Source organism: Miscanthus floridulus, chromosome 18, assembly GCF_019320115.1.
Source record: "Miscanthus floridulus cultivar M001 chromosome 18, ASM1932011v1, whole genome shotgun sequence".
Lineage (NCBI taxonomy): Eukaryota > Viridiplantae > Streptophyta > Magnoliopsida > Poales > Poaceae > Miscanthus > Miscanthus floridulus.
In genome coordinates, this window is record NC_089597.1 from 46,487,839 (window position 1) to 46,559,927 (window position 72,089).

Consider the following 72,089-nt stretch of genomic DNA (forward strand, 5'->3'; position numbering starts at 1 on the left):
CTCGCCTAACAACCTATACCTTCTACGCCTGGGGGTGACTAGAAGACCCAGTAGTCACCCACTTGCGCTTCCATTCTACCTGAGAGTCACGCTGCAATCCCTCCATGGCAATAGCAGCGTTAATCATCACCCCAAAGGTCTAGTAGTTTCCTGTATATAACTCCTTCTGCAAGATGCAAAAGAGGCCACGATAGAAATGGTCCCTCTTCTGCTCATCCGTATCAACATGAGTCCCAGCATACTGTGACAAGTGGTTCAACTTGTTGACATACTCCATCACAGACATGCTTCCTTGCCGAAGGTCTAGAAACTCTATCAACTTCCTGTTTAGAACACTAGCAGGAATATAATACTCTCTGAAGGCCGCAGTGAACTCCTGCCAGGTCACCCGATGATCCGCCGGCTGCATGGCATTAAATGTGTCCCACCATGCACTAGCAGATCCCAATAGTTGTTGCGCCGCAAAGCACACTTTTTGCTCCTCAGTTATGGTAAGGAGCAGAAACTTTTGCTCTAGAATGCGAAGCCAATGCTCCGCATCTAGAGGCTCAGCCATCGGCGTGAACATGGGTGGGTGTGTCTTTAAGAAATTCTGATAAGAGTAGGGTCCCTCAGGACTATAGGCACCACCCTCGTTCCCTCCATTTCCTCTGTGGCCTCCATGGGTGAAGCCACCGATAGCCTGTGCCAATAGCTCCATGGCACGGGTGGACTCGCAACGAGCAGCCAACATCTCTGCCATCATCTCCGCATGAGTCATCAGAGGTGGCGGTGGCAGAGGAGGAGGAGCTAGAAGTGGGGCCTCATGGCTCTCCCCGTTGCCGTTCCCATTGCCCCAGCCACTTTCACCTTGGCCTTCGCCAAGGCCATGGCCCGCTCCGGCACTGGTGCTCCCACGACAGGACCTCAAGTTCATCTAAAAACATATAGGAACCAACCATTTAGGACAACCCTCTAGATCAGGAACAAGAGATTAGAGAAATGATAAGACGTTTATTAAAGCATTCATTTAGTTTATCCTATCAATTCACTAATCCAATTATACATGTAGGAGAGTTTAGTTTAAGCAATATTCTCTTATCATGATGTATGCATCGACCTGTACGTTCATTCAAGCCAGAATATAGCGGCATTCGCAAAATTCTCGGCACATCGCACACTCACTTTCCGTATGCTAAACGATTCTTACGCAGCGTAAGTTAGTGTACCTGTAGAAAACTTATTAGATAAAACCAGTGCCGCTATCCTAGATAGACCATATTACTAGGGCTTATACTTATTTACATAATTTTATCGTATCCTACTTTTTGTAAACTTTTGTTGGTCAAATTTTAGGTTTTGGAAAAGAGTGATGATACTCGTAGACTCATTATTGGCTCTGATACCAGCTGTGGTAGAACCACCTGAAATAACACACCTTCGGAGGCGCTCGTCTTCCACCAGACACTAAGCACCCCAACAGCAAGCTACATCGGGCGGGTTCCATCGAGCACACCCCAAGAGAGAGCCCGAATAATCCACATTTATCCCTTAGGATCCAATAATGAGAACTAGTTTACATTACTTTGTCCATTTCATACATCCAGAGTTCTTAGAAATACATTATTACAGGACCAAATTCAGAGTACGGAAATTAACAGCGGAATGAAAAGAAACATCAATTGATAATATACAAGGATCCGTCTGTGTCCACCAGAAGAATCCTTCACACAATGGCTACTCCTCAAGCAGTACCTGCAATAGGGGTAAATAAACCCTAAGTACACAATGTACTCGTAAGACTTATCCGACTAGTGGGAATAATTTCCTAACTCCAAGGAATATGATAAGCTTTATAGTTTGCTAGTTTTCTTTTTGCAGGAAGCAATACTAATAGTGCATCCTTATGTAAGTTTAGTATTAGCAGTCATGATTATTTCATTATCTAGCCATTCTATGTAAGCACCTGTTCTACTTTCAAGCCAGAGTTCAGCAAACAGTTTCATTTCACCACCTTTCCTCTTTTAGTTCTTACTATGGCGCTAGAGTGTAGACAAGCCATACCGGATCACCCGGCGATTCACGAATCAATGTGCCCAGCTGGGTACCCCAAAACACATGCCCTGCTTGTACCCTAGGCACAAGCAGGACCAACCCACCACTCTCCTATCAAGGGGTCTAGGTCCCCGTCCAAACTTGGACTCCAAGCCCCTGCTCCTGAATCCTAGACTTAGTGCGGTGCTTAGACCTCCACCATCCCCGTCTCCAATTAGTTGGTCCGGAAAGAGCCGCAACCCATGACAAGAGAGCAACAAGCCTTCCCTATGCCCATACACAAGTATGTGCTCGGGATAATAAGTTTGTGACTTACCTACAGTCCAATGCAACGGCTGGTCCTTAACCGACATAGACACAACCTCTTACACCCATCAATAGCCAAACCATATCCCTGCTCAGTCTCCATTTTTCCTTTCCACCATTTTATCATGAGTGATCTTAATAATCACCTATTGTGAGTAACGGCAGGTTACTCACGCTATCGAAATCCTGAGCATAGCAGCTACTCGACCTATACTAGTAGGACTCATACTTAGGTATATCTATGCATGTAGTTTTCTTAAAATGCCTGTAACGTAAATGCACATCATATATATATTTAGTGATCATTCAAAATAAGGGTTATGGATTGGGGCTTGCCTTGGGTAGGCAGGGCATCAACAAAGTCAGCAACTGATGGCTCCGGGGCTCCCTTCTGAACGAGAATCTTCTCCTCGTACTCTTCAATGATCTCCTCATACTCCTGTTCGCCCGTAGGCACGAACTCTACCAACTCGTTATCTACATGCATGAAATGATGATGTAATATTTAGTAATATTGCAACAACAACTCTTAAAATAAAATACATCTATCAAGCTACTAAATTAGCTTTAATGACTAAGACGTTAAGTTGCTTATCATTTCGACTAAACAGGTATGAAATATTGCATGTATTAACTTAGCAACTAAATGCATTCTTACTCTTAATACCGATTTACTATATATATACTAAAACAAGGAGTACTAGCTACCATATTTATCAATCTATTCTAAGGCTACAAAAATTACAGTGAGCACATAATAATACAATGAATCTATTGTAAAAATTTCATGGTTAAAGCTATTACCAATTTGTCATAAAAATTCCTACAAATATTAAGCTAAATAATGCTAAGCTTTCCTAAATGAATTAATGAGTCTATCATTATCACAGATAACTGTAAACCAACTACACCAACAGATAGAACTTAACAAATTTTGTTTCACTATTTTTGGACACCTACAGAATTTACTATGATTTTTCAAAGATCAGCTCAAAACTAAATTGAATAATCCTTTACTAATTCACTCGGAAAAAAATTGAATTCAACCCGCGCGGCCCGTGAGCGAGCGGCGTGGCCCACTCCCGCGCATCGTGCGTGCGCATGCATGATCCACTAACATGGCCCACGCGGGCGCGGCCCAATAGCGCGGTGACGGTCCACAACGGGGAGGCCCGCGCGTGCCGGTAATTTTGTGAAAACACCCTCGGGCTATCCGGTAATAGCACGAGCACTAAGCGCACTATTCCTTCAGTCTGCGACTACGCAAAACGGCCCTTGCAACAATCTATCTTCACATCAGGGGGTCCCTGACCTGACCGCGCACGTCGGCGTGGCGGCTGATGGCACTGACGACCCCCGCCGGGCAACTAGGACCCACCCAGCCCTATCTAAGGAGCTGGTACTTGTCTAGGCGTGAACGCGAAATGGTGGGCGATGAAAATGTGAGCCGAGATGCCGTAGTAAAACCGGACCATGGCGGCGGAGCTTCTGCAGCAAAAGCGGTGACGTTTCGGTGAGCTACAACAACGCCGGAGCAGTAGGGGTAGCGTGTGAGCTCAAGGAATTCACCACGGACCCAGCCAAGGTGGTGGTTCGGCCGGAGGTGGCCCGAGCTAAGCTAGCCGCGTGCGCACGGACGATGCGGTGGTGCACCGCGGTGGCAAGACCGTGTCAGGGGCATCTAGGAGGTGGTAGCAACTTAGCAAAGGTGCGCCGGGTGATGGGTAGGTGGAGGCGAGGCTGGCGGTGCAACAGATCGAACGCAAGCAGCTCTAGAGTGTGGGCTTTGCCGCCGATGCATGCCGATACGGTCTTATCGACCCGGCGGGAAGAAAGCTCCAAATTGGAGCATGGCACGGCAAGGATCAATGCAAGGTTAATTGGACCGAGGTGACTCCACCATGCTGAATTGAAGGTGTGGGTCCAGCGACCATGGTAGCAAAGGAAACAGGGGAAAGAGCAGACATGGCTTGGCTCATCATTGTCGTGGCAGGATGTGGCTGTCAACTCGTAGTTCAAGCGCGTTCGTGCTACAGGCCGTTGGGGGATCAGTGAAACGCGCTCAGGAATGGTTGGCCGCATTGCCATAAATACAAGCCAACGACGGCTCGGCCATGTGCGCCGCAGTGGCTGGCACCGAACTGGGGGAAGGCAGCCGTGCAGCATCACAGCAAGCGTGGATGTGATGGCAATGGGTAGGCGGGGCTAGTACACGCGTGTGCAGATGTGAAAGATCTGCAGCAGCAGTGACTTTGCGCCAGCGGCAGTCGGAGCACAGTGTGACCGTGGATGCAACACAACACGACGGCGAGCAGCTACAGCACCACGTGGCAGCAGCCAGGATCGGCCAAGCCATAGGCTAGCCGTGGCTAGGCCGAGTATGGCCTTGACACCGGCAACACGACCACGCGCTCATGGCATGGCTGGGACGACCGCGGTGAGCACGGACACAAGGTGACCACGCACCGAAGATAGGCGTCCGAGACATGAGTGCGTGCACGGTTTTGAAGCACCAGTTCCAGCCTAACTAGCCTACCCAAAGCTTACCCATCTCGACGAAGCTAAAGAGGGTTGATTAAGCTGCTAATAGGACCCGCTCGAACCAAGGCGAAGTGGAGAGGGAGATAGGAGACTGCCAAGCTAGCATTGCCGACTGACATCCGGAGCTAAAGCTAGGTTGCTAAGTTACTACTTTTAGCTTTCCAATGCAATTAATTAGTGATCAAGTCAAGCCCTAATCAAAGTAACCTTGCTACCATTAGGAAGTATAGACTTAGGTGCAAACCACTGAGCAAAAATATAGCACAAGCCTTGAGCTAAGTTTTCCAGATTTAATTCACTAATATCGTATCGTCACACTGCTTTCAACTTGAGAATTTTGCTAAGTCTCGATCGGATTCGCGTCAAATTCGATTTCCAAGCTATTAGCACAGCTAGCTAGTGAATTCATTTTTCGACCGCAGGTATTTCACTGTCATCTACAAGGTTTGTACTTTGAACTCTATTAAAGTTCCGTATGTGCGTTCTATAGCATTTTCACTCAATAAAAATTGGTTTTAAAACCCTAAGTGATATAACTTGACTATGAAATGTAACTTTCGTTTCGCGTTTCCAATGATCGTTTCTAGTTACAGAAATTGATCTACCCTTTATATTTCATGCATTAACACATAACCATGATGCTAATGACATGTTTTAGCAAAAGATTTACAGTGTAACATCGAGGGTGTTACACGTTTTCAACCTTCTTCTTCCGTATGATGCAAAGCAGAGTGGGGAATGGCAAGCCGGCGGCCGAGGATGGTGGCGTGGCCTAGCAGCGGCTAGCTACGACTGCGCCTCGCTTGGGCCCAGCTAGTGACGACCCCCCTCTCCTGGTCGCCTGGCCACATGCGGCGTCCGGGTGCTTGCGCGGCTGTTGCTGGGTTGGCCCGGCCAGCTAGCGGCACCGGCGAGCGGCCATGCCCCGGCGGCGGCGAGGAGGCTCGCCGGCTCATTGGAAGCGACCACGGCAAGCGGGCAGCGCTGGTGCGGCGATGGAGAACGTAGCGAGGCGGAGTGGGGTAGTCGTCGAAGCATCCGGTTTTTTAAAGCCCGTCAAGTGGGCTTCTTGGGCCAGTCCACATGCCAGGAAGCAAGTGTCCAGGCAGACGAACGTTCTAGCTGCATCATTAGCATTTTTTGATAGCTAGCAATTAGTTCTTGTATCCAAACAGTCCCATAACACCGATGACTTTGGACAAATGCCTTTTTCTAACAATATGCCTTTTTCTAACAATTGTTCTATCGTCGCTTGATTTTAAATTGTAAGTTATTTTAAGCTTTTTTTTAATATCTTATACATAGCAATAACTATGTATCTAAAAAAAATAGACTACCTTACAATTTGGAATGAAGGGAGTAAGTGATAATCCTATGAATATTGTTAGATTATTGCATGATGACACCAATAAGTTGATTCTAGATCCGCCCTTGCATGGTTTGAAGTCACCTATCGAGAGAGCCTAATTATTAGATAGGAGAGTTTTGTAGCTTGTTTGAATAAACCATCAGGTGCAACCGTGCAGCAACGAAAAACTTCTTCTGTTGACTCGGTGAAAGTTGTAGCGTGTGGTGGCCAACTTGAAGGGAGGACAGGTCGGCCTGGCGAGACGCTAGCTAGGCTCGTGAGCGCGCGAGGTGATCGTGGAGGATTGGCAGTTTGGCACCAACGTGACGTAGATAAAGCAATTCTAGGACTCAGTTGAGCCTATAGTTTTTCAAACATGCCGGTACGGCATTACACGGTACTAGCCTGCCCTGGCACGGCACGTCTGGGCACGACACGTTAGGCACGGCTGATGAACCGTGCCGTGCCGTGCCGTGTCGTGCCACCGTGTCCGACTCCAGGCTCAGGCACGGCACTATCATTCCTGAAGCGTGCCGTGTCGTGTCATGCCGACTCCAGACTCAGCGTGCCCGTGCCGGCCCGGCACTAAACTGGCAAAACCCCTCAATGAACTCAGCACAGCAATTCAAAGAGATCTAAAATGACTAAGTTCACAAAAGATCAAAAATAGATCAGAACACAGCACAGCAAAGAACACAAACTTTTAAAACTAAAACTAATTTAAGTAGGAGCTGTGCAATGACTGCCTCATTAAAAACCTATTTAGATAAAACTCACCCATGTGAGAAATCCTAAACAGAAAAAGAGTACAGCCAGCACCTAGATTAATTGTTCATTACATCCATCACCACAAGTCCAAGTCTCAGTTATTACAGAACCATTACATAAATGAGAAGTGAATTAGTCGACATCAAGATAAAAACCAGCAAAGGCCTCTTCCAGCTCCTTGTCCTCCACCATGTGCTGCAGTCTTGTCTCAGCATTCTCCCAATCCTTGATGCAGGTAAGCGCCTCTACAGTTTCAGGGTTCAACCTCCGCCGCCGCTCCTTGATGATCCTACCAGTTAAGCTAAAAGTAGACTCTGAAGAAATGGTTGACATAGGCACTGTCAAAATGTCTTTAGCAAGAACAGAAAGTACTGAATAAGTAAGCTTGTGCTCATACCACCACTGCATGATGTCAAACTCATCATCCAACTGGCTTACTGTGTCATAGTACAGGTAGGATGCAAGTTCACTAGAGTTAGAACTAGCAGTTGCTGCTTGCAGCAAGGAAGTGGCAGAAACACTCCTAGAATGATCAAGACTAGAAGGGAGGGAAGAACAGCCAGCTCCAACATCCAACTCCTCATCATCATAAATTTTAGCCCAAGCTGTTCTTTTCTTACCAGACAGGGATGGATGAACAACCCTTTTCAGCCTATTAGAGCCATACATTACATCATACATGTTATACATTTTAAACAGAAGAGCTCTGTTGTCCAGCAACTTATTAGTGTAGTCAATATTAAAAAGAGAATATAACTTCCTAAGCACTTTGGTAAATCCCTTAATTTTAGCTCTTGGATCCAATATGAACGCAATAGAATAAAGATCAGGTATGTTCTTCCAGTACTTATTGTGTTTGTCAATCATAGGTTGGATAACAGATCTTAGATGTTCATCATGTTGATACCTATACAGGTGTATAGCAATCTTAACAAGATGATGAATCATAAGTGGAGAAGTAGGATAGTAAACACCAGACAAATCAACAGTTGAGTCATAGAACAGTTCAAGAAATTCCAAGATTTTATTTGCCATAGCTCAGTGATCATCAGTCAAAAGGAAACCACTACCTGAACCTCTAGGGTAATTGGCCTCAATGAAAGTACTCTTGTGAGGCAGCAAGTGCTTAAGCATTAGGTAGGTAAAGTTTCATCTAACATCCATGTATAATCCAAACTTCCTAGGTCTAACACCACTAGCAATGCAATAACTCTTGTATGCAGCAATTCTTTGATTAGAGGAGTTCATAAAAGAGATTGCTGTTCTAAAATCCTTAATAAGAGGATTCACAGCAGCCAGTGCTTCTTTCACAATCAGGTTAATAATATGATAAGCACATCGTTGATGCAAAAACAGATCAGAACCCAAATATTCTTTAAGTATAGGTTTCAGTTTATCCATAGCATTTTTATTTGCAGATGTATTATCCAAAGTTATAGAAAAAACCTTGTTAAGTATACCATACTCAGCAAGGACAGATGCAACACGCTCAGCAATGTCCTCAGCATTATGGGACACATCAATCAACCTTAAACTAAGTACCATTTTCTCTAATTACCAATCAACATTAATGAAATGAGCCACAACAGATAAATAATCTTCTTTAGCCTTTCCAGACCATATATCAGAGGTAATAGCAACAGATGAAACAACATTATCCTTTAAACAGACCATCAGTTTATCACGTTTCTCATTGTAGTATTTAAACAGATCTCTACCAGTGGTTTGCTTACAGACAGGTGAAAAATTAGGGTTATGAGTAGTTTTAATATAATCTTTAAATGCCTCAGTTTCACCAATTATAAGAGGTAGGTCCAATCTAGCAAGCATACGAACAAGTTCAACACGAGCTACCTCAGCACTGTACTCCCAACGACGAACAGAATCATCAGAATTAAAAGCAATATGAGTCTAAGTCATGCCCCGGGTCTTCTCAAGTTTCTTAGGACACTTAGCAAGATGTCGAGTAAGATGCCCAGTGCCATGAGCAGAATAAGCAGAGTAGCGCTTATGGCAATGAAGGCAAGTGGCAGCAAACCTGATCTTTCTACCTTTGTCAGTTTTGTAGTGCTTCTCAAAGTCCTCCCAAACAGCAGACGTGGAAGGGCGATTAGAACCGACAGGGCTAACCTCACTCTGTCCACCATCGGCATCAGCCACGTCGACTGGGGGGGTCGGAGTCATCGACGGGAAGGAGATCAGTAGCAGAACGGCCGAAGAGCATGGTAGCGTCCTCACGAACATCATCGTCCTCATCATCTCTGGCCATCCCGCACATACACAGCTCGTCGTTCTGGGAGTGGTCAAACTCCTCGTCGTCGTGTCGCCCGGCGCCTAGGGCCATCTCTGCCGTCTTCGATTCCTCAACGGCTGCCACAATCAACAGATAAAAGCAGGGTTAGGTTGGGGATTAGGATTAGGGTTAGGGTTTACCCTTACCTCTATGGTCGGAGCCCCATAAACGACGACGATGAGACAGACCGATTGCACACCCTCGGTACCTCAACGGAGACCGAAGCCCCAGAGGTGGCGGCAGCCAGCGATGTGGACGATGGATAGATGACAGAGATGCGGCGAGGATGCCAAAAACGAGGCTCAATCGACGTTCAGGGATGAAGAATAAGGGAACAGATGGAGATTGAGGGCGGGAACCACTGGATCTGAGGGAGAAGAGGGAGATTGAGGGCGGAGAGGGAGAAGAGGGAACCACCAGCCACCGGAACTGACCCCTTACCCGCCGGAAGACTCCATGGTGACGGCGTCGAGGAGCCCAGGTTACGAGTGCGGCGAAGAGCGGCGAGCAGGCGAGGAGCTAGGGTTACGAGTGCGGCGAGGAGCGGGCGAGTGACAGAGTGAGCGGGGAGACAGGGAGAGGAGAGGGCGAAGAGGCTAGGGTTACGAGTGAGGGGAGTGGGGAGAGCGGCCGCATCGGGCGGCTTATATACCGGACCCCTCGGCCGCCCGGTGATCCAACGGCTCACGCCCCGCCTCCGTGGATCCGACGGCTGCGAGCCGTGCCTGCCCCGTGCCGCCCGTTGGAACGGGCCGTGCCTAGGCCGGCACTACGGGCCGACCTTTCGACCCAGGCACGGGCACGGCTATGGGCTGGGCCAGGCACGGGCACGGGCGAGGTCGGGCCGTACCGGGCTAGGGCCGTGCTTTTTCACACCGGGCCCGTGCTAGCCCATTTCGCGTGGCCCGTTTGGAAATTTATAGTTGAGCCCCTGCAGTTAAATATACATGCTCAAAATAAAAATACAATTTTAATCGAGTTTCTACTAGAGCCCCCTAACTTTGAGCATGCAAAAGGCCGTTTTGGCTGCCCCTCCCCGCCCACACGCGGAACCTAGCGCGGCGCCGGCGGTCCCTTCCTTTCTCTCCCTCCGGCAGAACCCGTAGTGGAAGCAGCGGTGCTAGGCCCGTGCGCCCCCTCTGGTGGCCCTCCCCCTCCCCCCCCCCCTCTGGCTCCCTCCGGCAAGGTCGACGAACGCGGTGACACAGGGCCTGCGCGGCCCCTTCTCTTCCTGTGTGCGTCCTTAGATCCCTGTCGAATCTCCCTTCCCACGCGCTCGCTTCCTCGGTGGATCTCCCTCCCCGTGGCGATGTTGATGAGATCCGGTCTTCTACTTGGGTGGCTCCTCCGGTCCTCGGCGGATCTCCCTCCCCTCCCCTCATCACGCACTCGGATGAGCGATGCGCTCCTCGCTTAGCTGGGTAGAGCGCTCCTCTCTGCGTTCTCTGTGCTGAGATAGCTTAGCTAGGTAGAGTGTTGAGAATGACGAGTGGGTCTAGATTGTCAGTGCCCTGATTGGGCCAACCGATGACTACCCAAAAATTCACTTCGGTTATTTTCACCGTGCACCCATCGTTGCGCTAGCGAACCTCCCATACAGAGGCCGCCGCCGGCCTTCCTCCCGCCCAACGTCGACGGTCTTCTTTGTCGCCGACGGTTGCTTCGACCACGCCACCCCTACTTGACCTTGTCACCCCGTCCGGCCCCACGCGTCCATCTGTCGCCGTCCCGCCCGAGCTCACCAGCGCCTGTCGCAGGCGGCCCTCCACCGGCGCCAGCTTGATCTCCCCTGCGGGCGGCTCTCCAACGCGCGAGCGACATGGCCGAGTTCATCAATGGCGACAAGATAAGGAGGAAGATGACATGTATGCCCAACATGTCATTCTCTACGAGGATGGACATAGAAGGCCTGTTTTAGGCAATGTTGCCAGAGAAAACAACTAAAAAAAAGAGTAGTATTAAAATATGTGACTACCCAACAAGTAGATAATATATTTTAGGTAGCATTGCTAAAGATGCTCTAGGATAGATTCGTTGCCCAGCCTCGCTATACAAGAGCTGAAGAGAAGGCGTGCCACTGTTTGTAATTGAAAACTTAGCATTTTTCCAACTCACTATGCTTGTTATGGCTCATCTATGCTTCCGTTGGTTGAACCAGGACCTGCGTGGAAAGAAGAGACTGAAATGCCAATCCCTTAGATATCCTAAAATTAGTAGAGCAATACCCATTCCAAACAGGCAATTGGTCTGCCAACTAAAATAGGGGTGTTTATTACAAAATGTACAAGCTGATGCAACCAAGAAAGGCCAATCTCACACTGAACAGTACTGCACAGTTGGTACCGCACAGCCTTTCATATTTCATATAAATCAGTTCATGTGCACCGGAGCAACTCAATGCAAAAGGGAGACCACTGTTGGTGCAGATTTCACTGCAGTCTCACAAAAAACAGACCAGCTGTTTCTTCATGTACCAAGCGGTGCCGAGAGTGCAGCAGAGCAGCGTCAGTCGTCAGTCATCTTGCGTCTTGCCACCTGCCCATGTTGTAAAGCTATCCTGTGAAAAATCCTGCAGGCAGAGGTCAAGTTTAGCAAGTACGGGGAGAGATGGAGAACTGATCATGTAACTGATGGTACCGGAACCATACAATTTGGCTCAGTCGAAACTCATTAGTGTTGTCAAGCTCAAGGTTTGTGTTATCTGTGGGCTCCAACCGCTGGCACTCTTCTAAATCCTTCTTGAAGTCCTCTGCTGACAGGTGGGCATAAGCAGCCAGGCAAGGCTTGGTCACTCTAGGTTCATCTCCACCGCCACAGGAGGTCTGAGACTGACTCAGGAGGAACTCATCACAGAGGGCGAGTCCTTCTGCCAGCTGCTGAGTGTCTAACAGTTCAAATTGGGAATCACCTTCCCACAACTTCGGATCTTGCGATTGGGGATTATCTCCATCCTCTGCTTTTTCAGAGGGTGGGAGGACAACAGTCTCTTCAATGTTTATTTCACAGTTTCTGTTAACCTGCACATTAGGCAGAAAAAATGTATTTTCAATTATCAAAAAACAAGTTAGCAGTATATGTTCTATTTTCTGGTTGAACATACCTATCACCCACAAATGTGCGCAACATAGAAAATATAGATAATGTACACAAGAATATTCAGTTACCTGGTAAAGATTCTGCTCAGAATTATGGACAACTTGGATTGTACCAACATATTTGTCAGCGGGCAATGTAGTAAAATCAGGGAGATCTGCTTCAGCAGCCAATGATTCCAGATCATCCGATGTGGTTACCTGGTAAAGATTATGCTCAGAATTATGGACAACTTGGATTGTACCAACATGTTTGTCAGCGGGCAAAGTAGTAAAATCAGGGAGATCTGCTTCAGCAGCCATTGATTCCAGATCATCCGATGTGGTTAGCTCTTGAGCATTCTTGTCCCCAGGTTTAAACTGTTGCTGAAAAAATAATTTGGAGACGACATATTCACCATCTCTCTCATCCTCTCCAGTGCCTAGGTGGTACTGGTGCATCACCCAATTGGTCTTCTCAGCCTTCCCACCCTTTGCCAGGCTCATATAAAGCACCATTATTTTCTTACAGCCAAGCTGTTTTCCATCAACTAATACTGGCTTTGTTTTGCCTGTCTTGTGCCAACGGACATCAGCATCATCAGTGTTTATCTTTCGACGCTTCCTAGTCCCAGTGTTGTAGGCCTTAAATGTTCTGTGGAAGAAATGTGATACACTTCCATTTTGCTTAACACCTGAAATGGACGGAGATGACTTTTGAGTGTTGAAAAACAAGTGGAGTATCAAAGCAAGAGTGTTCCAACCAGAATGTGAAATGTCTGTTTGAAAGAAGGCAGTAACAATTCAAGAGTTGTACAGGTTGTTAATTGTCGCATAGTGACATGGTGAAAAACTAAATGAAAAGTAAAATAAGCCTTTTTTTTCCCTATCTGCAGTTTTCCTAGGCTCAATGCAGGCCATAGGGTGTGATCAACAAAAAAGAGTCCCACAGGACAACGAATTACTAACAAAGATAAGCATTTGACAGTAGCTGTAAACTGCAGATTTTCACATTTGATCTTATCTGAAAGTAAAGTAAAAGTTCTTACTTAAGAACCTTAATCATGAAAATCCCATAATCTTTCAGAAAGAAGATAGAAGTACCTGGAAGTTTCTGTGGATGAGTGTAACAGATGCCTTCATCTTCCTCAACTGTTGGAATAAATTCGTCAATGAACGGATGAGGTTTTATACCAGATTTTCCATGTTTTACCCGTAAGTGCCAGATTAATTCCTGGTCAGACGGATCAAATTTTACACCTTTAGGCAAACCGGGCCACTGGTGAACAACCTGCAGCAAGAACACAGTCATGAGCTGATCACACTTTAATAGAACCTTTCAGACATTGTTTCTTAATGTTGATTTGTAGTAAAAGGAATATTCACAGCTAAAGCCCTATACTGTATATGCAAAAGTCAAAGCATTTCAGAAATAATAGGTCTACTAAACATATAAGTTGGTCATGAGCTGGCTCAAAAGAAAGGCAGTTCAAGTGACAAATACAATTATAACCATAGATATTTATTCCAGTTTTATAAACAAGTTGACCAACTCCTTAAGATATGGAAATTGTTAATCTTTGTCAATTGCTCATATATCATTATGTTTATTTACTCCTAACCATGCTTGATTACAGCGAAATGGAAATGACATATCTAATGGAGGAGTGGAAATACTGTAGCTAGCCCAATTCTACTTCAACATAATAGCATTGCACAACTCTTACATCACTGTTATCGATGACATGGCTGCACTTTGGGCACTCTTTACTTGGGTTGCTGATCCATTTCTGTTTACTGGGATCTGAAGACCCAGAAGCATTTTTTATTTTGGTGGCAAATCTTTGGCTGTCAATTATCCAAGTTGTCCTGTAGAAAATATTGAAAGAAAAAAAATGAAGCGGGGTTGCTGCAGAACACAAACAGCAACGCTAGAATTTCAGTCATTTGTTAACAAATAACCATTGATCATTAACCAATAAAAAAGACAAAAATCAAGGCCACACATTAAATGTACCTAAGCAATGGAGGTGGAGCTACTTTTTTGGCACAGACAACAATTCAATTGCTAGGAGCAAAATTAACTTGCAGTTCCTCAAAATTGTTGTCATAATAATATTGATCAAACATCCTATTTCAAACATTGAAAACCACACTTGCCTCCACTGACTACCATTGCCTAGATGCCTAAAGATAAGTTCAGAATGTATAGCTATTCTAGCCAAACTTCCATCTAAAACAATATTGTTGACCCATGAAGCAAGGGTCCATGACATCCTTAGAAGTCAAATCTAGCAAACACGAACAGTTCATGCCCAGTTTACATGATCTGCTGATCACAGCAGTACAGAACATAAACAAGCTGGTTTTCCCCCACTATATTACCAAGAGAGAAGTGGTTTCTTTAAGAAAACGAGACAACCAGTGACTTCACTATCTTGCAAAGGGGGCTACCAAGTTGCCCATAACCAAGCTATCAATGATGGTCGGTCAGGGAACCTAAGTTTGAACTAAAGACAAAAATCCAGAATAATCAAGCTAGTAGCCATAGTCTACTGTTGAAACAAACATTCAAACATATATCCCTTTGAGTGATACCTGCACTCTTACAAACAGAAGTGGACATACTATAACTGTAATAGAACATATACATATACTTCATTTGTACTGCAGAACACATCCTTATCACTAAAACCAAAGTAAAGAAACCTCATCATTTGTGCAGGACTGCCGTCAACTGCAAAAAAAAGTCGTCGCCACATCCATCCAGCTGAACTGAAGGGGGCAACACTGTTTACTCACCAAATCGATCCCCAACACGACAAATCTTTGACAAGGATGGCGATCCTAACACCTTTATAACATGAAAAGACATCTCCTTTTGATCAAAACCAATGAAAGAAAACAACGCACATAGGATCCCACAACCAAAATCATCTGTTTTGAGTTTTGACTGTAGCACAACTGCTGCACCCAGTGGAATCGTGCATTCCCCCAAACCACCCCTTACGAGAAACGCGGCGGGACGAGAGAAGACGGTCGAATCAGAGATGGGGGCGCACCCTGTCATGGCCGCAGCAGCACCTCCCGTCACGGTCGCAGGGTCCTAGGGTTCCGGCGAGCACGCGGCGGCGGCGGCGTGAGAACTGGTTGGAGGAGACAAGGGGAATATGTGGGGGGTTTCAGACTGACTGTTTTTTTTTTTTTGAACGCGGGTTGACTTGGCTAGGGGACACACACACACCGACCGGGTGAGTCAAGTGCACACGCCCTCGCCGAATCACGAGTTGACACGATCAGACAATTCTTAGCCGTCGGATGGATAATGGTCGGTCCGGATTCATGAAGATTGTGAAGTGGGCCCAGGTGATTTGTCTCTCGATGATTTGCCCGCCTCTCGCTGTGCCATGTGGGGTCATCGTGCATGGTGCAGTTTTGTAATCCATGGGCGCGGCTATGAAGGTGCTGGCCCTTTAGAGCGTGGAAGCTGTAAATTGGACTAGGATTGATAAAAGATGGGCCAGGTGTGTGGTGAGCTTTCCCTCTCTATAATAGAAAAAGTCCACGTTACGTCTCTTAACTTTTGCGAAAGTCTGCTTCTCCTCTTGAACTTTAAAACCAGGTAAACCAGCTCCCTAAACTTTTAAAACCTTTCGTTTTACCTCATTGACCGGTTATAAGCGGTTTTGAAAGACGGTTTTATCTTTTTCTTTTTTATTTATTTCGGCTGAATCTTTGAAAAATCATAGTAAATCACAGAAAAATCATAAAATGGAAAACTAAATTTGGTGGACTTCACATGAGTAGATCTATACAGTGAACATATAATATGATATGTTTTAGTACAAATTTTTCGTTGTAGCTTTAGATCTATGTTTTTGTATAATTAATTCATAGCTACAGTTTCTATGGTCCAATTACGGTAAAATTTTTATGGTGGGCTTATTATTTTATGCTTGAATTGTAGTAAAAATTGTATACTCATTTGATCATGTATAACTTAGTTATAGATTTATTTAGGTGTATGCTTGCTAAAAAGTATTTATAAATCTATAACTAAGTTATACGTGATCCAATGAGTATGAAAATTTTGCTATAGTTCAGGCATATAATAATTAGTCCACCATAAAAATTTAACCATAATTGAACTATAGAAACTACAACTATGAATTAATTACAGAAAAGCATAGATCTAAAGCTACAACAAAAAATTTATGCTAAAGCATACTATATTATATGTTCACTATGTAGATATACTCATGTGGAGTCCAACAAAATTGGATTTTCCATTTTATAATTTTTCTGTGGTTTACTATGATTTTTCAAAGATTTAGCCGAAATAAATAAAAAAGATAAAAATAAAACTACCTTTGAAAACCGCTTATAACCGGCCAAGGAGGTAAAACGAGCGGTTTTAAAAGTTTAGGGAGCTGGTTTACCTGGTTTTAGAGTTCAGGGAGAAAGAGCAGACTTTCACAAAAGTTGAAGGAGGTAATGTGGACCCTTTCCTTTTATAATTGTGTGAAATAAGGCTGGACCTTCTTTAACCGGGCCTTAGTAGACGACCCTAATAACAAAAACATTTAGTCTTGCTATAAATATATAAATATTAATTAAGGAAATGCCAGCGATGGATTTTTTTTTTGGCAAATGGAGTATTAAATGAGTATGTGTCAATTAGATATGCAATGGGATGTCCATGCATACTCTGGCAACGGGAATATACCCGTCGGGTATCGCCGGAACGTTCTCTTCCCCGCTACGGAGAATTCATCCCGTCCCCATCCCCATTAACTGTCTCGGGTATAGATTCTTGCTCATCCCCGTACCCGTCGGGTATCGGTCGGGTAACAGATACCCGATGGGTACTGCATACCCGATAAACAAGGACACTTGGAGTCGTAGCTTTGCAATCGGAGACGTTCCTTCTTCACCCGGATATAAGTGTCGGAGTCTCGGAGATGCCGAGGAGAAGGAGCGAGGTTGCGAGGAGGACGAGCAAAGGTGGCAGAGAGACCGAACTGAGGAAGCGAGGGGCACGAGCGCTCGTGAGACAGGCGTGCTTGTGCTGCTGGCGGAGATGGTGAGGAAAAATTGAACGAGGGTTCATAGAACACACAAACTATATATATGACTGTTCAGATTTGGACCAAAATACCTCCAAAATACCTCTGTTGAGCTTCTTTGGGCCTAATACTCGCATGACAGCTCAAATAATCGGGTTCCCTAACGGGTAACGGGGACGGGTAAACAGGGAACGTTCCCGTACCCGCTATACCCGTCGGGTATGGATTCTTGCCTGTTTAGATGCCCGCGGGTAAAGATATGATCCCATCCCCATTTCCTAATGGATCAAATACCCATCGGGTTTCGGGTATTGGGGGCCGTTGCCATCTTTAGGCATATCCAGATATGCTAATTTGTACATACTATACCTGGCCATGCTCTGTATAAGGAGAGAGACAAATCTCGATCGAAGCATAGTTTTCATTATTCTAAGCAACGCTGCCATATATGCAGATGATCAAATCTTAGAAAGTCCATTGCAGGCTATTGGCAATTATATTATCTAAAAAGAGAAAATTAGGCTGGGTAAAATTTTATTCCATAACTCGTGCCCCAAATTGGAGTATAAAACCAACGGATGGGCTCAGCCGTAGCCACGATAAGAAACAAAGCCCGGCCCCGAGAGGAAGGCAGCGTGCTTACGTCATTCTTTAAAATGACGAGGAACGGTAATGCAGCGGCGACGACGATCCTGATCGCCGTCCTCGGATGCCTCGCAACCTCCGTCCACTGTAATGCCCTGTATACCAACAGAGTGATTTCTCTATGGCGGATGTGTATGTGTGTTTATATATATTCTAACGCAATAATGCAATCCTTTGATGGTAAGTATATATATATATATATACAGATGTCACCGGCGGAGAGCGCGGGGCGGAATTGACGTTGCCGCCACCGTTTTGCTACAAGGCGTGTGACAACGGGCGCTGCGACTTCTGCTGCTGGAGCGAGTACACGCCGACGATGTGCTGGGACACGGAAGCCATGTGCAAGAAGGAGTGCCATCCGCCCATCCGCCCTCCCGTTTGACAGTGTGATCACAACGAGCGTGGATTATATCAGGGAAAAGGAACTCGTCTCTCGTCATGTACGCAGGATTGCAGGTTCCTTAGCATCAGTCGCGTGCATGCATGTCATTAGATTAGATTTAGTTCACGTGCATTGAATGTCATCCCCGTGTAACATGTTTTTTTTTTGAAAGACCCGGAACAAAGCCGGCATATATTAATAAGGAGAGAAAAGAATTACATGCGCAAGCAACGCAAACGACTTCCCAGTTTAACAGACTGTCAATCTGGGCGAAAAGAACTTAATGGACTACTCACAATCTACGAATACAACAAGAGGCCATAACAACTTGGCCTCCACAATCAACCCATATGCATCTTCTAACTCCCTAAAACGACTCCCAAACATTTTCTCCCGACATCCAGAACATCTCTGCCTACAACCTGCTTGCAGAAAACTCCATCCGATTCTCCAAGGCAATACCTTAGCCACTGTCTTGTACTCCCCAACGCTAATAAACTGGATGTGGCAACTCACTGACCCACAAATAACACATGCAACCCATTAAAACAACATGACCGACTGTTGCTCGAAAAATCTACATGAGCACAATCATCAGACCTCCATCTCGGCCATCCCTGACTCTGCTGCTGTTGCAGCTAGGGCCTTGCAGAGCTCCTTGTTGCCCAACTTCGCCGCAACCCTTATTGCCTTGACTGCCTCCTCCGGGAGGTCCTGTCCGAAACTTTCAACAAACTCTGTGATTGCTGCATCCGGCGCCGGTGACTCGCCATTGATAAAGTCCAGCTCGCGCATAAGCTTTTGCTGGGCTCGCTGTGCCACCGGCACAGGGGATGGACGAGCGGCCAGACGCAGGCTGGAGCGGGTGGGAGCCAGTGTCGTACTGCGTCGTCTGGTACTCGACCGGCTGGCCTGTTTCTGAACAACTGGAGGTGAGTCCGGCCTCGGTAGCAGCGGCTCAGGGACCTTTCTAAACATCTTCCTACAGAAGGAGGTGCCGATGTCCTGTGTCTTAGTGCAACCATCGATGTTCTCTGCCCCCTGCAAATCAGCATGCTCATCGGCAATATTTTCAGCAGCCGCAGCACTCGCCGTTACAGGAACAACGGCAAGGTCAGAGCTGACACTTCGGCCCACAGAAGAGCCAAGCAGCGCTACATCAATCTCCCTACTATTGACTTCGTCGGAGGTCCGTTCAGTAGAGCGGGTGTCCTCGCCGCCGTCATCTGGGTAGGAACAAGGTCTGGTCACTGGCAAGACCGCGTGACAGTTGGCCTCCATCATCATCGGGTCCTGGGGCCCGAAGAAGTGACTATCCGGAGTAGTCGTCATCCTGTGGGGGTCAGCCAAAGGATCATGACTCACCGGCCAAGCTTGATGGAACTCTGATGGCGCGCCTGTCGATTTTGGCGCATTGGTGACCACGAGCGACATCGTTCCCACTCCTCAACATGGGGAAGGTAGTCTCTCACCCTCCGCCCCTTTATCGGGGAGCGGCTGATGGGGCTACCCCGGCCCATGGGCTCCATGTCCTCCATCCTAGCATGGCACACTGGTGTCAGCTTGAACTCCACCACGAAGCCCCCCGGCTTGTGGCTGGTCACCATGATGTTGTGGCGAAGAACATGCAACTGCTGGCTCAGCGCATAGGCAACCTCCGAGGTACTCGGGCAGTACACGTTATGCGGAGAGGCGACAATGGTAGCAATCTTGGCTGGTGGCTGGGAGGTGAGGCTGGTAGGTGGTGGATTGGCAGTTGTGGGGTGGCGCAGCGGCGGAAAGGCTATTCGGCTGTGGATGTTTCCGGAGGGGAAGATGAGTCTTTGTCGTAAGGAAGTGGAGATTGGCTGGTGGCGACGGTTCTTGCAGTGGCGAGCAAGGTGACCGGATCCCTTGCAGCAGCACACTGGGTCTCTGCACTGAGCTACCATGTGGTCGGGTCTGAGACACCGGAAGCAGCGGCCGGCGAGCATCTTTTTAAAGGCGTCCCGGCTCTCCTGAGACTGACTCCAACGATGAGGACCCATATACAAGACCTATTCCTTGATTTGGGTCGGGCACAGGAAAAAGGTCGCAACCCAAAAGTTCGTCTTCTCCAACAGAACGCCCCGCCTCTCCCTGCCGCCGGCGCCCCTCCCCTCCCCTTCTTCTTCCCTGGCGCTCCTTCCCCTTCTTCTTCCCCGGCCCTCCGCGCCCGAGAGCTCCGGCGAGGCCGCGCCCGCACGCCCTAGCCGTGCCCGAGAGCTTCGGCGAGGCCGCGCCCGCACGCCCTAGCCGCGCTCGGAGAAGCCGCCATGGCCGCCCGCCGCGCCGTCAGTGGCCCCGAGCCAAGGAGCCCTATGCCGGGGCCACGCCGAGGAGCACCCCGGCCGGATCTGGCCCTCCCTCCTCTTCTTCTTCCCCGGCCGGATCCGGCCCTCCCTCCCCTTCTTCTTCCCCGGCCCTTCCGGTGGCGGCCGGATCCGGCCCTCCCTCTCCCGGATCCGGCTCTCCCTCTCCCGGATCCGGCCGGTGGTGCGTGGTGGTGGTGGGCAGCGGGTGTGGTGGTGGTGGTGGCCGGCGACTGTGGTGGTGGCGGTGGCCGTCGTGATCTGCTTCTTCCACCCGCCCCCACCCGCCGCCACCCTTTGTCGAAGCCAAGCGCGGCCAGAGCCGAGCTCCTCACCGCCGCCGCCGTGCTATGCTTCTCCTCCACCCACCACTGCTATGCTCCCCCGCCGGCGCCACGGTCCCGCCTCGCCGTCGTGGAGGAGACGCAAAGGGACGGAGAGAGGACGCAAGTTTGGGTACCGTGTTGCCTCCGACCCAAAATGCCTCCCGTGTTTGGGTACTCCGTTGGAGGGCTTTTTTTGACCGCAAAAGCAATGTTCACTATGCATTTTGGGGATGCGTCGCGGTTTGCCAATACCGTTGGAGACAGTCTGAGCACCGGTCCGAGAGGCATCCCACGCCGTCGTCTTCATCTTCCCAAAATCCCCCGTTTGCGGCGCAGCATCCATTCTCCGCCAGCGCCTCTTCCCCGCTTTTTGCCATCCCGAGCTTTCCCCGCGCTTCAAGCAGCTGACCCCAACTTGGATGGGCGGCGGCTTGGGGCGAGGCGCCCTGTGTGGCAGGGGGGCCTTCTCAGCTTCCTTGCTGGCGTCCATCTGCCCAGGCACGACCATGACCGACTTCAGCTTGGGTGGAGGCGCTCCTTTGCTGTGCTCAGGTGAAGCAGTCCCCGCAGAGGGAGGCGTGTTTGCCGCTGCAGGCCTCTCATCGTCACCGGATCCCGCAGATCTCGGCGTGGCCGGCGCAACAATCGAGGCCGGTCCCGATTCAAGAACAGAGGCCTCCGTGGCGTCCCTGAGCTGCAGATCCGGCGTCGCAGGGCTATCTTCCTCATCAATGGCGACCTGAACGGCTTCGATGTCTTCCACTTCGTTCGCGTCGCCCCAATCGAGGAGCTCTTCCTCCTCTGCTTCGACAGCTGATGAAGGGAGCAGGACCGGCTCAGGCAGTGGGACCTCCTCCGGGATGCAGGTGGTGTGGGTGGAGGTGGGCGCCGGCGCCGGCGCCGTGGTGGATGCCGGCAGCACGGTGGGAGGGGGCTCTCGTTCTCGCTCAGGACCGGAGGGGATGCTGGCGAGGCCGGGTGGAGTGGCTCTCGCTCGCCAGGGCGCTCAGTCTGGCCCTCAGGACCCCCATGGATCGATAGATCCGGCGATGGGGAGTTTGGATCTGTAGTTGGGGGAAGGTGGGGTGGCTGATGGCTGATGGGCTCGGTGGTGTTGGTGGTGGCGGCGCCATCGCCGTCGCCTGGGAGGTGCGGGTCGGGAGGCACCGGAGGCATGCTGTCCTCGTCGGTGAGACAAAAATTTTCCCGTGTAACATGTTGCAAGCTCGTACAATGCTCTCCGAATAAAAGCTAGCAGCATGTTCCCGTTTTGAATGAGCTATATATATGTTTCAATGTTTGTGCGGCTTGCCATGTTGAGCTTTCACCCGCACCTGCACCAGAACAACTTCTATGCAATTTGCTCTCGTCCTGACAACACGAGGGGCACGACGATTTGGCGATTTCTCATTTAAAGAAACCCACTTAGATTATCTTTTGAGCATCTTATAACTATCTCAAATGCAAAATCTCAAAATTTAAAATTTGTAGATCTCATCGATAACTATAACTTTAATATAAAACTATTTTTATTTGACACCATACAAGAAAATATATGATTTTAGTACACTTGTAATTATGCTGATAAAACTTTATATTACTTTTTAGCATCTTAACAACCTCAAATGTAAAAACTCTTGCATATCCCATTGAGAGCTATTACTTTGTTTTAAAAAGTATCTTCATTTTATATCATACAAGAAATATATTATTTTTTCGAAGACGACGAGCGCTCATACGCGATTATTACGCTGCTAAAATTTTATATTATTTTCTTAAGCATCTTAATGACCTTAAGTGAAAAAACTCAAAACTAGAAAGTTTTAGATTTAATCGAGCTTTATAATTTTCATATAAAAATCATCTACATATCCAATGTCGTATGGAAAAAATATAATTTTTGTAAGGCTGAGCCTTGTCACGCCACTTCTGTTGCTGTGACAAAACACTACTGTCGCGCCAACAGGAGTGTCGTGACAAGGTTTACTACGTAGAAGTCACCATCCAACGTGAAATATCTTGCCGCGCCAATGCATATAACGCGACATCGTGATTTTGTCACCCCAGGTGTGTTGGCGCGACAAAAAGGTCAAAAAAAATAAAAATTAAAAACATGCACGGCTGTTATCAAAATAAAAATTTAAAAAGGTTATTTTTTTTTAAAAAAAATGCTAGAATGCAGTACCTCTTTCTTGCTTAGCATTATCTGTGGCCCTCCCCAGTCCCCACGATGGCCAGGAAGCGGATTTTATATGAGAATTTAAGTAGCTGTGACCTCTACATGGAGTAAAATGGCTCATCCTAGGGGATTTTAGCCTCGTCTATTGCTCCAAGGACAAGAACAACAAGGTCAATCACCGGTGTTCAATTACAACCGACTAAAAGAATTACATCTCCAAATTATAAGTTTCACCTGGAGCAATAAAAAAGAAAAACCAACACTAGTCCACACTACTCCACAAAATCTTTTGCGCAGACTTTAATATGCTTCGTCAACTTCACGGGCCCGCTGCTCTTTGGGTCCGGCGTCATCGACTTCGCTGGCTCCGGCGTCGTCCACATGGTTGGCAGCATCGCGGGCTCTGGGGCGCGCTCATCGAGGGCCCCCGCATCGGGCGCTTCGACCACGCCGGCCGCTCGTCGCTCGTGGTGCTCGGCACCTTCCTGCTGTGGTTCAGCTGGTACGGGTTCAACCCCGTCACCACCACCGTCGTCGGCAGCGTCGTCGCGCTCACTACGCTGTTCGGGAAGCGGCTCTAGACGGGCCACTGGAACGTGCTGGAAGGTCTGCAACGGCCTCCTCGGTGGGTTCGCGGCCATCACGGCCAGGTGCAGCATGGTCGAGCCGTGGGCGGCCGTCATCTGTGGGTTCGTGTACGCGTGGGTGCTCATCGGCGCAAATACGCTCGCCGCGCGCCTCAAGTTCGATGACCCACTGGAAGCGGCGCAGCTGCACGGTGGGTACGGCGCCTGGGGCGTTCTCTTCACGGGGCTCTTCGCGAGGCAAAAGTACGTGGAGGAGATCTACGGTGCCGGGAGGCCCTATATGCATGGGCTGTTCATGGGTGGCGGCTCCAGGAAGGAGAAGATGAGGTGGACCACGTCAGATGCAGAGCAGCAGCCACATCAGCTTGCAGAGCGGTTTAAGACCCGTTTGGACCTATAGCCTGATCGACAGCATGTAACTGCCTCTATTTGGCTTGGCTTATCAGTCAGTCAACAATATTTTTCTCTCACACTAAACCAGCCAGCAGTACTTTCAGTCATAGGCTTATAAGCCAATCCAGCCGAAATGAACAGGCTGCTAGATGACATCCGAAGACAAGTTCGTGGACCCATAGATAGCATTTTAATAGTAGGAGACCTAAATAACACCTCTTGCCAACTTGAAGGACCACTCATAATTTTTTCTCTCGTGGGGAGGAGGGCAGGGGGCTGAGGAGTACCGTACACTCAATCCGGATCGTCATATTTGAGTAAGTAACAAGAGAGAATATGGAGAAGCAATTTGGATGGTTCATTTATACAATGTTGTTTTTCTAGGTACACTCTATGAAGTATGTAGCGGAGGGCCATCTCAACGGAGGTGTTTTTTTTGGGTAGATTTAGCATAGAAAAAGATAATGCTTTAGTAAGGTAGATATTAACTTATATTATGGATGTCATGGTCGTCATAAAATAAATTAAATTTAAATTTTTATAGAAAGTATAAAATGTAAATAGACATACTACATTCTCATAGTCGTTTCGCATGTAGTTGTCTCTCGTTGCAACCCACGACATGTTTTGCTGGTAAAAAATAAACGACCCTAATCACAAATACATTTACTATTTGTATAAATATTTTTAAATACAAATACTTATTAGTTAAGGAACTACCGATGGATTTTATTTATTGGCAAATGGAGTATTAAATGAGTATATCGCAATTAGATATGCACCAGGATGTCTATTTATATGGCATATGCTAGCTTGTACATAGTGCTATATACCTACCTGGCCATGCTCTGTAAGTAGAGACAAATCTCGTAGCATAATTATTCATCATTTTAAGAAAAAAAAGCTGTTATATATACAGATGGTCAAATCTTAGAAAGTTCGGCTGGGGAGTATTTTATTCCATAATATGTGATGCCCCAAATAGGAGTATAAAGTCGGTCTGTTCAGTGGTTTGATTTTTGAGCTAATAATTCCGGCTGATGCTGATCTGTTGTGCGAGTAAAACACTGATAAGCTCTGGCTGAAACCAGCCGTAGCCACGATAAAAACAATGCCCCGAGCAGCCTGTTCGGATGACTGGCTGGTTCGTGACTGGATCGTGGATTATTACTGTTGGCTGGTTTGGTGTGAGAGAAAAATACTGTTCCAGCTAGAAATTTACGATCGTTTAATACCGAACTGGTTCGAGAAAGGCAGCGCTTACCGTCAGGTCAAAATGAGGAACGCCGGCCGCCGCCACGACGGTATTGCAGCGGCGACGATCCTGATCGCCGTCGTTCTTCTCGGATGTCTCGCGACCTCCATGCATTGTAATTGTAAGTATATATATACCAAGAGAGTGATTTCTCTAGCTATACCTGATGTGTGTGTATATATATTCTGACGCAATGCAATCCTTTGATATATATGTATAGGTGCTCTAGTGCCTACAGATGTCACCGGAGAACGCGGGGCGGAGGTGACATTGGGTCGACCCTTTTGCTACAAGTCGTGTGGCAACGCGCGCTGCGACTTCGGCTGCGCCAGCGACTACACGCCGACGTTCTGCTGGGATAGTGAAGCCATGTGCAAGCACGAGTACCATCCGCCATTCCGCCCATGGGCCCTCCCGTATGAGGATGCCACAACGAGTGTGGATTAGGGAAACCGAATTCTCTCTCGTCTCGTCATGTATGCAGGTTCCTAGCGTCAGTCGCGTGCATGTATGTCATTATATTTTATTAGGCCTTCCCCAATGCTACGTTTTTTCTCGTAGCCCTATAGGATCGGATAAAAAAAAGTAGGTCCTCTGTATTTATCATAATGGTTTGCAGAAGCTACATATGCTTGAAGAGAGAAAATGTGGTCTATGCTAAAAAAGAAGAGGGAGAGGAAATAAATGTGTGGCATGATGAAAGCAAAAAATTACTTTTCAAACCACAAGTAGTATGTGGCAGAACCACCTAAATTATATGACCTACATGTGCCCGTCATTGTCTCACATATCTCTGACTGCTGCACACGAGAGCCAGATAACTTTGGTAGTCTGTCGGGTGTCCTTGGAGAACCCCGAATCATCCACATTTTACAACTCATACATGATCAATATGGAGTTACCACAACATTACAACATTGGGTACTAAAATAACTTACATTAGAGTGTGGAAGAATTATGATAGTAGATTACAAAACATGTTCAAGTCAAATTTATCTTAAGTTTCAAAAGATGAGTAGAACTACAGAAGCAACTTAAGTGTAGCATCTAAGCAAGAAGAGACGACCAGATTATGTCGAGCCCACTTACACGACCTCGATCAGCAGCACAAGTCAGCTTCTGTAACAGGGGTCAATAAACCCTGAGTACTTGATGGTACTCAACAAGTCTTACCCGATTAAAAGAAAAGATTTTGTAAGAAAAATAGACTCTAGGCTCATTTACTTTGGATTTTAGTGTTTGATGATCAATATAACTAAATTGGACTAATGAATTTACAAGTAATTATTTTGTAGTTCAATAGGGTGCAAGACGTGACCTGGACGAAGGCGACATGATGATCCCACGATCAACATCATAAGTAAGACCCTATGAAAGGATCAAGATGCCCAAGAAGAGGGGGTGAATTATGCTAATTCTAAATTCTTTGTAATAATTAAATCCTACACTTAGCGTACTTCACCCCTTGTGCCTAGAATGTGTTTCTATTGATCTCATACACAAAAGTTTTACACCCTAGGTTCCAATCCTACTTCAACATGGCAATTCTAGAAATGTAAAGAAATAAAATGAATTACTCAAATGTAAATGCTCAAAGTAAAGAGAGGGAAAGGAACACAACGATGTTTTTCTGAGGTATCAGAGATTCGCCACTCCCCACTAGTTCTCGTTGGAGCACCCGCGCAAGGGTGTAGCTCCCCCTTGATCCACGCAAGGATCAAATGCTCTCTACAGGCTGATTCTTTGATACTCTGTCGCGGTGAATCGCCCCCAATCGCTCACAACTTGACTTGGATCATCCACAAGCTCCGCTAGATGATCACCAAGCTCCCAATTACCACCCAGTTGTCTAGGTGATGGCAATTACCAAGAGTAACAAGCACAAACTCTAACTTGACCACGACAAGCCTAATGAGAAGGGTGGATGCACACTTGCTACTCTCTATGCACAAATGAGATCCTTAATCTTAGATTCTTAAATCTCAATCACCTCACTAGGCTCTTGCTTTCTCTTGCACTCCAAAGGTGTTTCTCAGCTGAACAAATGGGCAAGAGACCTCTCTTGGTCGAGTGGAGTAAATATTTATACCCCCTCACTCAAAACATAACGTTCGGAGGTTGAGTTAGCGTTTTGCGGGGTGACCGGACGTTTTGGTCAGTTATATCCGCCACTGTGTCAAAAAGAGACGTTAAGCTCTGACCGGACTCTGACTAGCGTTCGGTCAGCACTGACCGGACATATTCAGTCAAGAAAAACGCTCTCTGGAACCTAACTAATTTTGACCAGACGCTGGCACCAAGAGTCCGATCACTTCACTGTTCAATGCTCGACCAGGTACCGGATCCTGACCAGCGTTCGGTCAGCACCAACCGGATGTGTCCGGTCAGGCGTCCAGTCAGAAAACAGTCTCTCTGAAACCTCTCTGGAGTTGATCGGACGTAGGTACCCAGCATCAGGTGCATTTCCACTTAGCGTCCGGTCAGTACCAGACGGCTTCAGTTGATCAAATGAACTGACTAGACTCACTCTCTAGTGTCCGGTCACAACTAGACCAGCGTCCGGTCAATCATTTGACCCTCCATTCACTTCTAACTCAAAATCCTACATAAATGAAGTTTACTCTAATTGATCTTAGGGCTATTCCTGAGCTACCTAGTGCTAGGTTTGATAAATATGCACCACATCTAACCCACTAGACTTACCTAGGTCAAGCTACTAGTCCATACCCCTCTAAATAGTACGACCAAAGGAAAAACAAAATCCTAAACTACTCTAAGTGTCTCTCCAACACCAAACGACACTTAGAACTAGTCCGTCCTTAGCCTTGTCGTCCATCCTTTGAAAAACAAAACGATTTTCATCGATAGGGGCATGACAACCATGATTGCCCAATCAATTACCAATACCATAACCTAACTCAAATTACCTCTACAAAACACACGTTAGTCATGATAATCTCGTGTCGTCATTAATCATCGAAACCCAACTAGGGGCTAGATGCTTTCACCCTAGAAGCACAAGAGAAGACCCAAGATATCAAGCATAGTCCAAGCATGAAGATGGGAACATGTCCGGACACAAGATCGCGAAGAAACGAGCTTGGCAGAGGTGATCGGACATGGCCCTTATAGGGACTAGACATGTCTAATCAGTTGCTCGGCAACAATAGGCGCCAGCAGCTGTGACCGGACGCTGAGCGAAGTAGTGACCGGATGCACCAATGACACTGTTCTTCATCACAATAATGTTTTCAGCATGACCGGACGCAGCGGCATAGGACGACCGAACGCACAAAGTATAGCGTTTGATCGAGTCTAGAGAGGATCTAGAGCGGTGCCAGCACGACTGGACGCGTTCGATCGAGTGAGACCGGACTCGGCCCAGAGTCCGATCAACACGCGCGCTCTAATGGTCGAGACGACAGCAACGTCCTGTCAGTAGCAGAAAGCTAGTTTTCGCCCCCAACGGCTACTTTCTCTATGGGGCTTATAAATAGACCCCCAACCAGTCATTTGAGAAGTGTAGAGCTGAGGAAACAAACCAAGGGTGTTGATACACCACTTTAGTGATCTCTAGTTGCATAGTGCTTAGTGATACATTCAGTGATTAGCGTAGGTGCTTTGTGAAGTGCTTAGGTTAGTTCGACCATTGCTTATGTGCTTATTCTAGGTTTAGGCCTAGTGTTTAGTGAGGTTTCACACCTCTTATCACTCAGTGCTTGCGCGCACCATTGTTGTACATCGGAGGGGCTTGTAGTCTTGTGAGATCACACCAACCGCGTTTGTGGTGTGGCCGCCACCGTGTATCGAAGGGAACAAGGCCCACGATGGTTTGCCCAGAAGCTTGATAGTGAAGACGGTGGAGAGCGGTCCAGGAGAGGCTTCCCGAAAGGCACACCAGAGACCCACTTGTGCATGGGGAAGACCCAAGACTATCCATGGAGTTATCTGACTGGGAGCTTGGCTCTTGCGAGGGATTCCTTACGAGGGGCTCCATCGAGTACTAGGGAGAAGCTTGCGTGCTTCTCGATACCTTAGTAAAAATACCGGTGTCGTCAATGGGAGTTTGTATATCTCTACCTTACTCTTTAGCTTCCGCATTTACATTGCAATCTTGGTTTGTGCTTTACTTTTCTAGCTTAGTGACAGGCTAGTTGATAGGTTTGGAACCTAGGTTGCATAACTTCTTTTTGTGGTAGAGATAGCAACACACTAGCAAAACCGTAGTTGCACATTGAAAGGTAATAATGGCTATAGGGGGGAGTGAATAGCCTAATAAAAATTTGTATAATAACACTTAGCAAACCGGTTAGACAATTATGAGGCGAAACAAGTGTTGCACTAGCCTACTAAAAAGCAAGCCACCTACCACAATTCTAGTTTATATATAGTTTCTATCCACACAATAGCTATGTCACTAGACTAAGTTAGTGTTCTCTCAAAAGCTAACTAAAGAGCCACACTAACCAAACTAACAAGCTCTCACAACTAGCTACACTAAAGAGCTTGACAACTAGTTTGCGGTAATGTAATTAGAGAGAGCAAGATAGTTATACCGCCGCGTCGAGGAGTGAACCAATCAATCACAAGAATCAATATCAATGAAGACCAATCACCTCGGAATCAAATGATGAACACAATGATTTTTTACCGAGGTTCACTTGCTTGCCGGAAAGCTACTCCTCGTTGTGGCGATTCACTGACTTGGAGGTTCACGCGCTAATTGGCATCACACGCCAAACCCTCAATAGGGTGCCGCACAACCAACACAAGATGAGGATCACACAAGCCACGAGCAATCCACTAGAGTACCTTTTGGCTCTCCACCCAGGAAAGGTCAAGAACCCCTCACAATCACCATGATCGGAGCCAGAGACAATCACCAACCTCCGCTCGACGATCCTCGCTGCTCCAAGCCATCTAGGTGGCAGCAACCACCAAGAGTAACAAGCGAATCCCGCAGCGAAACACAAACACCAAGTGCCTCTAGAAGCAAACACTCAAGCAATGCACTTGGATTCTCTCCCAATCTCACAAAGATGATGAGTCAATGATGGAGATAAGTGGGAGGGCTTTGGCTAAGCTCACAAGGTTGCTATGTCAATGCAAATGGCCAAGAGAGTGAACTTGAGCCGGCTATGGGGTTTAAATAAAAGCCCCCATGAAATAGAGCCATTGTACGCCTTTACTAGGCACAACACGGGGTGACCGGACGCTCCGGTCATATCGACCGGATGCTGGACCTCAGCGTCCGATCACACGATGCGTGCCACGTGCACCCTCTCTTCAAATACTGAGCACTCGATCTCAACGGTCATGTGATGACCGGATGCAACAGCTCAGAGTGACCGAACACTGAACCCTAGCATCTGGTCGTTTCTAGTAAGCATCTAGAGATGATTTTTCACGACCAAACACGTCCGGTCATGCTCGACCGAACTCTCCCAGCGTCCGGTCACTCGGCGTCTCCTCTGCGCACTGCCACATCAACAGGATCAGATGTAGCCCTCCAGCGTCTGGTCACTAAGTGACCCAGCGTCTGGTCAGAGACCGACGCCAGCGTCTTCGCTGCTTCTACTGACCGGACGCGCTGGTCCTTCCGAGACCAGCATCCGGTCACTCACAGTGACCTCCGTCTTTTCTGTATAGGGCGTCTTTTCTGAGACTAGCGTCTTCGCTGCTTCTACTGATCGGGCTATCTAGCGTTCGGTCATTTCCAGTAAGCATCTAGAAGCAAGAAATCACGACCGGACGCGTTCGGTCACTCAACGTCATCATACGTCAGACTGATCGGACTCAGGCCCTGAGCGTCCGGTCAGTTTTCGTGCCAGCGTCCGGTCATGAGACCGAAATAGCACGCCCTCTGCTGCCACTAACCGAACACGCCGATCCTTCAGAGACCAGCGTTCGGTTACTTACAGTGACCTTCGTCTTTTCTGTCTAGGGCGCTGGTGGCACCGTCGGACTGTTCGCTCCCTACAGGCAGACACTCCACCGATGAAGTTTCTAACCCTTACTCAAATGTGCCAACCACCAAGTGTATCACCTTGTGCACATGTGTGTTAGCATATTTTCACAAACATTTTCAAGGGTGTCAGCACTCCACTAGATCCTAAATGCATATGCAACGAGTTAGACCATCTAGTGGCACTTTGATAACCGCATTTCGATATGAGTTTCACCCTTCTTAATAGTACAACTATCGATCCTAAATGTGATCACACTCACTAAGTGTCTTGATCACCAAAACAAAATGGCTCCTATCATTTATACCATTGCCTTGAGCCTTTTGTTTTTCTCTTTCTTCTTTTCAAGTCCAAGCACTTGATCATTACCATGGCATCACCATCATCATGTCATGATCTTCATTTGCTCCACCACTTGGACTAGTGCTACCTATCTCATAATCACTTTTGATAAACTAGGTTAGCACTTAGGGTTTCATCAATTCACCAAAACCAAACTAGAGCTTTCAATCTCCCCCTTTTTGGTAATTGATGACAACCCTTTCACAAAGATATGAATTAAATTTAATTGAATCCATGTTGCTTGTCCAAGCATATTTACCATGTGTAAAAGGATATGGACAAGTTTCATGAACCCCAAATGGTAGCGATTGCTCCCCCTACATATGTGCTAAGAGTTTGGATTGTAGCTTGCACATATGCTTAGATAGGAAATATAGGAGACAATGTCTACCAAATGATACTAAGGTATAAAAGATGGACCTTTGAAGCATGATACCAATCGAAGTGCACCAATATACCATCCTTAGCACCATGGTTAGCTCGATACCACTTGGAAACACTTGGAAATGAAATCACTAGATAACCTATGCATGCTAGATTTTCATTTCATCATTCAAACTTACAACTAGCATATACCACATAAGCATGGATATTGAAATTTAAAACTTGTGCCATGCAAGCAAACATATGAAATGCACATTCAAATGCACCATACAAGTTCATGAGCTTGCTCCCCCTACTTGTGTGCTCAAAATTTTAATTGATCCCTTTCCTTTGTCATATCTCTCCCCCTATGTCAAGTTCTCCCTCTATCACTTATATCTTTATTTCTTTCTCCCTTTGTTGTCTTTTCACCATCTTTGTACACTATTTCTCCTCCTTTATCATCAAGTTCCACAAAGGTTCAAAATGTAGATAGGTTGAGATTATCAATGTCAATCAATGGGGTGAGGATCATTTTCCCAAATTTGGTCCAATCTAGATCATTTGCCAAAGAGATTTAACTTGGTTTGATCCAAGGACAAGCTTCTTCACACCTCCAAATAAGGGTTATCTTGTACCATGTTGAGTTAAACACTTATAGCTCATCTACTAGACTAAACACTAGGTTTACAAGCCCATAAACATGCCATATACTACCACTAGATCAAAATAAGCATAGAAGCAATAGTGATACCATATAATCATCAAATTCATTTGATTTTCATTAATGAGCCTATTAAATGTAAAAGATGTCTAGATACACTAAACATGTCCTTAGCAAGGATATATGCCATGCCAATCAACTTTTACCTTGGATTGCTCGAAGGAGAGGCATGTCATATAAGTGGGGAGGGGGAGGGGGAGGGGTGCATCAACACATATTTGAGAAATCCAATATGTTCAACTCATTCCTTAGCTTGCAAAACCTTTTCTCATCCAATGGCTTGGTGAATATATCAGCAAGTTGATCTTCGGTGCCAACACTCTCAATGCAAATGTCTCCTTTTTGTTGATGATCTCTTATGAAATGGTGGCGGACGTCAATATGCTTTGTTCTTGCATGTTGAACCGGATTGTTGGTCAACTTGATTGCACTCTCATTGTCACATAGTAATGGCACTTTCTTGAACTTGATTCCAAAGTCACTCAAAGTGGCCTTCATCCAAAGTACTTGTGCATAACAACTACCGGCGGATATGTATTCGGCTTCGGCGGTTGATAATGCAACACTATTTTACTTCTTTGATGACCATGAAATAAGCGATCTTCCCAATAATTGATATGTGCCTAAGGTGCTCTTCCTTTCAACTTTGCATCCTGCATAATCCGAGTTAGAGTAACCAACTAGTTCAAACTTTGCTTCTTTGGGATACCACAAATCAACATTTGGTGTATGCTTCAAGTACCTCAATATTCTCTTTGTAGCCTTTAAATGACTTTCTTTTAGTGAGGCTTGAAATCTTGCACACATGCATACACTAAACATGACATCCGGCCTTGATGCAGTCACATAGAGTAGGCTTCCAATCGTAGACCGATACAATTTTTGATCCACCATATTTTTACTTGCATCATTATCTAAGTTACCATTTGTTCCCATTGGTGTGCTAATGGCTTTACTATCACTTATGCCAAACTTCTTGATCATGTCCTTAATATACCTGCCTTGACTCACAAATGTACCATTCTTCAATTGCTTGATTTGAAGACCAAGGAAGTAACTTAACTCTCCAATCATGGACATCTCAAACTCATGAGCCATCATCTTTCCAAACTCATCACAAAAATCTTGATTGGTTTATCCAAATATGATATCATCAACATAGATTTACAACACAAATAAGTCTTTACCAATCTTCTTGATGAAAAGAGTGGTGTCAACCTTGCCCATCATGAACCCTTTAGAGAGTAGGAAGTCCCTCAATCTCTCATACAATGCTCTAGGTGCTTGGTTCAAACCATACAATGCCTTCTTCAACTTGTACACATGGTCGGGCTTCTTGTCATCTTCAAAACCGGGAGGCTGCTCAACATATACTTCTTCATTGATGTAACAATTGAGAAATGCACTATTGACATCCATTTGATAGAGCTTAATGTTGTGGGCACAAGCATAGGCAAGCAAGATCCTAATTGCTTCCAATCTAGCAACCGGGGCATATGTTTCTCCAAAGTCAAGACCTTTAACTTGTGTATAGCCTTGTGCTACCAATCTTGCTTTGTTCCTTACTACTATCCTATCTTGATCTTGCTTGTTTCTAAAGACCCATTTGGTTCCAATCACATTGTGTCCTTTTGGTCTCTCTACTAATTCCTATACTTGATTTCTTATGAAATTATTCAATTCTTCATGCATAGCATTCACCCAATCAACATCCTTCAATGCTTCATCTATCTTATTTGGTTCAATGGATGACACAAATGAGAAATGCTCACAAAATGAAGCTAATCTTGATCTTGTTTGTACACCTCTAGAAATATAGCACAAGGATATACACAAGTTGAAGGTCTTGACTTTAGAGAAACATATGCCCCGGTTGCTAGATTGGAAGCAATTAGAATCTTGCTAGCCTATGCTTGTGCCCACAACATCAAGCTCTATCAAATGGATGTCAATAGTGCATTTCTCAATGGTTACATCAATGAAGAAGTATATGTTGAGCAACCTCCTGGTTTTGAAGATGACAAGAAGCCCGACCATGTGTACAAGTTGAAGAAGGCATTGTATGGCTTGAAGCAAGCACCTAGAGCATGATATGAGAGATTGAGGGACTTCCTACTCTGTAAAGGGTTCATGATGGGCAAGAGTGATACCACTCTTTTCATCAAGAAGATTGGTAAAGACTTATTTGTGTTGCAAATCTATGTTGATGACATCATATTTGGATAAACTAATCAAGATTTTTGTGATGAGTTTGGAAAGATGATGGCTAATGAGTTTGAGATGTCCATGATTGGAGAGTTAAGTTACTTCCTTGGTCTTCAAATGAAGCAATTGAAGAATGGTACATTTGTGAGTCAAGGCAAGTATATTAAGGACATGATCAAGAAGTTTGGCATGAATGATAGTAAAGCCATTAGCACACCAATGGAAACAAATGGCAACTTGGATAGTGATGCAAGTGGAAATATGGTGGATAAAAAATTATATCAGTCTATGATTGGAAGCCTACTCTATGTGACCGCATCAAGGCCGGATGTCATGTTTAGTGTATGCATGTGTGCAAGATTTCAAGCCTCACCAAGAGAAAGTCATTTGAAGGCTACAAAGAGAATATTGAGGTACTTAAAGCATACACCGAATGTTGGTTTGTGGTATCCCAAAGGAGCAAAGTTTGAGCTAGTTGGTTACTCCGACTCGGATTATGTGGGATGCAAGGTTGAAAGGAAGAGCACCTCGGGCATATGTCAATTGTTGGGAAGATCACTTGTCACATGGTCATCAAAGAAGCAAAATAGTGTTGTATTATCAACCACTGAAGCCAAATACATATCAGCCGGTAGTTGTTGTGCACAAATACTTTGGATGAAGGCCACTTTGAGTGACTTTGGAATTAAGTTCAAGAAAGTGCCATTGCTATGTGACAATGAGAGTGCAATCAAGTTGACCAATAATCCGGTTCAACATGCAAGAACAAAGCACATTGATGTCTGCCACCATTTCATAAGAGTTCACCAACAAAAAGGGGACATTTGCATTGAGAGTGTTGGCACCGAAGATCAACTTGCCGATATATTCACCAAGCCATTGGATGAGAAAAGGTTTTGCAAGCTAAGGAATGAGTTGAACATATTGGATTTCTCAAATATGTGTTGATGCACCCCCCACTTATATGACATGCCTCTCCTTCGAGCAATCCAAGGTAAAAGTTGATTGGCATGGCATACATACTTACTAAGGACATGTTTAGTGCATCTAGACATCTTTCACATTTAATAGGCTCATTAATGAAAATCAAATGAATTTGATGATTATATGGTATCACTATTGCTTCTATGCTTATTTTGATCTAGTGGTAGCATATGATATGTTTGTGGGCTTGTAAACCTAGTGTTTGATCTAGAAAATGAGCTCTAAGTGTTCAACTCAACATGGTACAAGATAACCCTTATTTGGAGGTGTGAAGAAGCTTGTCCTTGGATCAAACCGAGTTAAATATCTTTAGTAAATGATCTAGATTAGACTAAATTTAGGAAAATGATTCTCACCCCATTGATTGACATTGATAATCTCAACCTATCCATAATTTAAGCCTTTATGGTCATTGATGACAAAGGGGGAGAAATAGTGCACAAAGATAGTGAAAAGACAACACAAAGGGGAGAGAAATAAAGATACAAGTGATAGGGGGAGAACTTGACATAAGGGGAGAGATATGACAAAGGAAAGGGATCAATTAACAATTAAAATTTTGAGCACACAAGTAGGGGGAGCAAGCTCATGAACTTGTATGATGCATTTGAATGTGCATTTCATATGTTTGCTTGCATGACACAAGTTTTAAATTTCAATATCCATGCTTGTGTGGTGTACGCTAGTTATAGGTTTGAATGATGAAATGAAAATCTAGCATGCATAACTTTATCTAGTGATTTCATTTCCAAGTGTTTCCAAGTGGTATCGAGCTAACCATGGTGCTAAGGATGGTATAATAGTGCACTCCGATTGGTATCACGCTTCAAAGGTCCATCTTTTATACCTTAGCATCATTTGGTAGACATTGCCTCCTATATTTCCTATCTAAGCATATGTGCAAGCTACAATCTAAACTCTTAGCACATATGTAGGGAGAGCAATTGCTACCATTTGGGGTTCATGAAACTTATCCATATCCTTTTACACAGGGTAAATATGCTTGGGCAAGCAACATGGATTCAATTAAATTTCAATTCATATCATTATGAAAGGGTTGTCATCAATTACCAAAAAGGGGGAGATTGAAAGCTCTAGTTTGGTTTTGGTTAATTGATGGAACCCTAAGTGCTAACCTAGTTTATCACAATGATTATGAGATAGGTGGCACTACTCCAAGTACTGAAGAAATTGTGAAGATCATGATGATGGTGATGCCATGGTGATGATCTAGTGCTTGGATTTGAAAAGAAGAAAGAGAAAGACAAAAGGCTCAAGGCAAATGTATAAATGGTAGGAGCTATTTTGTTTTGGTGATCAAGACACTTAGAGAGTATGATCACATTTAGGTTTGATAGCCGTACTATTAAGAGGGGTGAAACTCATATCAAAATGCGGTTATCAAAGTGCCACTAGATGCTCTAACTCATTGCATATGCATTTAGAATCTAGTGGAGTGCTAACACCCTTGAAAATGTTTACGAAAATATGCTAACACATGTGCACAAGGTGATACACTTGGTGGTTGGCACATTTGAGCAAGGGTTAGAAACTTCATCGGTGCCCTAGATAGAAAAGATAGAGGTCACTATAAGTGACCGGACGCTGGTCTCTGAAGGATCGGCGCGTCCGATCAGTAGCAGCAGAAGAAGCACATCATCAGTCGTCGATCGGACGCTGGGGCTGAAATGACCAGACGCTGGCTGGCTGCGTCTGGTCAAACTGATATGGTCATGCATAGGGGAAACGCCAAGTGACTGGATGCTGGGTGAGTCCGGTCGAGCATGACCGGACACGTCCGGTCGTGAAAAATCATCTCTGGATGCTTACTGGAAATGATCGGACGCTGAGGTCCAGCATTCGGTCACTTCATAGCAGCGCGTCCGATCGTGACTTGACCGTTGAGATTGGGTGATCAACATTGGAAGAGAGGGGACACGTGGCACGCATTGCGTGACCAGACACTGAGGTCCAGCGTCTGGTCAATTTGACCGGAGCATCCGGTCACCCCGTGTGGTGCCCAGTGAAGGGGCACAACGACTCTATTTCGTGGAAGCTTCTATTTAAGTCCCATGGCTAGCTCAAGCTCACTCTCTTGGCCATTTGCATTGACATAGCAACCTTGTGAGCTTAGCCAAAGCCCTCCCACTCATCTCCATCATTGATTCATCATCTTTGTGAGATTGGGAGAGAATCCAAGTGCATTGCTTGAGTGTTTGCATCTAGAGGCACTTGGTGTTCGTGTTTCGCTGTGGGATTTGCTTGTTACTCTTGGTGGTTGCTGCCACTTAGATGGCTTGAAGCAGCGAGGATCGTCGAGCAGAGGGTGGTGATTGTCTCTGGCTTCGATCGTGGTGATTGTGAGGGGTTCTTGACCTTTCCCTGGTGGAGAGCCAAAAGGTACTCTAGTGGATTGCTCGTGGCTTGTGTGATCCTCATCTTATGTTGGTTGTGCGGCACCTTATCGAGGGTTTGGCATGTGATGCCAATTAGCGCGTGAACCTCCAAGTGAGTGAATCACCACAACGAGGAGTAGCTTGCTTGCAAGCAAGTGAACCTTGGTAAAAAATCATTGTGTTCATCATTTGATTTCGAGGTGATTGGGCTTCATTGTTATTCATTCTTGTGATTGATTGGCTCCTTTCTCGACATGGCGGTATAACCTTCTTGCTCACTCTCTTTATATTACCGCAAACTAGTTGTCAAGCTCTTTAGTATACCTAGTTGTGAGAGCTTGTTAGTTTGGTTAGTGTGGCTCTTTAGTTAGCCTTTTAGAGCACACTAACTTAGTGTAGTGACATAGCTATTGTGTGGATAGAAATTATATCAACTAGAATTGTGGTAGGTGGCTTGCATTATTAGTTGGCTAGCGCAACATTTGCTTCGCCTTATAATTGTCTAACTGGTTTGCTAAGTGTTGTTGTAGAAATTTTTATTAGGCTATTCACCCCCCTCTAGCCATTAGGACCTTTCACTACCATTGTCACTTCTAACTCTCTTGATGGTTGTTTCAAACTCATTGTGAATGCCCTTGACAAATGATTTGAATGTTGCAAACACATCACTTTTGTCCACTAGAAAGAATACCCATGTGTATCTAGTATAATCATCCACTATTACAAAGCCATATTTATTTCCACCAATGCTAGTGTATTGTGTTGGCCCAAACAAGTCCATATGCAATAACTTAAATGCTTTACTAGTGCTCATCATGCTTTTCTTAGGATGGGTGTTTCCAACTTGTTTGCCGGCTTGACAAGAGCTACAAAGCTTATCCTTCTCAAACACAACATCTTTCAAGCTTCTAACCAAGTCATGCTTGACCAATCTATTCAATTGTTTCATTCCAACATGACCAATCCTTCTATGCCATAACCAACCCATGATAGACTTAGTGAACAAGCATGTAGATAATCTAGCTTCACTAGCATTGAAATCAATCAAGTATAGATTCTCGTATCTAAAGCCTTTGAAGATCAAATTAGAGCCATCTACACTTATGATCTCTACATCATCTACCCCAAATATGCATTTGAATCCAAGATCACACAACTGAGCCACGGATAGCAAATTACAGTTCAAGCTCTCTACTAGCAACACATTGGATATGCTCATGTCATTGGATATTGCAATCTTACCAAGCCCTTTGACCTTGCCTTTGCCATTATCACCAAATGTAATACTATCATAACCATCATTGCCATTGGTGTTGATTGAGTTGAACATTCTTGCATCACCGGTCATGTGTTGAGTGCACCCACTATCAGGAACCCAATGCCTTCCTCTGGCTTTATAATTGACCTACAAAAGAATATCAATTCTTTTTAGGTACCCAGACTTGCTTGGGTCCTTGAAGGTTAGTTACTAAGCTCTTTGGTACCCAAATGGCTTTCTTCTTTGAGCTCATCCATGGTTTACCAATGAACTTAGCCTTTACACCATTTGCCCCCTTAGTAAACACATAGAAAGAATCAAGCTTAATGGAGGATATATTAGCTTGTGACTTCTTGTTCATGCACTTTTGCTCTACATGACCAAATTGCTTGCAACTAGTGCAAAACCGACCATTGTTCTTCACAAAACTAGTCTTGTGAGGAGCAAAGGCCGCCTTGCCTTTCTTGGGGGTATAGTCCAATCTCTCTTTGTAGAGAGAAGCTCTTTGGCTACCTAAGCACATAAGCAAGCAGTCCTAACCACCATAGGCCCTAGCTAAGGTGTGAGTGAGCTTATTGACCTCCTTCTTGAGGTTCTCATTCTCAACCATTAGTGAGGTATCACAAGTGAGACCATCACTACTAGATGAGGTGGAAGTAGAAGTACTACAAGAAGGGTTAGCGGGATGAACAATGATAGGCATAGATAATGATTCATCAATTATATCACAAGTTAAGCCTACATTGCAAGTTTCAACATGCTTCTTTTTAGTTTGCTCGTCAAGCAAAGAGGAATGAGCCTTTTCAAGCTTTTTGTGAGCCTTGCCAAGCTTCTCATGGGCTTCCTCTAGCCTCTCATGAGATGCATCATATTTTTTGATTGAACAAGATGCCTGACGAGTGGAGGAGAAGTATATTGGTACCGATCTACAAGAATAAAGGGGATATTCAAAGTTGTACTAATTACCGGGGAATTAAGTTGATGAGCCATACTATAAAGCTATGGGAGAGAGTTATCGAGCATCGCTTGAGAGCAATAACGTGTGTCTCTATGAACCAATTTGGTTTCATGCCCGGAAGGTCAACCATGGAAGCCATTTTCTTAATAAGACAAGTTATGGAGCAGTATAGGGAGAAGAAGGACCTACACATGGTTTTTATTGACTTGGAGAAGGCTTCTGATAAAATACCAAGGAATGTTATGTGGTGGGCTTTGGACAAATGTAAAGTCCCAACAAAGTATGCTGGGCTCATTAAGGACATGTACAACAATGTTGTGACTAGTGTTCGAACAAGTGATGGAGACATGAATGACTTCCCGATTAGGATAGGACTACATCAAGGGTCAGCTTTGAGACCTTATCTATTTGCCTTAGTGATGGATGAGGTCACAAGGGACATACAAGGGGACATCCCTTGGTGTATGCTTTTCGTGAATGATGTAGTGCTAGTTGATGAAAGCCGGATAGGAGTGAATCAGAAACTAGAGTTATGGCGGGAGACTTTGGAGTCCAAAGGTTTTAGACTCAGTAGAACTAAAACTGAGTATATGAGATGTGACTTCGGCACTACTACTCAGGAGGATGAAGATATTAGTTTGGAAGGTCAAGTAGTGCCTAGGATGGATACCTTTCGATATTTAGGATCAATGCTACAGAGAGACAGGGATATTGATGAAGATGTTAGCCATAGAATCAAAACAGGGTGGATGAAGTGGCACCAAGCTTCTGGTGTCCTATGTGACAAAAGGGTACCATAGAAGCTAAAAGGCAAGTTTTATAGGACGATGATTAGACCTGCTATGTTGTATGGTGCAGAATGTGGCCTACAAAAAGATGACATGTTCAATAGATAAGTGTCGCGGAAATACGTATGTTGCATTGGATTTTGTGGTCATACAAGAAGGGATCGAGTTTAGAATGATGATATACGTGATAGATTAGGGGGTAGCACCAATTGAAGAAAAGCTTATTCAACACCGGTTGAGATGGTTTGGATATGTCCAACGGAGACCTCCAAAGGCACCGATGCGTAGTGGAATCCTAAGCCAGGATAGTAACATGAAGAGAGGCAGAGGAAGATCGAAGTTAACTTGGATAGAGGCAATAAAAGGAGACTTGAAAGGATGGAATATACCTAAAGACTTAGCCTTAGATAGCCTAAACCTTGATTGCTTCTATTGGGTTTCAACTCTAGCCTACCCCAACTTGTTTGGGACTTAAAGGCTTTGTTGTTGTTGTTGTAAGCAAATTCACATATATAAAATTCACAAAGTTTCTTAATCACTATTATTGACAACATGTCTTGCAACATGTGAAACATCACAATTGCAACATATGTATGCTATAATTGAAACATGAGTGCATTTATGCCTTAATGCTTGTTGATTTTGCTTAATGATGCTCATGATCAAGTTTTAATTGATTCTTAACATCTAGGATGTTACATGAAGCCATTCCTAGGCACACACAATAGAATGATACCAGCATCTAGTTTAGCTACTATTAGTTGTAATGGGGACAGGGATCTCAATCTTCTATTAGGTAGAGGTAACTATCGTTGTGGAGGAGAATGACACACCGATCCGGCTTCAGATCGAAAGATCGAACCCTGCAATCTTAGCACCACAACTCCTCTGGTTATCAACTGAGACACGGATCTAGTTGACCTCATCAAGAAGGCTAACCCCTGCCTACGCAATGAAGAACACAAGCAAGAACAAGAAAGAAAACAACCAAATTGCAGATGAATGATCAATCTAACGATGTTGGGATCTCACAAACCGATGAACGGCGAAACTATTCTTGATAGATTAATCTAAGCAAAATCCCAACCCAAATGGAGGGGTGGTGGCTGTTTATGAAGACCCTAGGGTCATGCAAAGACCCTTGTATGCGCCCCCTAAGGGCTCACTGATGATACACGGCCCAACAGACCAAAAACGGTGATGCAGCACCCTGACAGATTCTAGACTGAATTGTTTCGATGATTCCTATTGATTCCCATGGAATTTGTTCATCAAGCCAAAGCCATTAGTTAGCTTGTGGAATTATATTTCCAACCATATATGGATCATTGAAAATGGAGTCCGGATGCGTTCTGGGCGTCCATTTTACTGCTGATTGATCCTGAAGGCCGAGGCAGAGTCGAAGTCGAGTTGGGCTGGGCCTCTAGCTTGTGTTGGTCGTCCTTGCTGGTCTTCTCTATCTCTATACCTTTCTCCAAGTTCCTCATGACCATCTCCTTTGTTCCTAAGCAAGATAACATCATTACGTAGTAGTCTATTCTCAAAAGTATAAAAATGATCGCTTAAGAACAAGCTCACCTCTAAATTGGGTTGATGCATTCGAGCTCAGGTCATTGGACCTTGCATAATGGTTGGAGGATTAGCGGGTACATCCGAAGGAGTGATGTCCTCATCATCCTCCCCCTCTTGAAACTGAGTTGTCCTTGACTCAAGCTCATCTTCTTCTCCCAAATAAGGTTTCAAATCTGCAATGTTATAGGTGGGACTAACCCCGAACTCGGGTGGCAACTCAAGTTTGTAGGCATTGTCATTTATTTTCTCAATTATCTTATAAGGACCAGCTGCTCTTGGCATTAATTTGGACTTACACAGCTCAGGAAATCTATCTTTTCTCAAATGTAACCAAACCAAATCACTCGGTTCAAGTTTAATTTTTTTCTACATTTACTACTAGCAAATTTATACTTTTTATTCATTCTTTCAATATTTGCTTTAGTTGTTTCGTGCAACTTATGAATAAAATCAGCACGCTCTCTAGCATCACTATGTGTTCTCTCAGTGGTTGGTAAAGGCAAAAGATAAATACGAGCATGGGGGTTAAAACCATACACTACCTGAAAGGGACTTACCTTGGTGGTGGAATGTTTCGCCCTGTTATATGCAAACTCCACATGCGGCAAACACTCTTCCCATGCCTTCAAATTGCTCTTCAAAATTGCTCTCAATATGGTGGACAATGTTCGATTGACTACCTCAGTTTGTCCATCAGTTTGGGGATGACATGTTATAGAAAACAGCAGCTTGGTCCCCAATTTATTCCATGTACGTCCCTCTCTACAATTCAACAACACATCCTTAAAATCAGGATCAAGCGCATATTGTTCTTTTACTGATTCAAGCCCAAAAATCCGACAATCAAGTTGGGACAACAATGTATATCGTCTAGACAAAGCATCAGCAATCATATTATTCCTCCCTTTCTTGTGTTTGATAATATAAGGAAAAGATTCAATAAATTCAACCCATTTAGCATGCCTACGATTCAGATTATGTTGAGAGCGAAGATAATTAAGCGATTCATGATCAGAATGAATAACAAATTCTTTAGGCCACAAATAATGATGCCACATCTATAAAGAATGGACAAGTGCATAAAATTCCTTATCATACGTGAAATAATTCAGAACAGGGCCATGCAATTTTTCACTAAAGTAAGCAATGGGTTTAGCATCTTGCATCAAAACACCCCCAATGCCAACTCCACTAGCATCACATTGTAGCTCAAAAGTCTTACCAAAGTTTGGAAGTTGCAGCAATGGTGCATGTGTGAGCTTATCCTTCAAAGTGTCAAAGGACTCCTCATGTGCCTTTCCCCATTGAAACACCACCCCTTTCTTCGTCAACTCATGCAACGGGGCAACAATGGTTTTAAAATCTTTGACGAAGCGGTGGTAGAAACCTACAAGACCAAGAAAACTCCTCACCTATGTGATGGTTTGGAGAACCAGCCAGCTCTTTATGGCTTCAATTTTCATCTCGTCCACCTCAATTCCCTGTGGAGTTACAACATAGCCAAGAAAAGAAACTCGATCCGTGCAAAAGATGCACTTCTCAAGGTTACCAAATAATCGTGCTTCACGTAAAGCTTTAAAAACATGTAAGTGATCCATATGTTCAACAAAAGACTTGCTATAAATCAATATATCATCAAAGTAAACTACCACAAAACAACCAATAAAAGCTCTTAAAACCTCATTCATTAAGCGCACGAAAGTGCTAGGTGCATTTGTCAAACCAAAAGGCATTACTAACCACTCATACAACTCGAATTTGGTTTTAAACACGGTTTTCCATTCATCTCCAAGTTTCATTCTAATTTGGTGGTAGCCACTTCGCAAGTCAATCTTGATGAAAATTATAGAGCCACACAACTCATCAAGCATGTTGTCTAGCCTAGGAATAGGATGACAATACTGAATAGTAATGTTATTGATGGCTCTATAATCAACACACATACCCCAAGTTCCATCTTTCTTAGGAACCAAAAGTACAGCAACAACACAAGGACTAAGGCTTTCACGTACATACCCACGGTCTAAAAGGTCTTGGACTTGCCGCTGAATTTCCTTAGTCTCCTCAGGATTGGTTCGATAGGCAGCACGGTTGGGCAAGGTTGCTCCTAGAATCAAATCAATTTGATGCTCTATCCCTCTCATAGGTGGCATCCTCGGGGGTATCTCAGCTGGAAAATTTTTCTCATACTCCTGCAAAAGGTTAGTGACAATAGGAGGCACTGAACTAACAATATCATCAAGCGAAAACATAGCTCATTTGCATACCAAAGCATTGCAAATATCATCATCAGAAATTTCAGCAAAGTCACATTTTGTTGCAAGCATAACACCGCCCTTCAATTTAATCCCCTCAGCCTTAGAAATAGATGTAGACTTATCCTTTTTAGGTGGGAGAATAGAATTAGCAACTTGCTGATTTTCAGATTGAACACCATTCAAACTAGCAGCGCGTTCTCTATCAGCTTATACAATTTGAGAAGGGGTCAAAGGTACCAAAGTAATTTTCTTTCCTTTATGCACAAAAGTGTATTTATTACTTCTACCATGGTGTGTAGCATCATTGTGATGTTCCCAAGGATGACCCAATAAGAGTGAATAGGCTTGCCTAGGTACCACATCACAATCAATAGAATCTACATAAGAACCAATAGAAAATGAAACTCTACAAGTTTGTGTTACCTTTGCTTTCTAGAATCATTTAGCCACTGAATATGGTATGGACGTGGGTGCGGGCGTGTGGTCAAGCCAAGCTTCTTGACCAAATCAGAACTCACCAAATTATTGTAGCTACCTCCATCAATAATGACACGTGCTCGATAGTTGCTGATGATGAAGAAAGTCTGAAACAAGTTATGGCGTTGTAGCTTCTCAGGTTGTTGTACTTGTGTGCTAAGCACCCGTTGTACAATGATGCTCCTATAGGCCATCGTGGCCTCATCATCGCTGCTCTCCTCATCTGTATCTTCATCTTCTTCATCTTTAATGTCAGAGGTGCTGATATAACCATCTTCTATAGCAATGTATGCCTGCTGACTTGGGTAGTCCTTCTGCACATGGCCAATTCCATGGCAGTGGTGGCACTGAATGCTCGAAGTGCGTCTTGTCGATGCAATAGATGAGGCACTCTTGGTAAGCACCTGCAAAGAATTTTTACCTAAATCTCAAGGTCGTGTGGGAGGTGCCTTAGGTGTAGTAGTAACTCCAGAGGCTGCTGGTTGTTGGTCGCTGGTGGAGGTGCCCGAAAAGTGGTTGGCTTGGTCAGCCCCAAAGATGGTGTAGAGTGTGGCGTGTATGTGGTGCTGACCTTTCTCTTGCTCTGTTGTTCACGCCCCAGCAATTCCTTTTCTACAAGCATAGCAAACTAAAACAACTGGTTGACAGTGTGAAATTCTTTATAATCAACAATGTCCTGAATCTCACACCTCAAACCTGAATAAAAATGACAAATGGAATCTTTGTTCCCCTCCACAACACTACAACGCATCAATCCCTTTTGGAGCTCGCCATAGTAATCCTATATAGATTTCTCTCCTTGTTCTAAATGCATCAATTTCTTACACAAGTCTCTATGATAAGGAGGAACAAAACAATCACGCATAGCTATCTTAAGTTCTTCCCATGTACCAGGTAAAACATTCTGTGCAGCTAGCCTATTCCACCAAATAATGGCAAAGTCCTTAAACTCACTAGTAGCTTGTCGAACTCTATGTTGCTCAGGCACAAGGTGGGCACTAAACTTTTGTTCTATCGTCATCTCCCAATCAAGATATCCCTCAGCATCATAATGACCCAAAAAAGATGGTATTGTGAACTTAATCTTAGCATAAGGATCATCGGGCACACGATGATTATTACCTTGATGGTGGTGGACACCACCCATACCTATCGTGTTGTGGCGAAGACATTGTCGTAATCTTGCTTGTTGGAAGGCTGCTCGATCTATGTTCCCATTGGCATCATACACCATGTCATCTAGCAAGAGACCATCGGTGTTGCTGCCGGAGACGTCGTTGTTGACCGCCACAAAGGTTTCCAACTTAGTAACCTTGTCGGTTACCATGGAAATTTGTTTGTCCAATCTCTTCATGTTGTTGCCAATGTTGAGTTCAATGAGTGTGTCAGTGATGGCCTTCCTGATGGCCTCATTCATCCTTTTTTGGGCATTCTCTATAGCAACTTGTAGTTGCTCTTGGCTGACACACTCGTTGAAATCCTTGGTATTGTTATCTCTAGTCTGATCATCTCCTGCCATTGTAAACACAAAAATACGAACAAATGGTGAAAATTATCCCTACCAAATGACTATGTGGTTGTAGTGGTGTCACTTTTCACAGCAAGTGGAAGCGTCTTACCAAGCTCTTACAAAGTTCTTACCAACGCAAGCAGTGGGCGGATAGAACCGATAGCTGGTTCGTGATACCTGTGAGGTAGTGGTACTGAGATTGTAAGGGCCTTTTTCTATACTGATCTAAAGAGTTTGTGGAGCTTGAAAGGCACACAAAGAATAATATGTATATTTGGCACACAAGTCAGTAATAGAAAGTAATGGTAAATTATAGTCCAAAGTACTTGTTCTCATTGCTAGTCTAAAATGTTCCAAGTGCCAGGTGTGTGACAAACAAGTATGGTGGACAGCAAGGTGCCAGGTGTGTGACAAACAAGTATGGTAGATAGCAAGAGCAACACGAACAAGGAACCAGATAGCACATGCTAACACAGCTCACTTTGGCCTTCTCTATGTGCTCCTTTAGATATTGTTCCTCTTTTGCCCCTCTCTTTTTTCTATTTTTTGGGTTGTCGTTGTTTTTTGGGAAACTTTGACTTTCTCTTTTAATTTTTTGATATTTTTTTTCACTTAGGAGCACACAAGAAGTAACTACATAAAATTTGAGCTTAAATAAGTGAAAGACGAGGCCTATGGAAAATTCAGAAGATGTGCTCAAAATTTAGGAAAAGCTTTCGAACTCAGAAAGTCGGTCTTCTGAGCTATTTTTCGAAAAACTAATTTCACCAAACCCAGCAAAGCAGGGGACACATGGTTCCAAAATTTTTTTTGATCGATTTTGATACATGGAACATCGAAATCGGAGTTCGTATGCAAAAGTTATGGTTGTTTTAAGAATTAACTCCAAAATAGAGGACAAAACAGGAACAATACACATAAAATTGGTCATGGCAGCAAGGATTTGATGGAAAATGATGGGAAAAAACACACGAACTGGACTCTAACATAACCTAACTAGCAACAAGACCTCGACCAGGACACAAACTCAACACGACGGACTCTGAAACTGAAATATGCAAAGGCTATGGCGCGGAAGGTTCTAGGACAGAAAAAAACAAGTATGGCACTGGACTATGGGACAAATGTGAAACACTCAAAACTAGGGGATAAATGTGAACCTGATGGTATACCTTAGCTCTAAATACCACTTAATGGGGACAGGGATCCCGATCTTTCATCAGGTAGAGGTAACTATCGTTGTGGCGGAGAATGACACACCAATCTGGCTTCAGATCAAACCCTGCAATCTTACCACCACAACTCCTCTGGTTATCAACTGAGACATGGATCCAGTTGACCTCACCAAGAAGGCTAACCCCTACCTACACAACGAAGGACACAAGCAAGAACAAGAACGAAAACAACCAAATTGCAGATGAATGATTAATCTCACGATGTTGGGGTCTCACAAACCGATGAACGGTGAAACTATTCTTGACAGATTAATCTAACCAAAACCCCAACCCTAATGGAGGGGTGGTGCCTGTTTATGAAGACCCTAGGGTCATGCAAAGACCCCTGGACATGGCCCCTAAGGGCTCACTGACGATACACGGCCCAACAGACAAAAAACAGCGATGCAGCACCCTGATAGATTCTGGGCTCTGACTTGTTTCGATGATTACTATTGATTCCTGTGGAATTTGTTCCTCAAACTGAAGCCATTAGTTATATTATGTAATTATCTTTCCAACCATATATGGATCACCGAAAACGGAGTTCAGATGCGTCCTGGGTGTCTATTTTACTACTGACTGGTCCTAAAGGCGGAGGCAGAGTCGAAGTCGAGTTGGGCTGGGCCTCCAGCTTGTGTTGGTCATCCTTGCTGGTCTTCTCCACCTCTATACCTTTCTCCAAGTTCCTCATGACCCTCTCCTATGTTCCTAATCAAGATAACATCATTAGGTAGTAGTCTATTCTCAAAAGTATGAAAAGGAGCTGACGCATTTGAGCTCGGGTCATTGGACCTTGCATAACGGTTGGAGGATCAGCGGGTACATCCGAAGGAGTGATGTCCTCATCAAGTTGACTACATCATCAATGGGGAAGTCTAATGAGTTGCAATGCTCCATCTCACAGTGTGATATATATTTATCTATTCAAATATCTTGATGAGCTACTACAACATAAATGATCATGAACATTTCAAATCTTGTAATATATGCATATCTTTTCTTGTGATATGGTACATAATAGTTTTATTTGGTACCGATGTACCAAATGAATGTCAGTGTAAGTAATTTTGTTAATTGGGAGTATACAACTAGGGTAGTGTGTGGTTGGTTTGGTCCTCCCTATTTTCTTGAGAAGTTGTTTCAAATGATCTGAGAAGATATGAAATGCATGTTGTCAGATATATGGGACAGGGGTACCTACACCGCCCATATATGTGACCATCGCTAGGCTATTGGCCTAGCAGCCATCAAGGAGGAGGCTCGCAAGGGTTGACGCGATCAACCAACATGAAGATCAAGGCAATCCAAGGCGGGCGTATCTAGATGATAGCTAGGATCATTCTGTTGCGCATATCATGTAACAAACTAGGGAACCAATCTGTTAGCCTAATCACCGTCATTGTAACCTAACCCCCTCTATCTATATAAAGGAGGGTAGGGACCTTAGGCTCAGGATCCATCTTCCACCATTCCAATCTACTATGTAGCTAGGAGCAATAGCCCCTGTAATTGAGCATATGAACACAAGAGCAGCTACACCACTAGAGTAGGGTTTAGCGCGCCACCGCACCCCAAACCAGTAAAAATATTTGTGTCTCATGTGCTACCATCTGATTCCGTCTATGCGATCACGTTGCTGGATATTTGCTGGAGGAAAATAATCTAACACATGTTTTCTTTAGACCTTCATGATTTATGTATGCATGCAGGATAGATTTCACTAACTAATTTGTAAATAAATGTTTTTGACTGTGTCATAGATGCGTCTTTGTTGATTAGTCGCAAACCACTAGTGGACTTTCTATCAAAGGCTATAAGTGCGCATTATATAGTTGACACAAAAGATAAAAAATTAGAGTTAACCTCAGTAACTTAGTATCTTAAATATTAAAAACCATTTTATCCTCATATATTTGCACTTTCATTTCACCTTGGGTTCAACGAGCTCACAAACCAATAATAGAAATACAATAAATGGAATAGTTATGTTCATCTTCGAAAGGAATATGTCCATATAATGGTATTCCTAAATATAGTATATGTAGATTGAAATGTGAATGTACTTAATTAGTGTCCATGTTAACATAAACCTACTTATTCATAAAAGTTTCCTCAATTTAACAAAAAACCAAACTACTTTAGACTCAAGGTATACTAGTTGTGGTTCATCAAAAGGAAGCACACTTATCATAGTAGAAATGCGCATATCTATGATGAATTTTTACTGACAAATCAAAATCATGTCACAAAATAGTGCATAGTTATGATAATTTTTTTTGTTTCACCATAGATCATTAGTGATGGGCCTTGGGCGCTGACTATTTGCGATGAACTATGATGACATCACAAATATTGTCATTGAACACCATGTTATATCATCATAGATCACACGCGCCACTTGCATTACTCATCTATGACGCTTTGTTTTTGAACCATAACAAACATGACTTCGACACTAAGCCAATCACTCATATGTGACGCTCTATTTTCAAACTATAACGAACATCTCTTCATCATTAAACCATTTCGAAAGACACAAGTGTTAAAATGTCTATCTTTTTTATAATGTTTTTTAGAAAACTCAAAAAACACAAAAAATTAAGTTTCTCTCAACTTAAATCACAACGTTTAGCTCACAAAATGTCTCGCAACCATTTCAATACACACTCACTTTGAGTATTTTTAAATATTATATTGTATGTTTTGAATACTAAGTGTACTCAAATAAATAATGTTTCAACTGTAAAAGTTTTAAATTAGCAGTACAACTTTGGTATGCGATGTGTCTCGATCTGAGATTGTTCAGAAATATCAAAAATTTAAATCTCAAAATATGTGAATTTAAATAAATATTCGAGACTCCAAGCAACTTCAAATAAAAACTTATCAACAACAGAATAATAGATTAGGTCGGCCTCTAAATTTGGCATGAACCCCATGAACATTCAAGGTTGTTTGAAAACTTAAAATTTTGAAATATGTGAACTTAAAACAATATTTTGGGACACTAAATGGTTTCAAATCAAAATCTTTTCAACTAAATAGTGATAGATTGCGTGGACAACCACAATTTTAATCAAAATCTTTTAACTAAATAGTCATTGATTGCATGGATAGCTACAATTTTAATATAAAGTTTGTCTTCATTCAACTTGATATAGAAAATTTATGAATTATTTTTATGCATCTTCAAAAAATTAGAAACAAATTGTCTAAACTAGTGCCACGTGAAATTGTAGGCCGACCTTGCCGGGCCCACCATGCTACGTATTTCTTGGTCCACCATAACATTTACAACAAACATAAAAAAAACCCAAAATGAGAATAGATGTTAATCCTCAACCTTCAACTTACACAACACCTCCATAATACTGTACTACACACTCATTTATGATTATATATAGGATGCTATCATCAAGTATAAATAGTTTAAAATCTTGTATTGAATATTGTAGCTACTAAACAAACTTAAATGAAAAATTTTTGATAATAAAGTTTTAAATCTACTCAAACAATACATCTTTGATTTAGGATGTGTCTCCATCCAATATTGTTTCAAAAATTCAAAAATTTAAATATCAAAATATGTGAATGTAAAATAAATATTTGACCATCTAAATAACTTCATATAAAAAACTTATCAACAACAAACTCATAAATATGGTATTTATCAACAACAAACTCATAAATATGGTTGGCCTCTACAACTTTGGTATTAACCATATGAGCATTCTAGATAGTTTAAAATTTCTAAATTTTGAATTTGAAATTATAAGTTCTTAAAACACATATTTGGAACTCTAATCAACTTTTCAAGGACAATGTTGTAGACTATATTGATAACTAGAACTTTGGTATAGACCATGTCTAACATCCGAGATTAGTCGCCTGTAGTAGTTGTGAAGTTGGCCCATATAGCCCAAGTGGCACATGTGGAGTTGTTGGTGGGTTTCGTACCACCTTGGAAGTTTAAGAGGGTGAGGACCAATTATAAGCCTTTTCGTTCTAAACGTAGCACCTCCGGGTTAACCCTTTTACACGAAACGAGGACGAAAGTATAAGAGAGGTGCTACGCGTATGCAGGCCTGTTCCACATGTGAAGCTAGGCCATATAAGCATTTTTGGACATGGGGTGTTACAAATGGTATCGCAGCATCAACCCTTGTTGCATGTGCCCATGGAGGGGTGTACCAAGGGGTCATCCTTGACATCTACCATATATATGTGGTGAGCTACTGAGGGCATTAGCCCTTAAGGGTGGTGAATGTAACACTCTAGCCCATTAGTAGCATGTAGTAGTTGTGAAGTTGGCCCATGTTGCCCTAGTGGCACACGTGGAGTTGTTATTAGTGGGTTTAGTACTACCTTGGAAGTTTAGGAGGGTAAGGGCCAGCTTATAAGCCTTGTCATTCCAAATGTAGCACCTCTAGGTTAACCCTTTTACAAGAAGTAAGGACAAAAGTGTAAGAGAGGTGCTATGCGTATGTAGGACCATTCCATGTGCAGAACTGGGCTAGCTTAGCAGTTTTGGATGTGGGGTGTTATAGCTTCAAATTTTAAATTTCAAAATCAGTAAATTTGTTTATACCAGAATTTGGAAGGAGGATCTTAGAAGCTCGAGAGCTCCCAAAATCATGTCAGCGAGGAATCGATTGCGTGCGGATCAAAACCAGTTGATTCGGATGCAGCACTAGAATCGACTTTCTTTAAATAGCGCCAGCAGATAACGACAGAGGCTATGATCGACGCTATGACAAGACATGCTGGACTCTACAAGAAGGGAAAGATTAGAGTCTAAGTTATCTTAATTTAGGAATGTTTTCATTATGCCAAAGATTGTATTGAGTCATACTCGAATAGGGTTCGTTTTAGGCTCCGGGTATAAATACCAAACCCCGGCTATTGTAAAAGGACAACAATCAATCAAATACAAGTCAATTACTTTTTTTGGCTCCGGTCACCCCTTAGGAGTAGGAGTAGAGTAGATCTTGGCAAGTTCTTCAGCGAGTACGACTGCATCGATTCGATCGACCTCCACTGCTTGTCTATAAGTATCGTCATGGTTTATACCTCTGTTCATATGGCTGTATCGATCCGGTCGACCCCCACTGCGACTCTGGTATAGGCTAGTTATCGACTCTTGTCTAATTCAAGTAATGCCTATGTGATTCTGTCTCACACCCCACTGCTTGAATTAGATCAAGGTCAAGTTATCGGCTCTACCTTAGTATGACAGTCTTTGGTAGATTCATTAAGTTACCAATATTGCTTATGGCTTTCATCGTTCATCTAATTACAGCAATATCACTTTGCCCGATTGAGATTGATCTAGATCGGCCTTATATCTTCAACTCATCGTTTGCTAATTTAAAGTTGATCTAATCTATACCTTAAACGACGAATTATGCTTTTATCGGCTGTTTTACATCAATCTTAATCGTGCATAGCGTGCGGTTAAGGCATGTCCGATCTCGAGTATATCTATTGGTTAATAAAAACCGTTCCATGGCTCGTCATCACGGCCTGTGGGATTCTGCCTCTCACCCCATTGTTGGCACCATGGAGTGGGGATTGTTAGTTGGTAGACCCGTTCCTAGGAGGCATGACCTTAACTGTGCGCTATGCCTGAATCGGCTGTTTAGCCGATATCAAGTGTTTTCATGAATAGTTCACATTACAAGATCATTGAAGTAGAGATAAGTTGAAAGATATGTTAGCCCCATGATCTTATTATTGTATTACGGCCTGCATGATTCTGCCTCATGCCCCACTGATATTAGTAATGAGTTATGGTCGTCGAGTCTATTGTTGTTACTATGGCCTACATAATTCTGCCTCATGCCCCACTAGTCATGGCAATGGATAAGATCTAACATGTTCATTAGATTTATCTTTATTAAACGGTTAAGTGGTGTTGAATTGTCTCTTTATATAAAAATGAGTTCGGTTACTTGTAATCATTGGCTCAGTATAAACCGATCATCATTAATATCTTATTGCCATTGATTAATATTTGCTTAAATAATATTTATCCTGAATGATAACCGATTCTTCTTATACGACCCCATGAGCTTTAATCGATTTATTCTTATAAATATGCTGGAATCGACTATTTAGTCGATCTCCTCTCATATCGGCTCTTAGAGCCACACATTCAGAACTGTCTGGCAACACCGGCACGTTCCGCCCTTAATTACTGATGAGCTTTCTCTCCTTATCAATTGCAGGGTCAAATTGACTGGCATGTCTCAGGAGGATTACGCCGGATCGACCACCCTTGCGTTGAAGCTAGGTGGATCTGCTCCATCGAGTAGACCCTTCTGGCTTGCTGCGTGTGTTCTCAGCACGGAGACAAAAATTCTGTGTTGACAAAATTAAAATAGTATTTTGGGACTCTAAATAGTATTAAATCAAAACTTTCTCAACCACAAAGTTGTAAATTGTGTTGATAGCAACAATTTTAAGATAAAGTTCGTCTATATCCGATTTTATGCGAAAAATAATGAATTTTGTATGCAACTATCAAAAATTTAGAAATAGAACAAAAATAGATGCACCATAAATTTTAATATTTTTATATATATTTGATCAAAGTTAAAAATATTTTACTTCTCAAGAATTGAGAATAATATTATTTTGGGACTAAGGGAGTATTTGCTAGTTGTTTTCAATTAAAATTTCTTATGTATTTCTATATTTAAGTTTTGAGTAAGTTGTTTGGCCCTAAAAAAATCTCTAAAAATATGAAACATCTAAATTCATGATTGAAAAACTAGTATTTTGTCATGTATTTATTTCTATATATATATGCTTAGGTGAAATCAAAAGTTTATTAACAAAGCACTTGCTAAAAATTTAAGTTTAAATTCAAAAATAAATCTAAAATTATTCAAAATGAGTTTATTGATTCTAAATTTACTTTCAAATTGAAACTTAATTTTGAGCATGTCACTTGTTTAGAAACTTTAGATTTCACCTAAGCATATACATAGAAAAAATTAAATAAACAAAGTAATTTTTCCTAACTAAGCAACTTTGATTCTAACTTCTAACTACGTAGATACATCTTATCAAAATATGTGATCTAAAATACTCCCTCTATCCCAGAATAAATAGATTTGTAGCAAGCTTAGGACAAATTAGTATGAAAATGAAAAGATCATACTACCCTTAATTAACTAGAGTAATTGCACACTGATCGGCGATTATTCTAATATCACACTAATTGTAGCATTTACTACACGCATTCAGATGCAGAAACTCAACACTGGATTAGAAGATGGGCGGAGTGTAGTAAATGCGAGGAGAGTTCGAGAAAAAATAAATGAGCTAGTGGACCATTTAACATCGTAGAGATTGATTTATTTATAGACAAATTCTTGAACAGTAATCTATTTATTTAGGGACAGAGCAAATATATACTATTTTTTATCTAGCTACCAGTAAAAAACCATCGTAGAAAAATACTCCCTCCATCCAAAAAATGTGACATTCTAGGATTGAGTTTGTCCCAGAAAGAGTGTTGTGTTAGCCTCCCAATGGTGGGTCTCACCTCCTCTATCTATCCACTCATCCTCTCCCATCTCCTCTGCTCATCCTTCATGGTGCCTGTCTTCATCCCCACCCCCAAGGTGGTGCCCATCTCTACCTCCACCATAGGTCGAGCCACCTCCTCTTCACTAATGGTGGGATCTAAAGCCCTCACTCTGTTTCTGTGCTGTGATTCAGCACCCTCCCTCATCTTTCTCCATTAGGGGTCCCCTTCCCCTTCTTCTCTGTCATCGCCCCACCGCCTCTTGTCCACCACCGGCGAGGGCTGGCGTAGCCTCGAGATAGAGATGCTACCACGCTGGGAGAGGCTCATGCGCCAGCATGGAGGAGCATTGGGAGATGCTCATCCGAGCGCAGGGGTCGACCGACAACAAAACTTTTCATCTTGATTTTATGTTTGGTGTACTATTCTAATTTAGATCTATTGTTTGCTTTGTGTATGATTGCATGGATGCTTGTGTGGTGCTTTATGATCATGTCCAGTTGGTGAGCTTTGCGTTGGTGATATAAAAGAAGTTGGTGATCCAGAAGAAGTCCTTTGGAGGTTACAATTCAAGAAGAAGGATCAGAATTTAAGGCAAGTATAGCATGGGATCTTCCTAGTTGTCCTATACACCTTTAATCACTTAATTCATGCTGCATGTGTCTACCTTGATTACCACTAAGGATTTCCTAGTTCTTTGTACCTTGTGCCTTGATACCTATGGGGTATTGCATTGGGTAGTATGATGCTAGTGCTCAACTACAACCATATCTTGTAACTTGACTAAAGGTATATGCAATAAACATTAAAAGATGCTTTTTAGCAACATGGAATAAGGGGGCTAGAGCATTGGGCTGTTTTTATGGTGCTCAAGATTCCTCTCCCTAAGGACTTATCTATAAGCGAACATTCGGGGCTTACAGTACAACTGTGAGGGCTACATGGCTTTGGCTTTAGCAAATTATGAGAACCTTTTCTAGCTTGTTAGAGGTTACCTTTATGGCATAAGAATGGCTTGCCGAATCAGGTATAGTGCGGCCTCCCTAAGGACTTATCTATAAGCGAACATCCAGGGCTTACAGTACAGCTGTGAGGGCTACATGGCTCTGTCTTTAGCAAAGTATGAGGATCTTTTCTAGCTTGTTAGAGGTTACCTTTATGGCATAAGAATGGCTTACCGAATCAGGTATAGTCCATGGCACACTTCCAGAATATGTTTTCCTATTCTGAAACCATAGTTTCTTTCTAGTAGATTCAAAATACGTTTTAATCTATTTATAGTTTTGCCATTAGTTTTCTTTAGGCCATAATTTCTCCGTTTTGACTCCGATTTGATCTATTCAAGTTGCGTTAGATTCGTAATTGCGTAATCTACATGTTTATCTTACTATTAAATATAATTTCAACTTTTGAAATTTGAGGTTAGATTTAATCTATTATTTTAAAGGAAATCTTGTTTAAATCATAACTTTTTCGTTATAGCTCCGATTAGAGTGCTTTTCACGTCTATGTGTTCGTAGCAAGACATAGATTTGTTTTATAAACTTTTCATCTTGATTTTATGTTTGGTGTACTGTTCTAATTTAGATCTATTGTTTGCTTCGTGTATGATTGCATAGATGCTTGTGTGGTCCTTTATGATCATGTCCAGTCGGTGAGCTTTGTGTTGGTGATATAAAAGAAGTTGGTGATCCAGAAGAAGTCCTTTGGAGGTTATAATTCAAGAAGAAGGATAGGAATTTAAGGCAAGTATAGCATGGGATCTTTCTAGTTGTCCTATACACCTTTAATCACTTAATTCATGCTGCATGTGTCTACCTTGATTACCACTAAGGATTTCCTAGTACTTTGTACCTTGTGCCTTGATACCTATGGGGTATTGCATTGGGTAGTATGATGCTAGTGCTCAACTACAACTATATCTTGTAACTTGACTAATGGTATATGCAATAAACATTAAAAGATGCTTTTTAGCAACATGGAACAAGGGGGCTAGAGCATTGGCTTGTTTTTATGGTGCTCTAGATTCCTCTCCCTAAGGACTTATCTATAAGCAAACATCTGGGACTTACAGTACAGCTATGAGGGCTATATGGCTTTGGCTTTAGCAAAGTATGTGTCAGTACGTGACCAATGGGATACCCCACAAGGAAGGGAGAAGATCTAGTCTAACTAGGATTCTTCCTCTATAATCTTAGTAGTAGTATTATTCTATAATCCTACTAGGAACTCTCATTGTAAACCGACTAAGATTCTGACCTCCTAACTATATAAGGGAGGGCAGGGTTCCTAGGGATAGAGGGATTTTATGACAACACAACACTTTACAATCAATCCAACACAAAGGCTAACACCGACTGGACGTAGGGCTATTACTCGATCAAAGATCGAGGGTCCGAACCAGGATAAATCGACTGTCTCTTGCGTTAACCATCGAGTTCCGCATACACTGAAGCCTAAACATACTGCCCCGAGTACCCCCATGGCAGGCTATTAGTGGTGAAACATCGACAGCTGGTGCGCCAGGTAGGGGCTTTTAGCGACTTTGCATCCAAGAGCTCGATGGACCTCGACAACATGATCTTCTCGATGGGATCAACCTTCATCTTTGGCTCATGGATCTACGAGGCGGACGACAATGGCAGGCTCTAAAGCCGTCTCCTCAAAAATTTAGATCATCATGAAGACCATTCTATTTCGATAACTACGATAGATCAACTTGCTGGAAGATTCACGCAGCTCACAATGTCCGATCCAACTCAGATTTTGTGGCTTCACGCATCCGATTCAAACTCTGTTTCCGCTTTCGAGACAGAGTCTTATCCGAATTCTTTCGAAAAACCGAGTTCTTTTCCGACAAGGCTCCGAAACATGATATCAACCTATCAAGAATACAACTTAGAGTACACTCAGAGTACTTTAAAGAAGTCGGGTCCTCTTCCATTCGGACTCCACAACATGGCAACATCTTATCAGACATGGCCCGAAGGATCCACCAATCCGGTGCTTAGAATGCAACTGAAAGGAGCCCAGGAAGGTCTCGTGTTAACTATAACCACTATTCGCCTAAATGGCCATTTAGCCCATGTAAACACCGTGTAAACGCTACACGGTGGTGCACCGTTTCTGTTTAATCACCTGTTTACCCCGTTTAATTGGCCGTTTAGCCCATTTAATGGGACGTTTTGCCTGAATAATGGCTAAACGGTAGGTGACCGACTGTTTACCATTTTGCGTTTAGGAAAACACTGACTATAACATCTTAAGACTGCATCGTCCACTGGCCAGGTTTCGTTACAGGTTCCGTTCCTGAGGATAGCGGCACCCAACTAGTCGACAATGCAACAACAACAACTCTACCCTACCAAGGGGACTTAATCTGCGACCTAGAAGCCTCTACTGAAGTTATCAACAGCTCTGACAGTACAAAAACCGACGTCGATGATAGAACAACTCACGCTCAAGAAGTATTCATGATTCGTCGTCCTCGATCATCATAGGTGCCCCTAGAAGCGCCCAACGTCAGGTCTTCAGATGAATCTGAGTCCAACATATCACCATTTACCCTGGGGCACGATGGTGAGACCGAGAGTCAGAGGCAAGCCAGAGAGAGAAAGAACAAATTGAAACAAGGACGTCAACGCCATGCTAAGCAGCGTAATGAAGCTTAGATAAGATATGAGTCAGACCTAACCGAGTACAATAGAAGAAAATCAGGGCGAGAGGTCGAAGAAGGACGAGTGGTGAATACACCCTATGATAAGATCCGAGAGGCACTAGAAGAACTCAGGGCAACTTCACATCCTAGTGAAAAACAAGAACAGCTCCGAGACTTCCTCTGATCAACAGTCCTAAGAACACATGATGGAAGGGCCTGCTCAACACTACCTAACAGGTTAACATCTCATGAGCAGGAAGATCAAAATCAAAGGAAGTCCACTTTCGAGAGACTTGGACCAAGTGGAAGTCAAAACAGAGAAAGCAGAAGGAACCATAGTCAAAACGACCACGTCGAACAACCAAGAAAGGCCAGAAGTAAAGCACCTACTCGGATAGCCACGCAAAACTACTCTCACCAAGACAACAGTTGGCAAGAAGGGGGCAATGAATCAGAATACACAGAATCCAGAACGCACAATAGATTCCCCTATTTTGCAAACAGACTTGCTTCAATACGACTGCCTCATAAGTTCAAGCCATCCAACCACTCCAAGTATGATGGCAAGACCGAACCAAAGCAATGGCTCAGGATTTACTCACAATTGATTGAATTGCCGGAGGAGACGATGACATCAAGACCTTGTGTCTTTCCCATGGCCCTAGAAACGGTGCCACTTCAATGGTTTGACAAATTGAATCCATGATCAATCCGAAATTGGGAGGACTTGCAAAAAGCTTTCTGCGAAAATTTTGTAGGTATCATTACACACCCAATCACCCACGTAGAGTTAAAAGGACTCAAGCAGAAAGGAGGTGAAAGTCTCAGAAATTACTATCGACGATTTGGCGAACTACGAGCTCAAGTACATGACATCACCCAATGAGAAGTAATTGAAGCTTTCTCTCACGGAATCATGGGTAGGTGGCAATTTCAAGACTTCTGCAAAGAAAACCCAAGAAACAATGAAGAATTTAGATGAATAGTGGAAAAGATGATTACTACAAAAGAAAAGACAAGAGAAAGATTCCCTAATAGAAACAACCGAGACAACCCAGACAAGCAAAATCATCGAAACAACAGACAACAGGAAAGAAAACATGGACTAGACAACACCGTAGCAGTGACTAACAAATCAAGGAAGTTTTCCAAGCCCAAAAGGTATGACAACATTGAAAACATGTGTTGCATCTTGCACCCCAAAGGAAATCACACCATCGGAGATTGCTACACCTTCAAAGATCGATACACAAGAAAAGATAGTAAGGAGAATACTGAAGAAGGCAATCAGAAAAAAGAAGAAGACAACCACAAAGATAAGGGATTCCAAAAATCCAGGGGACAGTAGCAGTAATATTTGCCGAGGTTCTAGATTCCAGAAGCAAACATCAAGAAAAGCTAGCGTTACGAACCATCATGGCAGCAGAACCGGCTACACCAAGATATCTCAATTGGTCATAGTATCCAATCCAATTTTCAAGAGAAGACCAATGGACTAGCGTAGGAAACACAGGCCATTACCCACTGGTTCTAGATCCAACTATTGCCGATATGACTGTCATGGAAGTACTAATCGACGGGGGAGCCGGACTCAACATCATTTTTTCAGAAACTCTAAGGAAGATGGGACTACAACTCACCGGGATGATTACACCAACAAGCACACCTTTTTATGGCATAGTACCTGGCAAGGCAGTAATGCCACTTGGACAAATCACTCTACCGGTTACTTTTGGGACTCCCTTGAACTACCGAATAGAGTTCATCAAGTTTGAAGTTGCGGACTTCGATTCATCATATCACGCAATCCTCGGACGCCCAACACTAGCAAAGTTCATGGTGATACCGCATTATCCGTACCTATTGCTTAAGATGCCAGGGCCTAATGGTGTCCTTTCTCTTCGAAGTGATTTGAAGCGCGCTTTTGACTGCGATGTTCAGGCAATCCAAATTGCAGCAAAAGCATATGCCGTCGATGGAAGAAAAGAAATAGCCACTGTTGCAGCAGAAATGAGCCCAGAAGAGCTAGAGATACCGGCTAAAAAATCCAGCATCCTAGCACCACCAAAAGAAGCCGACATCAAGCAAATCGACCTGGGCACTGGTGATCCCTCCAAAACGGCAACCATCAGCGCCCACCTCTCAGCAAAATAGGAACTCATGCTCACCAACTTTCTTCGGGACAACAAAGATATCTTTGCTTGGAATCCGGCCGACATGCTAGGGGTCCCAAGAGAGTTGGCTGAGCATAGAATTGATATCAATGAAGGCTCCAAGCCTGTGAAGCAACAACTACGACGATTCTCACCCGACAAGAAGGCAGCAATTAAAAAAGAAATCACAAAACTAATGGTAGCCGGATTCATCAGAGAAATCCTCCATCTAGATTGGCTAGCAAACCTAGTTCTAGTACAAAAAAAGAATACGGATGAGTGGCGCATGTGTGTCGACTACACAGATCTCAACAAACACTGCCCGAAAGATCCGTTCGGGCTACCACGCATTGATCAGATAGTTGATTCAACTACAGGATCCGCCCTATTATCCTTCCTTGATTGCTATTCAGGATATCACCAGATCACATTAAAGGAACAAGACCAGAGCAAGATATCTTTCATCACTCCATTCAGTGCCTACTACTACAAAACCATGTCATTTGGACTCAAGAATGCTAGTGCCACTTACCAAAGAGCTATCCAAACGTGCCTAGGTGATCAGATCGGCGAAAACATAGAGGCATACGTGGATGACGTAGTACTAAAGACAAAGAACCCAAATACACTAATTGATGACTTAAAGCAAACCTTCAAAAACCTGAAAAGATGGACGTGGAAATTGAACCCAAACAAGTGTGTATTCGGAGTTCCTTCAGGACAACTACTTAGATTCTTGGTCAGTCATCACGGAATCGAAGTAAGCGCCAAGCAAATTCGAGCCATAACAGAGATGGGCCCTCCTCGAAGTGTCAAAGATGTGCAGAAGCTAATAGGCTGCATGGTGGCCCTAAATCATTTCATATCAAGACTCGGCGAAAAAGGGTTATCTTTCTTTAAACTCTAAAGAAGACAGACAAATTCGAGTGGACAGAAGAAGCCAACGAAGCTTTGAAGAAGCTCAAGGCATACCTAACTTCCTCGCCCATTCTCACACCTCCAAAGAAATACGAAGACATGATGTTGTACATTGCGGCAACTTCTACTATGATCAGCACAGCGATTGTCGTAGAAAGAGAAGAAGAAGGGTGTGTATATAAAGTACAACGCCCCATATACTACATCAGCGAAGTACTGTCAGAATAAAAAATCTGGTACCCGCATGTGCAAAAATTACTCTACGCCCTACTAATCACTTCACGCAAGCTTCGCCACTACTTTGAAAGCCACAAGATTACCGTGGTGACAGATTTCCCACTCGGAGACATCCTACACAACAGAGACGCAACAGGGTGCATATCTAAGTGGGCGGTTGAACTTGGTGCTCTCAATATCGATTTCACCCCATGGAAGGCAATTAAATCTCAAGCCCTGGCCGATTTTGTTGTCGAGTGGACAGAAATTCAACAACCTATGTCAAATACCATCCTTGATCATTGGAAGATGTACTTTGATGGATCACTCAAGCTAGGCGGAGTCGGTGTAGCCGTTCTCCTCATTTCTCTAGACGGAAAACAACTCAAGTACGTCCTTTAGATATTATGGCAAGCTACAAACAATGAAGTAGAATACAAAGCCCTCATCCACGGGCTACGAGTGGCAATTACCCTCAGAATCAAGCATTTACTCGTATACGGTGATTCAGCAGTAGTCATCAATCAAGTCAACAAAGATTGAGATTGCACCAAAGAAAACATGGGCGCTTACTGTGCTGAAATACGAAAGCTCAAAAAACATTTTCAAGGATTAGAAATTCTACATGTCCTACATGATTCTAATATTGCGGCTGATGTCCTCGCCAAGCTTGGATCAGACAGGGCGAAGGTCCCACCCGGTGTATTCATAGAGGAGTTATCCGCTCCCTCTATCAAACAACCCGGTGAGATAACCCCTAAAATCCTAGCTAAAGGCACCTAGATTTTGGTAATCACCACTTCATGGACCTAGGTTTTTGTTGATTACATCAAAGAGAATAAGTTGCCAGCGGAAAAAGAGGAAGCTACCTGAGTTGTTCGTAGAAGCAAGAACTACGTCCTAGTGGGAAACAAACTCTACAGAAGAGCCACATCATCAGGAGTACTCCTAAAATGTGTCTCATTTGAAGAGGGCAAAGAGATCCTAGACGAAATACACTCAGGTTGCTGTGGAAATCATGCTGCTTCAAGAACACTAGTCGGCAAAGCATTCCGTACCGGATTCTACTAGCCAACTGCTTTGAAAGACGTAGAAGAACTTGTCAGAAGATGCAAAGGTTGTCAAATGTTCACAAGACAAGCTCATGTGCTAGCTCACAATCTCATCTGCATCCCACCTGCTTGGCCTTTCTCCTGCTGGGGGCTGGATCAAGTAGGACCTCTCAAGAAAGCAAAAGGCGGTTTTGACTACATCTTTGTAGCAATTGACAAGTTCACCAAGTGGATTGAATACAAACCACTCGCAAAATATAGCGCAGCCAAAGCAGTTGAGTTCATCCAAGACATTATGCACCGCTTCGGCATGCCCAATCGAATCATCGTAGATTTGGGTTCTCCCTTCACAGCCATAGAATTCCAAAGTTGGGCACAGGACTGCGGCTTCAGAATAGATTACGCATCAGTCGCACATCCAGAGGCCAACGAATAGGTAGAAAGGGCTAATGGACTCATACTAGCCGGATTAAAACCAAGATTGTATGAAAAACTAGTGGACTGTGGATCAAAATGGATTAAAGAATTACCCAAGGTTGTATGGGGGCTACGGACTCAAATGGGCAGAGCCACCGGATACTCACCTTTTTTCCTAGTTTATGGATCAGAAGCCGTACTACCTACCGACTTGATCTAGACGTCACCAAGGATAGAACAATATGATAAAGGAGAAGCAGAACAAACCCGAAGATTAGAGCTCGATAGTACAGAAGAAGTCAGAGTAAACGCTACCCTTAAATTAGCAAGATACCTCCAAGGATTAAGACGCCACTACAACAAGAATACACAGCCTCGGACACTACAAGTCGGAGACCTAGTACTAAGAAGAATACAAAAAACTGACGGACGCCATAAACTACTCAGTCCATGGGAAGGTCCTTTTATTATCACAAAAGTCACCAGACCAGGCACATACAAGTTGATAACTGAAGATGGAAAAGAAGTCAACAATACATGGCACATCAGCCAGCTAAAAAGATTCTACGCATAAAAACAACTCAAGGAAGAATATATATACAAGCCACAAGAGATCAATGTTCATGATCAATAAAGATGGTGCACCTCGACAACATATGTACCATTATGGCTTATCAGTGTTCATGATCAATAAAGATGGTTCTTTCTCGACAACATACGTCTTATTATGGCTTTCCCCGAGTTGTTTCTAATGAGCATACCGGCCGAGAGCAAAAGAGCTAAAAAGATGCTTGAGCCCACCGATGAGGGTAGCTAACAAGCTAACACCCGAACCAAAAAGCAAATTGGTTGAAAAGACGCCTGAGCATACCGGCCAAGAGCAAAAGAGCTAAAAAGATGCTTGAGCCCGCCGATGAGGGTAGCTAATAAGCTAACACTCGAACCAAGAAAGCAAAATGGCTGAAAAGACGCCTGAGCATACCGGCCGAGAGCAAAAGAGCTGAAAACATGCTTGAGCCCACCGATGAGGGGCTAATAAGCTAACACCTGAACCAAAAAGCCAAATGGCTGAAAAGACGCCTAAGCATACCGGTCGAGAGCAAAAGAGCTAAAAAGATGCTTGAGCCCACCGATGAGGGTAGCTAACAAGCTAACACCCGAACCAAAAAGTAAAATGGCTAAAAATACACCTGAGCATACCGGCCAAGAGCAAAAGAGCCAAAAAGATGCTTGAGCCCGCCGATGAGGGTAGCTAATAAGCTAACACCCGAACCAAAAAGCAAAATGACTAAAACTAATCTTGAGCATAAATCAGAGCAATTTCAAGACAAGACCCTCTAGCTCCTTGTTCCAAATATCAAGAGGCTCGAGGGCTACACTCAGAAGATCCCAAGAAGCGCTACACGGTTTCGCTCAAGAAAGCACTCGGACGACGCTTGTACCTATTCGGCAGGACCTGAAGGAACAAGACTAGGCTTCTAGAGCTCTACCATGAAGTGCTCAGGGGCTTGTCAATCCTAGGATGTTTTTGCAACCAGGGATAGGACCAGATGCTGACCACATTCCAAGTTAAGCCAAAAAGAAGAAGCTGGAGATGTCCTAAGTCTTTTTAGTACTAACAAGAACACAAAGTTTGTCGAGACAACGATCTATACCGAGTTGTTTACAAGTCACAGACGAAAGCCAGACAAGCACTCGACAAATCAAGGAAATCAATCTACATATACCGAGTTGTTTACAAGGCACAAACTAAAGCCAGAAAAGCACTCGACATATCAAGAAAGTTTGTCAAGACAATGATTTACCTAAGCCGGGTTGTTTACAAGACAAAGAAATACAGACAAAGAAGATATCAACAAAAAATAAAGAATCTCCATTCAGTCTTCAAGTATAGTGTTTTATCATAGAAGCTGGAATACAAAGGTCGATTACATCAAGCATTGTCATCAGGAGAAGAAATATCAATGTTAAGATTATCTACAATCTTCCTAGCTAAATCTTCGACCTCAGGCTCCAACTTCTCAACAGCATCCAGATACTCTTGACTCTCGGCTTCATCAGCAACCTTGGACGAAGGAAACTCTAGAGAAAGAACCCAGACCTGGGCAAGAACATTCCTAGTACATGATGGGCACACCTCTTCACGAACTCCTAGAAACGGGTCGGCACTTGGGGAATAAACTGAGCCCAAGAATGACCATCATCTGCTGGAGTCCGGAGAAGGTCGGCTACTGACCGAAAAGACTTCCACAAAGCTTTCTAGTTCTCAGTAGCCATTGCCAACTTGCCAGTCAAGTCTTTAATGGTTTTTGGGCCTGCACAAGATCTCTGTCAGCTCTACGCCTAATCAACTTAGCAAGCGTGAGTTCTTCTCTCGAGTAATTACCTCCTCAGCCTTATTGTCGTTAGTACGAACGAGTGTCTTCATCATCTCGATACCCTTCGAGAGCTTCTGCTTTTCAACTCAGAGAGCTAGACCAAGCAACAAAAGATAAGTCAGCAGAAAGGCAAATCTGAATACAAAAGGAAACGAAAAAGAACTCGCAATACCATGGCACTCTTTCTTCATGGCCTCCACATTTTTCAAGGCCTCCTAGGCAGCTGCATCCTTTTGCTCTTCTACCTCAACTACCCGGGCATGGAGAGCCTTCTCCTCCTTCTAGTGCATCTGACGCTCGGTCTCCAACTTGGCCCGACAAAGGTCAAGCTCTGCCTTTAGGGTACTCACCTCAGAAGATAACTTTTTCTTAGTTTCAGATGAGAAAAAGAAGCCGGTATGATCATGAGAAAAAGACTGAGCAAAAAGAGAGAGAAAAACAAGACATAAGGACAGAAGAAAAACGAACATCCAAAGAAAGAACTTCAGAAAAACTTACCTAGAGCTTTTCCCCAAAAGAAGTCGCAAGGGTCGACAAACTTCCCCAGGCGGCGGTTAGCTCTGACAATCGATGAGTGGCATCAAATTGCTGCACCACGTCATTGGCCAAAGGCAGACCGCCAGAAGCAAGAAGAGAAGAGGGAGAAGCCAGCCGATGCAAAGAAGGCACGACCAGGGCAATCTCCTGGGAAGCCATGGCCAACCCCTTAGATGAATCTGCCACCATGCCCATGGTCACCTCAGGAGTCAGCAAATTAGCAGCTATGTACTCTGCCCCCCCTCACAGCTACCTCAACAACCATGCATTCCGAGTCCTGAGACTCAGTACACAAGGGCGCACCAGAGGTCTGACAAGAAGTCGACTGAGGGTTTAGGAAAGACGAAGGCCTGAAAGTTGATAAGGAAACTCGCTAATAAGAATAAGAAAAAAGGAGAACAGAAGCAAAGAAATAAAACCAGAATTCACTCACTCAGCTATCTTCTTCTTCATAAAACCAAAAGAAGACCTCACAGGGGGAACCACAGCAGCAAAAACATCACCACCACCCTGCGATGGGAGTAGCATGGCCGGTACTGGAGCCCTAAAAGAACTCGAACTCGATGATCGCTTACTACAAGGGAACAAAACCAAAGTCAAAACAAAAAGAGGGGTTCAACAACAGGAAAACAAGAAAATAACTCACCAATGAGTAACAAGGGTGACATCATCATCCTCCTCTTCTTCACTCTCAACCAAGGCCACCATAGCACCAGCTAAAAAAGGACAAAAGTAATCGGTCAAAGATAAAAACAAACAACAAAAGGATAGAGCGTATTAATATGCTCACCTAAGAGCATGCTATCTACAACTAGAGTACGTGGACGAGTACTTGACTGACGAAACTTCTTGGCAGCAGATGGAGCAGAAGAAGAACTATCCGCTCGCCCCCTCTTTCTGAAAGTATGAGGAGCTCAAGGAATTGGACGAGGAACTTACTCTTCATATACGTCAGAAAATGTGGAAGAAACACCAAGAAGCATCATGGTAGTTTGAAACTTACTGGTCAAGGATGCCCCAGCAAGACTACCCCCAGCCTCCACATTTGCAGGGCAATCATCAAGGGGAATTGGATCGACGAAATTACGCCCCAATTCCTATAAAAGAGTAAAACAACAAGACAAGGAAGATTAAGCAAAAAGTGGATACAACAAAAGACACTCAAAAGTACCCGCATAAGAAAAGAACAACTCACAGCAAGGGGTGGGTTGTTAGCACTATACTCAAGGACAGCAAGCGGGACAATGCTTACTCCTTTCAGCATCTTCTAAAGATGCTCGAGCACCTCTTCATCAGTCAACTCAAGGGCAGGGACCATACGAGAAGGGTCCTCCGCCCCTGAGTACTCAAAACCAAAATGTTCTCGCTCCTTCAAAGGTTGAACTTAGTGGCGAAGAAAACTAGAAATAATCCCAAAGCTGGTCAAGCCTTACTGTTTCAGAGTGCAAATCCTCTCAAGAAACGGCTTGATCGCCTGGAGCTCAGCCGCCGTCACAGGATTCTTTTCCCAGCAGTCATTAACCAAGGGACCAGATCCAGAATGAACGAAAAGAGGAGGAATCAAATTGGTGGCATAAAACCAGTCAGCACGCCAATCCCTCATAGAATCAACTAGGTCATAGTCAAAGAATTTGCTCTTAAAACCTTGGCGAAACTAAATCCCACAGCCACCAAGAACATTGGTGTCATCACGGCGGGGTTGTGGCTTCAGACGAAAGAAGTAGCGAAAGAGAGAGAGAGAAGGAGGAATTCCAAGGAAAGTTTCACAAAGATGAACGAAAACAGAAAGATGAAGGACAACATTAGGAGCAAGATGATTCAGGCTAATCCCAAAATAGTGGAGAAATCGGTGAAGAAAAGCAGAAGCAGGAAGGCAGAGACCGGCATGGATAAAGGAGACGAAAAGAATAATCTCACTAGGACCTAGAGCAGGGACCCGATGCTCGCTTGGAGCTCTCCAATCAGCAATATCCTTGCTCTGAATTAGACCATCGCTAACGAGCTCGCGAAGCTGATCTTCAGTTGTTGTTGGAGCCGGCCAGATCTTCTGAGCAGCCCTCATCGCCATGAATTCTTGATTTTCAATAACGGAGAGCGATGCTTCCTCATCGACAAAGGTCGCCTAGGACTTACTCGCCAACTTCTTCCTACCCATATACTCACTAAGAATTGAGAAGGCTTGGACGACAGCGCTCAGATGATAGCAACAATGGCAGCGGTGGAAGTTTGAAGACTAGGGTTTCAAAGGAAAATTAGGGTAGCAAGGAAGAAGAAGAGGAAAGGCCCTTAAATAGATTTTACACCAGAAAAAACACGGCCCACCAGGCCCGTTTTAACACGGCATGAGGACGCAACGGTCCATTTACTAACGCAACTAAAATAACGGACGACTCAAATCCACACAACGGTATAATTCAACGGGCAGATATCAGACTTATCCATCCAGCACCACGGCGGAGTTATCATATTACTACAAAAAGAACTCATCAACAATAAAGCAAAGAAGGGATACCTCACAAGGAGCGCAATAACCCGGTCCTTACAGAAAGAACTCGAAAATCTCATCAACAACCGGGACATCAGGAGAATAAAGAATGACAACTTAGAAGACAAGATTCTTTCCGTTATAAATGGTTTCAAAAAATAGAAGATTACACATCTGTCAAGACCCAACGAACTTGGTACTACAACAAGCAAAGTAGCAAAGAGGAACCTGGACACGGCTAGGCTCTGGAACGACTACGTGTTCCAAATTGCTACTCGGTAGAACAAACCGCACTCGGCTACACTGTTTTCTTCAAAGGACGGACACAGTGCATCCAAGGCAAAAATCAACAGCATGGTGGGACAACATGGAGCAGAGAAGGTCGGTAGGCATCTGTCTACCCAAGTCTGATGTGATGCTGGATATGGTGTTGAACTGCACCGGACAGTCTCAGGGCAGGCGATGAGGATCAACCCAGAACTACCAGATGAAGGATCGCATCCCACATCACAAGACTCCCTCCAACTACCGCCATGTACTTCCAAGTACAATGCTGCTGCAGGATTAGCCTACCTATAATTCCTATCACAAGACTCCCTCCAGCTATGACAAGATACACAAGAATGGCAAAATACGCCCAGAGGCTGCTCTACTTCACAAACTACCATATTCATGACTACGGAGATTTCAGACCACACAACAAAATGCTCGATGAATCAAAACAACACACGAGGAGGATATTTATAAGCCAAAGAAGCAGTGCACCTAGACCAGGAGCACCAGCGGAACAAACCTAACAAAGGACACAGTGAAAAGACAGAATTCAATGAAAGAGGAGTCAGGCATGAAGGAGCAATACTCGAGAACTAGCATATTTGGAAGAATATACCAACACTGTACAACTCATGAACAAACAACATTTACTATCAACCACCACCATACAACTATATCTGATAATAGCAGACTACCAGAGAACATGTTAAGAACCTATATCCAAGTTCTTTTTGGATAAAAAGAACCCAGCAAGAGGCTCGGGGGCTACGCTCAGTGACTGCACTTTTTCCTTCAAAAAAGCGCACATCACTCAAAAGAAATCATCAAGACAGCAACTTTTCAAACAACATAAGATTCAAGACCCTCCAACTTTTTGTTCCAAATAGCAAGAGGCTCGGGGGCTACACTCAGTGAGTGCACTTTTTCCTTCAAAAAAGCGCACATCACTCAGAAGACTTCTTCATGACAAACCACTTTAAGACCACACAATAAAAAGAACCCGAACATGGCTATATCCGAGATCTTTTTAACAAAGAACCTGGGTATATGCTCAGGAGCCCTTCGATGAAGAATTAGAGCAATTTCAAGAGAAGACCCTCTAGCTCCTTGTGCTAAACAACAAGAGGCTCGGGGGCTACACCCAAATGGGAGTACTTTTTTCTTCAAAAGGTACACACCACGTGAAGATCTCACGAAGCGCTACATGGTTTCGCTCAAGAAAGCACTCGGACGATGCTTGTTCCTGCTCGATAAGACTTGAAGGAACAAGACGTGGCTTGCAGAACTCAACCATGAAGTGCTTGGGGGCTTGTCGGTACGGGACCAATGGGATACCCCGCTAGGAAGGGAGAAGATCTAGTCTAACTAGGATTCTTCCCCTGTAATCTTAGTAGTAGTATTATTCTGTAATCCTACTAGGAACTCTCATTGTAAACCAACTAGGATTCTGACCTCCTGACTATATAAGGGAGGGCAGGGTTCCTAGGGACAGAGAGATTTTATGACAACACAACACTTTACAATCAATCCAACGCAAAGGCTAATGCCGATTGGACGTAGGGCTATTACTCGATCAAAGTTTGGGGGTCCAAACCAGGATAAATCGACTGTCTCTTGCGTTAACCGTCGAGTTCCGCATACGCTGAAGCCTAAACATACTGCCCCGGGTACCCCCGTGGCAGGCTATTGGTGGTGAAACATCGACAGTATGAGGACCTTTTATAGCTTGTTAGAGGTTACCTTTATGGCATAAGAATGGCTTGCTGAATCAGGTATAGTGCGGCCACTGTCCCTTGTGTATAGGTTGCACGTCATTGTGCCATTGGGAAGGAAGGCTCTACATCTGTTTGCTGAGTGAATCTAATGGCCCTAACTTGTTAGACAAACCTTTGAAAGGCTTCATAATGAACTCTACTGACCTTC

The 72,089-nt window shown here is 43.8% G+C and overlaps 3 protein-coding genes and 1 pseudogene across 3 annotated transcripts; 2 read left to right on the top strand and 2 right to left on the bottom strand.

Moving 5' to 3' along the window:
* Positions 1-7,129: 7,129 nt before the first annotated feature.
* On the bottom strand, positions 7,130-8,032 carry LOC136523761 (zinc finger BED domain-containing protein RICESLEEPER 1-like). The gene has a single exon (XM_066517329.1). The coding sequence runs from the start codon at positions 8,030-8,032 to the stop codon at positions 7,130-7,132; it is 903 nt and encodes a 300-aa protein (XP_066373426.1).
* A 3,571-nt stretch (positions 8,033-11,603) lies between these two features.
* Positions 11,604-15,562, bottom strand: LOC136521236 (SUPPRESSOR OF GAMMA RESPONSE 1-like). The gene is made up of 6 exons (XM_066514939.1): positions 15,424-15,562; positions 14,089-14,230; positions 13,466-13,652; positions 12,455-13,056; positions 11,939-12,307; positions 11,604-11,859 (listed from the first exon to the last, which is right to left on the bottom strand). The coding sequence occupies exons 1-6, from the start codon at positions 15,429-15,431 to the stop codon at positions 11,803-11,805; spliced, it is 1,365 nt and encodes a 454-aa protein (XP_066371036.1). The 5' UTR covers positions 15,432-15,562; the 3' UTR covers positions 11,604-11,802.
* Positions 15,563-21,865: 6,303 nt separating this feature from the next.
* Positions 21,866-22,183, top strand: LOC136523762 (uncharacterized). Its single transcript, XM_066517331.1, has one exon. It carries the CDS (start codon positions 21,866-21,868, stop codon positions 22,181-22,183), a length of 318 nt encoding a protein of 105 aa, XP_066373428.1.
* A 22-nt stretch (positions 22,184-22,205) lies between these two features.
* On the top strand, positions 22,206-24,279 carry LOC136523763 (ammonium transporter 1 member 1-like; annotated as a pseudogene).
* Positions 24,280-72,089: the final 47,810 nt, after the last annotated feature.

What these genes read in the sequence shown, in the direction of transcription:
- LOC136523761 (XM_066517329.1), bottom strand. Translation starts at nt 8,032, where the DNA reads ATGGCAAATAAAATCTTGGAATTTCTTGAACTGTTCTATGACTCAACT.
- LOC136521236 (XM_066514939.1), bottom strand. An exon ending in TCATCCACAGAAACTTCCAG is followed by an intron (nt 13,057 to 13,465) that starts GTACTTCTATCT and finishes CGTCCATTTCAG; the next exon opens with GTGTTAAGCAAAATGGAAGT. An exon ending in CTGAGCAGAATCTTTACCAG is followed by an intron (nt 12,308 to 12,454) that starts GTAACTGAATAT and finishes CCTAATGTGCAG; the next exon opens with GTTAACAGAAACTGTGAAAT.
- LOC136523762 (XM_066517331.1), top strand. Translation starts at nt 21,866, where the DNA reads ATGTCTTCCACTTCGTTCGCGTCGCCCCAATCGAGGAGCTCTTCCTCC.